The following is a 72,089-nucleotide window of genomic DNA, read 5'->3' as shown; positions in this document are numbered from 1 at the left end:
CATTGTTTACTTTTCATTTCTCATTAGGGAGGTTAAAATGAACTCCACTTTCTGTGCTTCAGCACAACGTTTTTGTCATCCCTGTCTGGAAAGTGAGTGAAGGGACTTCTGCCTTCCATGTCCTGCTTTTCTTAGTCCTTTCCCCTCCCCCCAGTGAATAGGAAAATAAGCAAGAGGAAGGGACAAGGACCCAGCCACCTGCTCTCTGTAGGGAGACGATTTGTTTTACTGCGTATGTATTGGGAGACGATTTGTTTTACTGCGTATGTATTGGGTCACAGCTTGAGGTCCACAGAAATAAACACTTTTTCCTTCTGATTTAAGCCCCAGTAAAAGAGCATTTTCTGCCCCCAGCACAGAGGTTTCCCTAAGGCATAGCAGAAAAGCCAAGCAAGGAGGGAGGATGACTTTCTGTGGTTCCCTCCCTCTTGCACAACCCTGTATGATGGCTGGTGTAATGAAGTTCTCAGAAATCCTTTAAAACACAGAGAGAGAGAGGACTGTACAAGTATTGTAAGCCTCAAAACTGGTTTCTAGGCAGGAAACAGAAGGCATGAGTAAGAGTGAAGAGTTCAATATAGGGAGAGGTAGCAAATAATTTGCTCAAAGACAGTGTGTCACGCATCTGAATGAGCTTGTGGACTGTCAGGGTTTTACTTCAAAACTGGCTTTAGAGATGATACAGTGACTGAGGGTGGTAAGGAAAAAAATAACAGGAGCATAGGACTGGGAGAGCAGAAAGGGAGTGGGGACAGTGGGGGAGGATAAACCTCTCACTTGGTAAGTCACAAAGGCATTTTAATGCAGTAAATAAAAGTGAAAAGAAAGCATTTTCCTTTGCTCTCAGCTCGAATAATGATCACAGCTCCAGAATAAAACCACAAGGGCTGAACAGATGTTGTTTAAAACAGTCTAATTCTAGACAGAAATTAAGTTCCCACCAACTTTAGTGAAAATACAAAGTGCTGAACGAATTACATTCTGACTGGGATTTTTCCTCCCAGGAGGAAGAAAAAAAGGAAAAGAAGAAGCTTACAAGTCAATATAGTCTTCTAAGACAATTTCTTAATACAAATTTCATGAACATAGGGTGCATAGAAGCAGAGAATCACAGAACTGAGTTGGAAGGGGCTCTCAAGGATTACCACATTAACTCTTGGCCCTGCACAGGACAGCCCCAAGGATCACACCGTGAGCCTGAGAGCATTTTCCAAATGCTGCTTGAACTCTGTCAGGCTGGTGCTGTGCCTACTTCCCTGGGGAGCCCGTTCCAGTGCCCAACCACCCTCTGTGGGAGGAACCTTTTCCTGATCCCCAACCTAAACCTCCCCTGGCTGAGCTCCAGGCCATTCTCTCAGGTCCTGTCACCGGTCACCACAGAGAAAAATTAGTGTTAAAAGTGTTTTCAGAGTTAACTGGAAGTTCTGAAATTGCCATACCAGAATGTTATTACTTTATTAGAATAAAAGCTGTTGAGATCATATTTTCAAACTTAATATTCATATTTCCTGATACAGCAAAAACTGTAAAGAATATTGTTAAACATTTAAAAAGCATAATTATACACTGAAAAGCATAATTACACATTCATTTATCTAATAGGGCAGATTTTACATCCAGAATTTTTTAAAAGTGAGTTTTGCATTTTTATTTTAAAAATTTACAATTTTTTATTGCCATGTTACTACACAATTTTATTGCTTGGTAAAATTAGCCAAACACCTCATACCTCACTGGTGGCTCTTTTATACAGTTCTCTTCTGACTGATCAGCAGTGATGCAATAAAACTCATGAAACATTGAAAAATTGCAATTAATTTCTGAAAACTGACATTTCCCATTTGTTTTAGGAGCACAATTTCACCTGAGGAGCTTGCAGCTTCTTTTGCCCCTGTTGTTTTGATGCTCTCAATGCTTTAGGAAGTACCATCTTCCTGGCAGAGTAATGGAGATGGAACTGTTGTGTTTAGTATTATTTTTACTCCTGAAATGCAGGAGTTCTCACCTTAAGCTTTTGCATCACAGAGAGAAATAATCACTTACACTTTTATATCAATATTTCATCCTAGAACCTCAAGGGAAAATAATTAAAATTAGTCTCCTTTCTTACTTGGTCTGTTTGAGATCTTTCATTTAGTCCTCTAAAAGCCTTCCAGAGGTGTGTGTCGGGTGTTGTGCGTGGGAGAGGTGTTTCCAGATAGCTCACAGTTTGGATTTATCACCTTCCTTTATTTTCCCAGAGTCTTAGTACCACAATGTATTAATGAATAAGTTTCCCTGATGCCAGAAAGGATTTTTTTTTCATGTTTTCCTTGCCATGGACATTTTCCTATATGAGTTAATTTTCACCTAGAGAAAATTGTGAACCTTTTGAGTCACCTAAATCAGAGGAGATGAGTCTTTTCCGTGCAAAAGGCTAAGCAGACCTTTCACACACCTTTCACAGGCCACACATTAGCACATAGATTAGAGTTATTTTATAAACTGCGAAGGGATAAAACCCCTTCAAGTCCTATAAAGTAAAGTCGCAGGGTAATTCTGCCAGCAGCTTCTCAGACCTTCTACTCATGGCCTCCCTTGCATGGTGGACTCCCATCCACCTGCATGAAAAACAACTCCTGGATGCTTTATTAAAGGAAATATCACATATACAGCATTCCAGCTCTGGAAAAATTCACAAGAAATGTCTTTGAAAGTAAACTAAAAGTGCAGCTCATCTCTGACTAGACGTCAGTTAGGTTAAAAAGACACATAATGAAGCAAGAGGACTATATGCGTTTTCCTTTGCCAGTTTCTCTGGCAGATGTATTCCCTAACAAGAGCCTGGACAGCAGCACTCATGGACTTCTCTTCCCACAGAACAGAATGTTCTGTGTAGGATGAATAGCCAGCATCTCCCACAGTCCAGGCACCCTGGACACCCACCACTCACTGCTGAAGTATGTAGTAGGTAAAATTGATACTGGCATTTCAAAGGAATCTCCAGAGGAATTACTCACATCTGTGTTTTCTCCCAGTCCATACTGGGAAGGGTTTACAGGATTGGGTGTAGTTACCCAAAGCTGTGTTCTGGACAGCTGAACTTTCCTGTTCCTCCATCTCCTCTGTGAATCAATGCTCTTATCTCTCACATCTAAAATTTTCTTATGTCAGAGAAATTCTCGCACACCACATGAAATGCCTTTGTTCTCTCTGCAGTGCTTGTTGAGAAGGATGGATTGGATCCACAGAAAGGTCATGACGGGCATGTGAAAACATACCCAGAACTTAACTTAAGCCTACATTCATTTATGGAAGACTTGAGGCTTTTCTGTTGTGGATTTCAGGACTTCACATTGCTTACATGCAACCAGTTAATGAAACTATCATATGAATTTGTGAAAGTCCACACTTAACAGGTTTTGTCACTATCTGGAGTTACTAAATGTTTTGGGTTTCCTAGAATATATCCTTCTCCTTCTGCCTGGAAATGTTCTCTGGGTAGGAAAAGATAATTTTTCCCATTTGTCTCGGTAAGTGAGCCCAGAGAAAAGGTAGCTCTCTGGCTGCCAGATGTACAGCAGCCCCAGGCAAATGTGTGTGCAGATCACCAGGTGGATGTACTGCTTCGTGCAGTGAGTCAGATGGACCCCAAATGCACCAATATCTTGTGCACAGGATCTGTGCCACTCTCTGCTGGAGACTGGAACAGAAATATTAGAGCCCTGTTTTGCCTTTATTAGCTATAAGTACTTGGGTTTACATTGTATTGTAGTATAGAAGTGGAATCCTGTTCCTTTTTGTCTTAAAAGTACTTGTGCCTGATTTTCGACATTTGTCAACATCTCTCTTCTACTTGACACTCTTAGGTTCATCACTCTGTCTTGTGTTTGAGCATGTTAGCTCAGTCTAAGGGTAAGTATTAGATTCCAGAGATCCCAACAGTGGGGAAATCCCAGCCCATGTGTTGGGGCATAAAGAGGGGGTCTGGTGGTGCTGCTGGGATGTCTCTGACAGCACCACTTAATCAGCTCCATCCATTTAGGTCTGTCTGGACAGCCTGAAGTTGCTAGGAGCTAGGCCAGTGGCTGAAGCACTGAAGGCTGAGGGGTGGAACAGCAGCATGAACTCTTTGCTGAATGAAAAGCTGTTCAGATGTTGATCCACAGTCTATGTATCTATGGACATGGAGCAGGTTGGTGGAATTTGGGATTTCAGCTATCTGTAAGGGCTCTCCTGTGTGTTTTACATATTGCCATAAAGTTTGAACCCCTAGTTTTGATTACAAACCCACCAGGAAGTAGCTGGCTAAACATGTGGAAGTAGTGTAGTGGCTCAGGAGGCACATGAAAAGGAGACAAATCCAACATGGGCACTAGAGCTGCCAGAAAGGAGGTCTAAGATGTGATACCAGGTGTTTTTTCTGTGCTTTAATGTGACCGCAATTTCACCCAGCAGGGTGAAGGAAAGTGCCCACTGTCAGGCAACTGCTGAAATGCTCTGGTAGAACCTCTTTGTCCTGCCCTACACAGCTCAGCTCTGACCTCACTGCTGTGTGCTTTCTCCAGTGAAAAACAGAAATGTGTTTCTTTTCCTTAAAGCAATAGAGGCCCAGAATCTACTTGAGCTTCATTATCAGATGATTTCCTTGGAGCTGTAAATCAGCCTCTCAAATTTTTTGTGTGTACCAGGAGCTAAATGAGCTAACCTTCTGTCAAGCAGTGAATTCTGGGACATTTTTTCCATTTTTGCAAACATTAGTCTGTTTAAGTGAATCAAGTACTTAACATGGCATGATGAGGAGGAACTCTGGGGAAAAACTAGTGAGCTCATAGTCTCAAATTGATGCAGTCATAGTACTCAAAGAAAAAGAAAGAAAAAAGCACTCAAATTTTCCACTATGATAAAACCAGAAGCAAGTGCTAGAATAAGTAGGTTTTGACATCCATTGTTCAATGTTGCTAGAGTGTTATTTTTTTCTATATAGCAGAACAGTGGTTAATTCATAGCTCTTGGGATTTTTTTTCAAGCATAAATCACTATAGTTTTTTTTCCTCCCACTATATCAATAAGTGGTTTGTAAAAACCTGCAGGGAAAAATAAACCATACAAGCTGGCAAGTAGTTTTAGTGGCATTTAAAACAACTGTGGTAGTTATAAACAGTAAACAAAACATAGTAACCAATTTAAACACTAGAGATTGTTGTATCATAGGAGCATAAATCATTAACTTAATAATTTCAGCAGCAGTGACTCAAGTACAAAATTAAGCCAACAGTACCCCCTGTGGCAATAATGAAGTACTGTCTTTCTTACAGAAAATTGACACAATCTGTGGTCACAGTTTGGAAATCCTCTGAATTTGGTCCTTGGAAGAGAGACCTCCAAGTAGCTTTTGCACAAAGTACTTTTTCAAGTTCTATCCAGACACATATTCATAAACACAATCCATAACCCATGAGCAATGGAGATGAGGTTAGAGGTATTTCAAGAAAAGATACACAAATACAAATGTGATGTAGACCACTACTGGGACTCAGTTCTGTGTTTTAGACAACTTTCCAGGCTATTTTTCTGAAAAACCAGTGTTATGAAGCAGGAGATTATAACCTAGAAGGGCCTGAAGATGCAGGGTTCCCTCTGGCTACACTCCTATTACGGTAGCGCTGACGGTTCAGTTCCAAATATCCCAGCTGGCCCTTTATGAAACACTGAAGCATATCTGAGAGGAAAGTACACTCTCCTCCCTTCAGCCAAATCCATGCTGCATCTCTTCTGACTGCTTGGAAATGAAGCTCAGAGTGACTAGGCTTCTCTCTAGGCATTAGTCATGGGTCAAAAGTTAGGTGGCTGAATCTCAGCTTTAAATCTCCTTAATTTTCCAAGAAAATTGCAGAACTTCTAGGATACATGAATGTTGCTCTGCTAAAACTGCTTTTAATTTTCATCTGCTGATTTTGATACCTTTTCAAAGAGATGAGAAAAGTCAAAAAGTGCTGTCAGAGTTGGTAGGGAATGCAGTTCACTTTCAACTGCTTTGTTTTTTTAATTTCTGCTATTAGTCTTTCCACTTCAGCATTTTGGTGATAGGAACAAGTAATATATTTCTGATGTTAGATGACACCATGGGGAGGCAGAAAACATTATTTGATAACACTTCACTTCATAACTGCTTTTTCTTTAAGGATCTCTAAACCTCTGAATGCAGATTTCTATATATGAAAATATACAGAAAATAAGTCTTTTGTCAAAGCCCAGTCAGCAAAAGGTAGGAAAGATCACCGTTGAAAAAAACAAAAGAAAAGGATAAAATGCAACCTTTCAAAAAAGAAAAGACAAGTGCATGACAGAAGCAATCAGACAGAAGCTCTAATCTCCCTGTCCAAGTTATTAACATGTCCCAATTAAGTATTGTCTTCTTCTCCTTGTTTCAGTGTTATTTATGCAGTAGAAGCATGAAATAAGTCACCTTAATTTCAAACTTATTACTGCAAACAGTGAAGTTATAAGCTAACTACAAAGCAAGAAATGGTAAGTTGAATCAAAGGTGAAGAGACACTTTTCACTTCCACATGTACAGTAACAATTCTTGAGTAAATATGGGTTTTCCTCATAGAAATCTCTTGCTCAAACCTCTCTTCCTCAGATGACCTCTGTGAAATTGCAAGGTGGTGCTCTGTAATTTCAGCCTACTCCCTTATTTAACACTAGATTTTTCTTCCGTTAGGTATACATTAATGCTGGCATACATTATTGCTCACAAGAAATATGATGTCTTTACCCAAACCCTAGGGAAGACACAGCCTGAAAAGTAAGGGACCAAGTGCAAAAATTCCTGCATGAGAATCCAGACTGTTGACTCAGGCCAACACATCACATATAACATACACATTAGCAAATAAAGGTGACAAAAGACATTTGCAGAAACAACAGTCAACAGTGCTGTATTCTACAGGACTTCCCTCCAATTTCTAAGATTTAAACTTAGAAAAAAAGAAGAATTATGACATAATCAATATCTACAATACTTTTAACAGTATTACCTTATCCTCTTGCCAAATGAGGTGTTTTTTCTTGGTGTATCAGAGAAGAGAAGACGCAGCAAAGTGCCTCTACTGCTGGAAAGTGATCTGAGTAACCAGTGGGGACTGAGTCAAGCCTCAGCTATCCAAAAGCTTTCCTCAGAAATCCTTCTCAGAAGGACAGCCTTCTGAGAATTATAGTAGAGAACAAGGAAGAGAGACAAGATTCAGGATGGGCACTTTGAAGCTTGAAAGATAAATGTCTGACAGGAAAAGCAGACAGTGGAAAAGCTGATGTCCCAAAACCATGGCAAATCCTTCACATCTGCAGGCAGTCCATGCATCTGAGGAGCCCCTGGGTTAAATGTGATGGGCAAGTGCTGATGGCAAACAGGACCAGGACCTGCCAACAAGCCCAGAGGATTGCTAAGGACTGAGGAGTCATGAGGGGAAGGGGAACTTTGGTATTTTGTGTCTCTTGAAGATGATGTTATTTACATACAGGTAACAGAACAGAATCCTTCATCCTCAATGATCCAGACTGCCAGATCACCTTCCAGAGGGATCACTCTGATTTATACCCATTTAATACTTATTAGAGAGTCACCAGTTGCTGCATATGTTACCAGTTGTCACTGAATCTAAACTGTATGTGAACTGTGGAAGTGAGATGTGAAAGACTTTGAAAAGGAGGAATCCAGTTCATACAAATACCATTCTATTGTGTTTACCAATAACATGATAACAAAAACATATCAATTACCTTGCTTGGTCTGAGACTTTCCCCTTTCAGATTTGCCTTAGTGTTTGCTTTATTTCTGAAGTTGCATTAACCACGAAAATCCTGACAATGGCCAACTATCATTGCTGTGCATCCAAACTGAGGATTAAAACTACATTTAGCCAAAAGCAGATAGTTTAAGGATATTTCCCAGCTGAAATATTTTTCAGGTGTAAATCACCATTATAGATCTTTGCACACAGAAGTATTATGCATCAGTCACAGGAAAAATCTCATCACCAAGAAGATTACTTGGAGAAGACTGAAAACTAAACAGATAGCCTGGCCAATTACTCAGCTGTAGCTACTAGTAAAAAGCTGCTTAAGAGGAAGAGGTGGTTTATGGCCCTCTGCATTGGACAGTATATTCTGGGCTAGGATGAGTTTGAGATTATTGGAATCTCAAACTGGTTATCTAAAAAATCTTAGATACTAACCAAGATTCCAGTTGTGATCCCTTGGGGACACTGGGAGAAATAAATAAAGCAGAATTAGGTGTTCCACCTCAGGACATACCTTAGCCTCCTGGAATAAATGGGATTCCTTTCATCAGCGTAGACTATCCATTTTTCACAGCAGAAACCAGCTCATCTTCCACAGCTATTGCTAGCTAGCACTGGGGTAGCCCACTATTTACTTAAAGGAAAAAATTAAAAAAAGAAATTCCTTTAGTTCACAAGTCTGAAAAGCATTGTAAATGAAGATGTTCTTTCAAAATGTAGGCTAATGAGGATCAAAGAAAAAAAGGAGTCCTTGTTTTGTTGTGCATAGGTAGCAAACATCTTCAGACCCTGGGCCTGGTTTAACATACATCCTTGCAAGAAAATAATTAGGTTGCTAAGTGTGAGTCAAATGTCCCATTATGAATAGTGCATGTCTGTGTGATGAAGAAATGCTGACTACATATGAGTTCAGCTTCTTTAGTAAATTTTCCGGCAAACCTTCTTGAAGTTACTTAATACATGTCAAAAACTTAAACTGTAAACAAATTTAAAGAAGGAAATTTGGTCCCTTAAATACATCCTTTTAGGACCCAGAGATTATTAAATCAGCAAGTTATGTCTATCACTATCTTTCCTGAATGAAAGTAGTCTGTTTGTGTCCAAGTATATGTGATAATTTGGAATAATTCAATAAGCAAGGCTGGGTTTCCGGCAACACTGTAAAGGTATGATAAAGGACACGCTGCTGTTCTCCAGCTCCTCTCAAGAAACAATGAATCTTCTGAGAAGACTTATATTGGAAACATTGTGTGATGTGTTTAACAAAATGGAAAGCTAAATGAGGTAAAATTACAAGGTTGATATAGGACAAGATGAAAAATATCTTCATTTATTCAGTTCCTTATAAATTCCCCTAAATCATGTTAATTTACCTTTAGAAAATCACAAATGTCATTGATATGCCACAGTACTTAGTCATTGTGTGGGTGTACAGACTCGGAAACAAGACATTGTTCTGTGGGAGCCTTCTGAAAGCACACTCATGTTTCTCTTCCAAATTTTTGTCCAGGATGGCATCTCATTGCAAAGCAGTTGCACAATCTTCCTGTTCCCCTTCATTTTTCCAAAGAGAATGTAAAGAAAATGTCACTTAATGAAAACTCTGCTGGAGAACTGCTAGTGCAAGCACTCAATCGTGGTTCACAAAAACCTTGTTCAGATCACCTAGAAAAACAGTTCCCCATCAGAAAGGGCTAAATGAAACCTGATTGCAGTTCATGTGCTGCCATTATTTTGGTCATAAGAACATTCTGTTACAGTATGCCATTCTTTCACATCAACACATCAACTTGTTTGAGTTGCTTTTACTTCAAGCATCTCACTAAAATTTGTACAACCCATATTCCATCTCTTTATTACAGATATAATGTCTGCAGGAGACAAAGAACAGCTATTAATAAGCATGTATCCAGTACTTAATGTTACCTTTTGATGCTGTTTTGAAATGAAATTTGAATTGAATTCTTTTTGGGCATCAGAAACACCCAATACAAACAGAATTGAAAAATACATCTAATGGTGTTAGAAGCAATCATTTTCTCAAGAGCCCCAATCCCTATGCTTTAACATTCAGCATTTCTAGCTTGCTTCTCTGCTGAAACACTGAAATACTTCACAAACATAAAATGTAATCATGTATTAGCAATACTTGTCTGTGTTCACAATAGAATTTGCATTGATGTGGCAACTGGGAGTGCCCATCAAAGCCCAACCCCATATAAGGCACTATTAAAAGGAAAGAGAAAAATCGAAGACAAGCTGCCATAATAGCAGGAAGAGAATGGTGCAGCAAAGATAAGAGAAGCATGATGAGAATCTGATTTTAAGAAATCACTGTATGTCTACAGTTAAAGAGGGATAATCTACACCATCCTCTCTTACTCCATACTGGAGCCTGATGTCTAGGTAGGGGGATAGACCTTTTCTTGAGGCAACTGCCTTCCTTTAGGGGAAAAGCAGTGACTTCCGTATTCCATTATATCAACTCTTTGTCTCTGAAAAAATAAGGTATATTGATGATGCAAACATTATGTGAGCATTTATACTATGAATCAGAATGGTAAAGTACACTCTGACACAGTCTAAGGAGAGAATATCACCCTGCAGTCCTTTAAGAAATAAATATTGAACCTAAGGCCCTGATTATCTCTTGCATAACTTATCTGTTCCAAAGAATTTGCATTATTCCATAACCTATGCCTTACAACTGCCATGAGAAGTCATGCAAATTTTATTCAAGTACTTCCAAAGTTACAAGAGTTCTTTAGCTTCTGTTGTACTCTTCAGCCTTCTTTAATGTGAAAGCATTATGGTCTATTATTTTTCTAATATCTTAATATCACTAATGGCTACTCCATCACTGAAATGGTTATTTTATGTAATTGAGGAGAACTGACCTGGATCATATTATTCAGAGTTCATGCAAACTTTCTCTTTGAGGTCACCTGCCAGCTCATATCTGTTCCAGATAGATCCTGACTGATATTTGAAAGCATAATGACAACAGAGGGTCTGACATAGGAAGGCCAAAGGACTGATCATAGCAATACTGCTCACAAACGTAACATTGACTACAAGGCAGTTCTGTTACTTCAGGATCTCTGTTTCCATGGATCATCTCCAACTTACTCAAATACAAGACACAGTATTTACCAGTCATGCTAAAATGTCCATTCCTGCCATGTTCCCCTGCATCCAGTGGGGATGTCTAAAGTGGCTTGAGAGCATCACCCATCTGAATATCCCATTGTATGAAACATGGAGGGATTTTTTAAGAGTCATAGCACAAAATAAATATTGTTTTGGTAATTATGCACCTGGCTTTCTTGAGGGTGCATTTGCAGTACTCTTTTTTCCCCTTACTCCATTGAAGAAAGACATCAACAAACCAGAGTGAATGCCATGGAGAGACACCATAGGCTGGAGCATGAAAGTAAGAGAAGAAATCAAGAGGGTCAGGAGAAAGGAGTCTAAAATTGGAATTTAACTCCTGTCTGCCCCTCTTTACGAAAGGCTGATCATAGAAAATACACAGCCAGACTCTTCTCAAGCCACACAGCCAAAAGAAAAAGCAGCAACACAGATCATAGGGAAAAAAAATTGTACTTGAATATTAGTAAAATAAAAACCACAGAGAAGGTAGTGCAGCACTGGAAGAGTCCACAGGTATAAAATTAGACATCTTCACTATTGTGAGAGGAGCCTGGTCACAGTTCACCAGCAGATTCTGGTCTGCAGGGTCTGATTTTCTCAGAGGGAATAAACATCAGCTGTTTCCACTGAAGTCTGTAATATATGTCAACTTTTATTACTTTGAGGAAATTAAAGGTAGGTCACTCAAGATTCAAGGACTAGATTTTTAAAACTCCTATATGGAGCGTACTGGACATTGAAGACAATTGCAGACACATCCCTGAGTTTAGGTACTCTAAAATTATTGCTAAAAGCACCATGGAAAATCAGCCCCTCATTGTTTGATGTGTCTCTTTTGTTAGTTAGGTCAGATTTCTTTTGCTATCCCACAGTGCTATATGTAGTGCTGTGTTTATTTTCCAGGTCAAGGAGTTTCATGTGCTGGAAACTTAACTTTGAAGAAATAATATGAGGGGAAAAAAAGATAATCTTAAATCTACCAAGTTTAAAGGGAAGAGAAAAAAAGTTCAGTTCACATGATTAACTGTCATAAGCACAGTACATACCATCAGAGGTGCCAAAGTCTGACTTGAAAGGTTTTAAATGTTTCAAGCTGTGCAAGCATGCGTTTCTTCAAACAGGCAGAACTGATTATGATGATCACAGGCAAAACCTTAGTTAAACAGAGGATGTGCAATTTTTGTAAATCGTTATACAGCAATTACTAACTATTGAAATAAATGGCTTGCGTGTTTATTAGCATTAGAGACTTTCTTTCTTCCCTCTGTATCCCTGTGAAGAATAGGGAATGCTGCAGGTGATGAAGACAATTTTTGTCATCAATGCAGGACAAGGCAACAAGTCTGGAGAAAATCAAACTTCACCAAGTAGTGGTATTTAGATTTCAAAAAGCTTAGTAAACTTTGGGATAGTTTCAAATAACTCTTTTCTAACAGTTAAGGTCAAATTTTCTTTTCATCCCTTTATTACCAAAAATATATATACATTCTGGTCATACCAAAAAGCTGAATGAACATCTGTTCATTAATGTGTCAGGAACTGTACACACTCCAGTACACACAACATTTTAGAAGAATGAATGGAAAGAAGCACAAAAATTATGAAGGTAGGGATAAGGTCATGCAATCCTTATTATATTTTACTATTTGTGTTCCCAACTCTGAACAAAATCTTACTCAGCTGAGCTTTATATATTTTTTAAAAGCTTATTTAAACTGGCACGGATGGTTCTGTGGACATTCCTAAATTTTATTTAACTTGCACAAGAGACTGATTTGACAAAAAGGTATGAAGCAAGATATGAGTTGAAACAGAGCTTTGTAAGGGGTCAATTTTGTCAATTTGAAACTTAGGTTAAACTGGCATTGCTTTAAAACTGTAGAGGCACATTATTGTACCTTTAGAACGGATAAACACTCCAAAACACCATCCAAAACACCAAAATACTATCACCAAAACGCCATATTCCCCAATCACCAGCAGATAAGAGAGGTGGAAGCATGTGGAGGCAGAAAAGGAAAACACCTGAAGATGGAGCATCTCTTTACCTAGAAGATGACGGGAGTTTACATCTTCAGTTTAGGTAAAGGCTTGTTCTCCTCTTTGCTGGCAGTCTCCATCCTACCACATGGCCAAACAAATCAGTAGTTCCCAGGAACAGAATGTCTGCCTGGGCAGATCATGTTGCAAACTGAGTCTTAAAACATGTGCTTTGTGTGTTGTGCATGTCAGAGACAGAAAATTTGGGAAGAATATTCTCTTAACTTGAACCGATGAAAACAACAAAGAATCAAACTTGCTTTCTGCAGAAAGGCAAGGGTTTTTCTCCAAAGAATCTTGGTTTATTGTATTATGATTTACTCTCTCAGCTGGAGATAACTGAAAGAGGACTGATTTTTAATAAATTATAAGTATCTGTCCTGACTATAGCCAGCTTACAATGCAGGCCTCAGGTTGTGGTTCACAGAACTGTGCCTTGTTAGGCTGGTCCATTGTTAAGTCCACTGAAATAAGGAGGTGTTCAAATACTATACTCATTAAGGCATGATTAATGCTTTCCTGGGGGAATTCCTGACCAGTTAGTGTTAGAGTACCTTGAATAAGCTGAGATATTTGCTCCACTTTTTTTGGAAAATGAGCAAATTTTATTTGTTCAGGGTGACAAAACAACCTGGCTCAAATGCCTGGCTCTTCATCACAGTTTCTCCTCTCTTCTATTTCATTATTTACTTCATGAAGTAGGATCTGTAACTGTCCACAAAAAGTGTTCTGGATTTGTTTTTTTCTTCCTGTAGGCAGAGCATCTCATAATGAACTGATCCATCAGTTTGCCAGTATCTGATCTACTCTCTATGCACAGCATCTGACCTACTCTTTAAATATAGACATACATTCCCATCTATCTATACTCAGCTCTTTACCCACATGTATCAACCTCTGCATGTGTTACTAGAAGAATAATATACAACCTATGGTATATTGAAGTTGTCATTCCACAATATCCTTGGATTTGTAATGGAAAAGGCGAGATCCGAAGGGAAATCTAAGAGGTTGATTAATACCAGAAAAGGAATAAATAAGATTGGAAACAGAGTGGATGCTTGAAAATCTTACTTGCTTCTACCTACAGTCACTAATTTAATTTTCTCCTACCGTCCATGTGGTTTTTGTTTTTTAATTTTCAGGAATTCCTGACTGTTTATTCTATAGTGAACCAATGGGGTTTTGAGGCCATGCTATGTTGTGGGAAATGTCTCAGTAGTATGTGTTCTTTGTTAGAGTTGCAGAGGAGCTGCGTTGGTGTAATTGAACAAACACTAACTATCTCACTTTTAAAAGGGAGCATAATCTGTGCATCAATTAAAGCCAAATGTCCACATAATGGTTAAGACACTGCTATGCGTTATCCTCCCAGTATTCATCAAAGAAGTGTTCCATAAATGCTTTGAAACCTAATTGCCAGTGCTAAAAAAAAAAATCTTCAAATAGATTTGTGAAGGCAGATGACTTGTTTATATACAATATTAATATGAACAGCGTTTTTCTAATAAAATGGTGTATGATTTATCCAACATGTACAGCACAACAAAGGCAAACACAGAGTGGGGTACACACATATATCACTGGGTTCTGGTTACACAAAATGCTGTACTCCCCACCTGGAGCCTGACCAGGGCTGCACTCCCTCCCTCCCATCCCAACACCTCCACTGGATGAGGAGGGAAACTGAGGCTTCAGCCTCGCACCTGGTAAGATGATGGCCACCCTGTTTCGTTTTGCCCTTGCCACATCTCCCCTTGCTTCTAACAAAATTGGAACATTACATATAGATGAAGTCATGCAAGAAGTAACAGAGGCGCTGCCAGTTGGTAAATGTCTGTCCCTGATCTAGGTCCAACCTCACTTGTCCTTCCTTGCCTCCTCCCATTGTTAATATTCCTCCCAGTGCTTCACAGATGTTTTCTTATCATGCTACTGAGTGGTTATTCTTCAAGTGGCTTCTCACAGCAGATGTTCTACAGACACGTGCTGTTTAGCTTTCTGTTGACGTTATTTCTCTTATAAAAGAAGTATTACTGCCACATTGCCTTTAAAAAAAAAAAGAAAAATAAACCTCAGAACTCCAAATAAAGAAACAAATCATTGGGTTTTTAAACACCTGCTGATAATCTGGTAATATTCTGAGAGAACCCTGGATGCTGCATTTATAACTGTACATTTCACAATGCAGCTCTTTCAAAATGTCTCTTGCTCAGAAACATCTAGTCCTTATCCAGTTGCAGGACAACACATCTAATACTTAGCAGTAAAAGTTGCATAAGAAACAAAATGTAGTACAGGTGTGCTTAGACATACTATTTCACAACTATATTTTGTTTATTTGTTTTAACACACACACACACACACACACACACACACATACACACACACACACACACAAAAAAAAAAAAAAAAAAGAAAAAAAAAGGTCCCAAAATAAACTATGCATCATTTGGTTTTATGACAGCCGGTGAACCCATCCATATTCTGTGAATCTTATCTCTACCCTTTCCATCAAGTTCATACACTGGGGCATGTTCTTCTATTTACTTGGTCCTAGCATCTTTCTATTCCCCTTTTTATAATGTGTTTCCTGCCCTTACTATTATAGATATATTTACTTCAGGTTTTCAAAGGGTATTTCAAAGTGCTGCACTTGCAATCCACTAGTTCTCAGGTCATCACCTGCAAATTAGCAAAGGGACAACTCATTCCAGAGAAATATTGTTGGAGGCTGATTTTCAAACAGAAATGTGCAGCACAGCACTCATGTGGAAAAAAAGCTGCATTGGAGACACTATCTGGGTGGAGAAAATAAACAAATATTATATGAGTTTGAGAACTACAACCAGTAGCCAGATTTCCCCCAACAAGTATAAAACTGGAATTGCTCCATGAAGTAAAACTTGGTTTCATGGGAACTGTGCCAGTTCAAACCAGCTGAAGAGCTAGCCCACAGCCCACAGCTTTTGGCTTTGACCAAACTGCACATCCTGTCCACTACACGCCCTTGATGTGGAAGCACAGCCTTGAAGAATGAGCAAAAGAGCAGAAAATCTTTACTCGAGCCACCCTGTGCTCCTGCTCCAGTTGGTCTTTCTATGAACAATCAGTTCATTAAACAATACTGCAAGTGCCTGATTCATCCTCTCTTTGTAAGTGAAACTGCTGGATCCAAGCCAGCATAAAACTGGAGCCACACAGAGCTCAATTAAGCCCAAGGATTTTGAAAGGGTTGATCAGCTAAAGCTTTTACAGTTCCTGTTAATACTAAACACCAAATGTGTTTATCTTGCAGAGACTTTGACTTCAGAAATTTGGGACATGAAGCTGTGGGATAGTGGCAGGGTGACAGTGACAGGTAACTCAGCGAATGAGTTTTGAGACAGTCTATCTACTAGGCAGCCTTCTGTAATTCTCTGACTTCTGCTTTTAAAAGGCAGCTTCAGTTCTGCACTCATCTGTTTAGGAAAAACAAATCCAATGTTTTCTGTTTATAGTCTCTCCCTCCTTAGCTCAACATCACTCCTTCCTCGCTGTCCTACATACCACCAAAACATCTGGGGTGGTGGCCTGTGCCAGAACTCACACCAAGTTGTCCAATTAGTCAAATATCCCCAGGGATTGGACAAATGCCTTGTATCAGATGTCTCTCCTTCCCACTAATAGTTCTTGCTATACAAAAAAATAGTGCAGTGGTTTAAAAAAGAAACACACCCCAAAACACAACAGTGGGATACAAGAAGTTTGGAAGCTGAGGTGAGGAAAGAAAGAAAAAAAAAGGTTAAATATAGTTGCCTGTGTGCATACATGTGCATATTTACTCACACACATACCCACAATATAACATTTTCTCCAAACATTTACGATGACCAAGAAATGTCAAGGGTGGGCACAAAATCCTACCAGAAAGCATAAAAGAAATAAAGTAGCTGACTTCAAAAAGAATGGAAAGTACCTTTGATTTGGGTTCTACTACCTGTGGGAAAGCTACTACAGGAAAAGTGGGAACAGTGGGAACTGTTGGAAAGAGTGCAGTTGAAATTCTTCCCACTTCAACCTAAACAGGGGAAAGTGCAACATAGGCCATTGTGGTTAGGTAAGGAATGAAATGAAAAGAGTTTTACAAGCAGAAAGCTGAAAGCTTTTAAAAATATAAACAAATCTGGTGCAGAGGATTTGGAGGAACTGTATGTAAAAACAAGCAGAAGTAAGTTAAAGGATCAAATTAAAGGAGAAAATGGAATTACTGAATGCTAAACTACATAAATATTTCAACAACAATGAGCTTTTTAGACATACTCACATTAAAGAAAAAAGAAAATATTATAGTGGTCTCCTAAAAATGCACAAAAATTAGAAAGAGGGACAAAGGAAATGGTTTAATATTAAAGAGTAGGAAGGGAAAAAACAAGAATTATATTACTGTTCCTGATTCAGAGCCCAGTGCTACAGGAATTGAAATGCAACTGTTTACTCTTTTATTGGCAGACAACAAGACACAAAAGGCAGGACAAAGCACACCAATTTCTCCACCTTTTCTCCCAGTTGTGATTATGGGGCTGGCTCAGGCTCCTATGCTTGTAAAAGACATGAAACTCCTACAAATTTCACCTGGCCACAGTGATCCTGAAGATACCTTTCTGGTATCTGTGAATCACTCAAACTCACTCTTTTCTGATCACTTACAAGATTCAGCCCAACTTGATGCCAAATAGAAGGGCACTCTATATAAAGCCATTACAACATTATTTAACACCCTATACTCTAGAGAAAACCCAAGGCAGCTCAGGAACACTTAGATAAGTCCCTACTTACTTTGTTTATACCTTGTGTCTGTGAAAGGAAAAAAATAAACCACAGTATTAAGAAAATATTAAATATCAGTATGACATAACAGGCTGTGAAGAGTGATAATTGCCAGATAGACAGTCAGTGATTAGAATTTTTGGAGCTGGAAGACTTCCTTATTTTACATTACTCTCTTCTGTCATATGGACATTCAAAGCAAAGCATTTCTGCAGAGGATTTACAGAGGGAGTGGGCTCTGAAGGTGCTGCCCTCCCTTTGCATCAATATGTGCTTGTGCTGTTTGATGGAGACAGAGCCTGCACTGAAGTGGATAAACCAGTATTTTTCCTTCATGCTTTCTCTCCTCATCTGGCTCCACACCTGCTGTGTGTTAAGAATATTTTCCTTGAAGACAAAAAACATTTAGGATGACCTAATAGATATATACAAAACAATGAAGGAAGTGATAATGATGTATATGGTAAAATATCCTCCCATCCAAAAAGCCCAACCACCATGAAATGTGGCAGAAGCATTCTAAACATAAAATAAAATATAAATACAAATAAAATCCAGTATAAACCTATTTCACTAAGATAATGAAACACCTGGAATAAATGGTGGCACAGGACGATAAAAAACTGAAACCATGTTCTAAGTATTTTTGTATTGTAAATAAAAATATAAACCACTGAAAAGCAGAAATCAGATAAATATAACCAGAAAATGAAAACACTTGAGCACATCCATGAGCAGGCTGCATATGTATTAAAAGCAACTGTGAAAAAGCAACTGTTCACTATTATTAATTATTGTTACTTTATTCATCCTTCTGATACAAAAAGTATATGAAACGAAAGCCAGATACTTACAGCGGAATTAAGTACATCCATGCTTACAAGGTCTGCAGGAGCACGTCCTGATTTCTTACTGTGAGCTACCACTGGGGAAGATGTTGGCACACATTATGTCTGACCACTCAGGAAGGAGGATGAAATAAGACCATTGTTGTCAAGAATATTTCCTGGTTTGAAAAACCTGCCTGACCTCTCAAAACAGATTTGGTCTACTTAAACTTAGCTCTGAACCCCAAATCCAAAACCTGAAAGGAATGGTTCAGTCCCTAGTTTTGAAACTTAGCCCCTTCTCTGAGCCTGGTTCTGAGTTGCTTTATTGAAGCCACATTGATTTACACTTGCTGTGTGGTTCTCTAGAGACAAGCTGAAAAAGCCCATGTACCCTATGCCCAATACACATACATTTTGACACAGACTTTGAAAAGAGTGTTAAATCCTTAATATCATTTAATATGGAAGTTTATTGCATTTTTTTCCTTCAGCAGCTCTAGGCTTCCTCAGTTCTCCTAATTTCTGCCCTGAAGCACAGAGCTCACATGTTCAGATACTGCCCAAGCACGCTGGATGACAGCCCTCTGTTTACACAGAGGACAATCCTCAGCCCAAGTTTTCTTCCCAGTCCTCAGAAGATGTTTTCTCAACAGACTGTGTCTCGGGGCAAGAAGCAACAGGGTTTCATTAGTGCTTTGCTTGGAAGAGTGCTGATTACCGCCCACTGTGGATGTGGGGGTTTGGGCCATGTTTTGGCCTGAGGGCGCTCCAGCTCTGGCCCCATGTCCAGCAGCCAAACCAGTAGAAGATGGTGATGGCTGTCACTCCCCACTGCCCTCTGCCAGCTTGGAAACAATCCACTGGGAAGCTGCATCTCATTACTGCTGCTGGACAGTGCTGGGCCGCGTTCGCCCACGGTGATTTAATTCAGTGAATTTGGCATGCAGAAAAGAAATCTCTCAAAATTGCATTATTCCAGCAAAAACACCTGGATACCCTTAGGAAACAAATATAACAACACTAGTATTGAGAAAAAATAATCACTAGGAATTTTAAAAGGGGGAAATGATTTGCAGTCAGAGATTTCATGGATCAGAACCAGCTTGGTAAAACAGATCCCTTTGCAGTGTTATCAAATGTTCTGATACATGGTGACATGCAAACTGTAGTTTTCCTGTTCTGCTAAAATATTAAGGTGTGACTTCATTAACCAAAAGCTTTGCTTTAATATTAAAAATGTCGATAGGTGCTTTCTATGCCACTAGGAAACAAAACCACATAAAAAAGTTATACTTTTATGCCCCATAAAGTAGATCAAAACCTACAGTTTTGACTCACAGTCTATTATATTTCTTTCCCCCTTCCTCCCCCATCTTTTTAACAGGAGAAGGCAGTAGAGAATCTGAGCATTACTCAAAGTTGAGCATTACTAAAGTTTTCTTGCTTTTCCTCTAATAAAACATAGTAAAATTGAAAGCTTTAGTAAATCTACATGCCTGTCTTCATATATCAGAAGGTGGAAAGATGTTGGTAAAACTTGGAAATCGGGGTGTTTAAAACAGCAATTCTCCCACATTTTTATCAAAAAGGTTCTAATATTGAACACTTCAGCTGATTCAAAAGTATATAATTTAATTGTGGCCCAGATTTTTGGACTTTCTAAACTTGAAGTTCAAAACTACAAAGGATCATACAATGTAAGAACCAGCAAAAAACCTTTGCCAAACAGTCTCATTTAGTATTTTGAATACTTCCCATATGGAATGGCAGTGACCAGGACAGAGAGGGGTAGAAGAGAATTTCACTCCAAAATCTATCCAACAGGACTTCATTGTTTCAAATAAAAAGAAAAACACACAATGATTGTGTGTACTCGACATCCCTACTCTGTATCTCTCCGTTACCCATTTGAGGACAATCTAATTTCAGCATTCTGAGCTAATTGAATCAGGGTCTGAGAGATTAGTGTTTCCAGTATTTTTCTGCAAAAATGTCTCACAGTCTCCATTCTATTGAAAAAGAAAGATTACATTTAAATATTTAATTTCTTTATTCGGTCAGTAGAGTTAAGTTCACACATGATCTCATGGAACAAAAGTAAGCAAAAGTGATGATGTGTGAAAGGTATTTTTTTCCATATTCCATTTCTGTGAAATCCTATCTTCTCAAGCTCACTGCCTATAATATCAATTTAAAAGAGATATAACAGGACATTTCATTCTCATCTGCAGCTTCTACCTGGTTTGTAAAATCCTTTCAGTACTTCAAGCTCCTTATTTACTTTTCTGAAATATTTTCTAATTCACCTGTTTCATGAGAAGAGCACTGTCTTCACACCAAAGGTCTCTAGACCACTTCTCTACCCATCTGCCAATTACCAGCAACCACCTATGATAACATTACAAAGAGTTCAAAACCTACAGTGTTTCTTTAAGTTAAGCATAAAGAAAATTTGCACTTACAGTCACCGTGTTATGTGTACATAATATATGTACAAAATATACCAGAATCTGAGATGCAACAGTCTTGCCTACACAAGGTAAATGCTTGCACCATCTTATGGGCCAGAGGACTTTTTCATTCTTTGTATTTGAATAGCAAAATATGTAATATAAAAGCCACATGATGATTAGTAACCAAAACTAATTTGAAATCCTTACAAATTCAAACCAACGTTTGAGCAATTGTAAATCGGGATTTGCTTGTGCAAGCAATATTTTGGGCAAGACTCTTCACCACAAAATGCTGATTTTATTCATTATAATACAATGCCATGACAAAAATCTCTTACTTGATCCTGTACTGAACTTTTGCTTAGCTTAAAATATTATAGCAGCAACATCTGCTTCTACAGTATCTCTAATAAATAGATACACTCATGAAAAAATTTCACCCCAAGTTCATCTTGGTCCTCTTTAAAAAAAAGGGTTTATTTTTTCTTCCTGACCTTCTTCCTAGATAGACAGATAGATTGTGTGCAGAGTTTATTACAAGATCGATCAAGATAATTGAGGTATAATTTTCTTAGCTATTTCTGTCATAATTTTTAAAGGCAGAAATGACTATGTTTCTCTTTCACCCATCTGGGAAAGCACATTATGTTCTCATCTAATTTGAACATTTCAGCAAGGATGTGAGACCATCTTTTTGGATGTAGCTAATAGCTCTGCCATTAGGCCATCCTCTCTAGAGACTTAATTTTCTCTATTAATAATTGTCAACACTATCTCTTTTTCAGAAAAAAAAACAACCACACCTAAGTCTTTGCTTCCTGTCTGGCACAACACCAGCCTATTTGAAGTTCAAAATGTTACAGTTCTGAAGCTCCTTAAAGATTCACTTGCTCTTCATGAGAATCTTCAAAGATAAAACCTTTCCTACAGCACACTTTTCTTCATGAATGATAGCTGAGCATTTATGTGATAAGAAGCATGCTCTTTTTACAAGGTCACCTAAAAATTAAACTCCAAGTCTCATATTTTTGCAGGAGTGACCATGCATAAATCCTCCTTTCATTTATGTCAATCTTCCAGTGCCACAATTTAAGTGAATTACATTTAATTGCATCTAACCTTTCAGAGAACAAGATCCTGTCTCTCTGCTGTGTTAGTTTTCACTTAATCTTTTTTTTTTTTTCCTGTTTGCCATTCCATTATTCCGTTTCTGTTAATAGTGATATCAGTTACCACAAGAAATGTTCCTGTTGTGTAACACATTTTTTTGTATCCAATATTACATAATTTTTCCAGTCCGTGATGATAACACAGTTTCACTGTGATCTCTTGTATTTCAATCTCCTTACACCACCTGTATTCTACCCTATATTTCTACAGGTATTTTCCAGCAGTCACCTGCAGTCACTAATGCTTGAATAGTTAAGACTTCCAGTCAAAAGTTTTTGCTTCTGTTTACCATTAAGGCAAAACCAAGACATTAAATAGGTTAAGGCATGCATGAGTGTGTATTGTTGTGTATGTAGTTTGTAGTAGTGGCTTGAACCCTGAGTTTGCAATTTTTCTGGAACTGGCAGAAGAAAAATGTTCTTACTGGATCTGAACCCAGTGATTTTTCAACTGTGCTGGTGACATAAAAATATCTATGCCTCAGTGTCCACACCATATCTAAGCATCTGTTCCTACATTAAACATTATTGTTTATATTTATATATATATATATATATATATATATATATATATATATATGTATGCAGAATCTTTGATGTGCCTTTTATACCAAATCTAGTCACTGTATAAACAGAGCTGCCTGCTCTGCATTTGACTTACAGTAATAATATTAATTAATTTATACTGTTCCATCTTACTCTTTCACAAGTATTTTTTCCCTCTACCATCAAAAAAAGGCATCTTAGTTGAATATTTATTGTTAAAATAGTTATGAAACGGAAGAATCAAATCAAACTAAATAGTAAGCTTTGAAAATTTGCACCTTAATGGTGGATTTAGTCAAGCAGGGCTTTTTCAGGACTATCAAAATCTCTTTGAATATGAATCAAAAATTCATCACTATCTATCTGGAAAGTTCAAAGAACTTTAACGTTTTACCAAAGAGTTTGCCTGCTCTGACCGGCATCAAAGTAAATATGATGGGTGGTCTGTTTAAGGCACCTGTCCAAGCCAAATCACATTGCATTTTCATAGGATCAACATTTGCAAACATTATAGCTGTTGCATCTACAAAAATGCATGGGAATATCTCCAAAGCAGATGGCAACTAGCACGTCACAAAAACATGCAGATTCCTGAGCCAATTCGTATAGCAAAACAGCATGTACCACAGAGCAAAGGGAAGAATAATTAGCATATTCAAACACTCAGAACTTCCCAACATCCCACGGTTTAGGCAAAGGACAATGAAAAGTAATTGCTCTCACATAATACTGGCTTTCACTTGGACAGGACCTACTTACAGCAGGATTTATTCAACTGAGTAATTCCCTTTGAATCTGAAAGAGTACACAATTAATTTGAAAATATTGGCTAAATTTTGCATAATGGAAAACACGGGAATCCAAACAAGGAACTTCTTAATGAGAACATTTCATTATTTCTGAGTCAGTTCTTATAAACCAATGTGGTTCTAATGTCGTGAATATATCAAATTTTATTGTAACTCACAGGTATCTAATACAGTCCACATTTCAAGACAACATTTAGCAATCTGCACCCACATAACACAGAACACTTTGTGCCAGATTTCTTCATATAATGCATGCCTAGGTCTCTTTGCAATTGTTTCTAAAAACACTGATAATGTTATGCAAACATAACCTACAATGTTTCCCATTGTCTGAAGAGAGAATTTTTTAATTTTCTACATAATCCTCTCTGTTAATCGACTCAGAACGGAATTATCCAGAGGTGGCTGATTTTGCAGATTTCACGTGTGAGAATTCATTCAGATATGTAATGGAAAATCTGCCCTACAGCTACGTGTGCTTAGCGCAGATCCAACACCCCGTGGATAACCTTTCTACAGTGACCTGTTCATATTTTTCATACTCCAATTCCATAGTTCTCTGCTGCAGGAAACAAAACAAAACCTTGTTATTGCTAGCTTGATGGTGCTGATTTGAAAAATGTAGGTACATTTCAGATACGACATGACTGGCTCTTAACTATTTTGTGGCCACTCAGCCACCACACTCCAACCATGACTGTTTGCAGATCCAAAACGGGACCCAATTAAATTTCTGAGTGACATAATTTTCAGCAGCCTGCTAATAATACTATGCCCATGACATGGAATCCAACAATACAAAACCAAAGCCAAACTTAGGATGTGTTTAATCTCACCTAACTTAAGAGGTCCATACTTCAGGTAGATATAGCTGAGCTCATGGCCATAGCTAAAACCAGGATTCTTTACAGACCACAGAAAACAATCACTGCCTCTACTCACTACAGAAAAGGGACAATGCTACAGATTCAGAAAAAGATATGCGAAGTCCAACTAAATAAAAGAGTTTAGCCACAGATTTTATCCTCAGCACACAGAAAAAACTGTACATACAGAATTTGTTAACAGAGGTTGCAGAACTACTCTTTCGGGACATTTAATTTTAAAAAATTAAAAAAAAGTTTAAAAAATCTATATATCATAGTCATTCTGCACCCTGCTTTTATATTCAAGCATAAAACCATCTATAGGAAAAATGCACTGATGCATAGTGCATGCCCTTCTGTAACCTCTGGTCTGTGACAAAACAGATTCACCAGAGTGTTTTACTCCATAAACATTACCTCAAGCACCATAACATTACCTCAAAAACATTACCATAAAGCACCATAAACATTACCTCAAAAACCTGAAGTACAATATTGCACTTTTCATCCTACCTTAGTTTTACTTACATATTTTTGTATGAACAAGCTGCACACTGTTTTGGAAGAACATGATGCCATTACACAAAAGTAATTTAAAATGGAGCACTGTCCTGGGGTGACGTTATGATGCTTGTATCCCCATTCATCTGTTCTGTGCCTTTAAGACCGGCTCTGAAGAGTGGAAGTTTTGTTTGGGTTTCTCTTATCAGGGACACAGAGACGAGCAGTACATAGGGCTGTTTTTCACTTCTTGCTTTCAGTTTGCTGCTTTGCTTGCTCCCTTTTCTGCTCTTGCTTCTGCTCTGCTTTGGCCTCTGCTTATTAGCTAGTTCTAGCTAAACAGTCCACATTCCTTCCTGGACTGTTTCTCCTCTCCTGCTTCTGTGACCATCTCGAACCTGCTCCGGACTGGGACCCGGGAACACCGTTCGGCTGCAGCAGCTGCCCCAGCGCCGGAGGGACTGAGAACAGAGCAACCACCCCCGAAAGAGACTTTCTGATTTTGTCATCTTTCTCAGAGCGGTGTCATCGGGCATTGTTCATTTTGTGTGCTGGGGGGTGCTGTGCCTGAAATAAACAGGTTCTTTCCACCTCTCTCCAAGGAATTTTTTCCCGAACCGGTTGGGGGGGAGGGGCCGTGTGGGTTTTGCTTTCTGGAGGGGCCTCCTTTGCAGATTCTTTAATAAATTTGCCCTAAACCAGGACAAGCACATTCAACTTAAAGAAATGGGGGTTCCATTAATGCACTGTCTGAAAGTGGAAATGTATCTTTAGGACACCCTCTGATTTCCAGTCTTCCAAAGGTCTTGGTGGTTGAGCCTGTCAAATAGTCACAACACTGTACTGGAAATGTGAACAAAATATCAATTTTCCCAAATGAAATGCTACTTACTTAGGCCAACATAAACTTGATAATCAGAATTATCCCTCTGTAAGTTTGACCCCAGGGTGTGGTGCTGCACAGCTGAGGAGCTGAGCTAACAAGGGTTGAAAAAAAGGAAAACGCTGCTTTATGGCATCATGTAAATTGGCACAAAAAATTGCTCACACCTACGCCCCAATCTTTACAAATAACAGCCAAAATGTGGAAGCCATATAAAGTTCCACTGGTATGAAAGCAGGAAAAAAGCAACAAACAGTTCTGTCAGGGAGTTCTGTAATACATATTTCCAGTATTGATATAAATCTCTAGATTTCACCTGTTCAGGCCCAGAAAAGGTAAATTAACCAAAACCAATGTGAACACGATTACTTTGTACTTGCATATTAAAAAAGCACCTTCTGCCATTTCCATGGTCAATGGCACCACAAGACTGTGAGTCCAAAAGACTCTTTTGTTGTATTCAACTTACCTTTGGATCAACTAGAGAGTTACTCTAGACTGACAGTAAGGTAACCAAAACCAGATTTTACCATTAAGAAAGCAAATGTACATTTTCTCGTGACTGTATTAAGTCTTGCCAATATATTTATATGAGCAAAGCTCTCTTTCAGACTTCCAATTTATACTGGCAAAAGCATTCCGCATTGGCACAAGATGCTTCGGTTGGATAGCCTGCATTTCTGTGGAGAAATTGAGAGAGCTTTCTAGCCTAGCTGTGTTATTTGAGAGTGTGGCATGTTCAATATGCTCAATTCATCTACACATGAAAGTGAAATGGGGCAGAAGTGCTCTGGGCACATTCATTTATGAACTGCAGTGCAGACACCTCAGTAGAATATTCCTATTAATTTCAAGAATTTCTGTTTTGCAAATCCGAACTTTAAAAATTGAATCAAATTTTAGGAGTTTTAAAATAGCAGTCTTGGGAGTATTTTCATGCATGTCTGGATTTTAAGGGTCATGTTTTCACAGCTTCTTTCTCCACTTATAGTGCCTATGTCCTTTTAAGGCAACAAGAACCTGAGATTTATCTTCAGCAACATATATGCAAGAACACTGGTCCTTGAGAGAAATACCAAAACACAACAAAATTATGAGGTGTAACCAACTCGCCACATAAACAGGTTAAACTGATGAAGGATCTTTCATTCCCCATGGAGCCAAATCCTTCCACAGCACTTCAGTCTTCTGCAGATCTCCCACGTTCAGGTGTGTTCACAGCCCAGGAGGAGAGTGCTTGAAATACTGTCTGATACATAAGGCAGATCTGCTAGCAACTTTCAAACCCATGTAAAACCATTCACAACAACATATGAAATAATGGCAGACACCACTAGTCCACATGTTAATAGAAAGTAGCTTCACTGTTTGCTGAGAACACTGTTAATATGATTTTGGTAAGGCTTGAGCATGTCTGCGAAATTCTTTGGGGAGGTTGCGTCAAGGAACATCCCTCCAGTGTCCAGCAGGCTCTGAGCTAAACAAGATGGGCCAAGGAGCTTGCCTGGAAGGTGCCTGAAGATGCAGCAGCTAAGTGGACTACCATATGAATCAGAAATAGCAAACCTGCTGCAAAAAGCAAGCAGAAGAAACACACAGGCACCACAAACTTAGCCAAGCCTGGGTTTGTTTTGGCAGCTTGTTGGCTAGGTGCAGGCTCAGATTCCTGAAAAAGGGAACAGCCTCCTGTTGTCCCTGGGACAGAGCCCTTGTTTGTTTTCAAATAAATTGGATGGCATGCAGTAAATATCTGGCTCCTGCTAGCAAAATTATCTCTCAAGACCCTAAATACTGATTGTCTCTTGGGCCAAGAAGAACACGATCTGTTTATTTATTACTTGTTTACCTTGTTCTGGTAACTAAAAACATTGGGTCAAGATCTCATGCTGCCAGACAGTATTCATACTTGGTTTTCTCTTGTGGACTGACAACCCTTACCCAGCTCCACACTAAATCCTACCTATGATGCACAATATTATTGATGCAGCCCAGCCATGGGTCTTTTTTTCTAAGAAACAGGAGAATGCAGCCCCAAAACATACTCCTGACTGGACAGAAAACAGCTTTTCAAAATCTATGTATTTTGAAAGTTGATCATTTGCTAAAGACTCAACTATTTAAAAAGTATGAATGGAAATACATTTTTGTTTGGTTTGGTTTGAGCATGACCAGTTTTGCATGATAAATGGACCACTAGGTTGTGTGCCTGAATAGTAATTTCTGTGGCATTTCCTACCTCTACTGTGGCAGTTGTGCAAAGAGCTTTTGATAAGAACTTTTCAAAATAAACTATGTCAAGATGTATAGAAAGCAGAAAAATAAAAATATAATATTTGACATATTCTATGTCAAAACACTGGCACTGAGTTCCAATACATGAAACCACCTGCAAATTAGAGGACAGTTTCTTGTTTCTATCAGACCACAGTAAGTGGCATGAAGTTCTAAAAAATAGGGGACAGACCCTTGAGCCCTTTAAGAAGGGTAGGAGAGGGAAGCAATGTAATAAAGAGTCAAGTTCAGCATTTAGTTTTAATGCTCAATAATGAAGAATACAAGTAGCTTCACTCAATTATGCCATCTCCTGATATGGAGATGATGATAATCCCACACTACTGAGAAAGAAAATAAAGGGGGGATTTGAAAAGCTTCAAACATTTGATACTTTTATTTCCACACCACAATCCCTGCTTCTGTCAAAATCACCTAGATATATAATAATAACATAATAATAGAATCATAAGCATTATATAATAATACAACCAATTAGAAATCAGATGTAATTCTTTGTAACCACCAGTAAAGCACCTATGGATTAACTCACCTACTAAAAAAAACCAGCAGTAACTGTACAATACCTGAAACCTAATTTTCAATATTGAGTGCAGGAGCCTTAGCCCTGCATACGCAGCTGTAGCAGTTTTTCTGGATGTTATATATGTACACATGCTGAACATAAAAATTACTCTGCAACATACTCCTTTCAGCGAAAGTAAATTCTAAAGTGCAAAGCCATTTTAAATGAGAAAAAGTATCAAAATGGTTTCAAGCAAATTAAAGTCTTCTGTTTTTTTCTGAGCAGAGTCAGTGTGAGAGAACAGAACCTAATCAGTGAGCACTTAGAGCAAGGGCCTATCCGAAGGAACAAAACAAAGCTCACACTTAACATTTACTTTCTTGGAAAACTTAAATAAGGCTACATATTTACATTTCCATATTTATTTCACATTTAAGTCACAATGTAACCCATTTATTTCATAAAGACCAGAAAAAATAAAAAGAGAAGCAATTGCAGCAGAATATGTTTTTTAAGGGTGTGCGATCACATTTTATTAACGCTGTGAAATGTAATAAATTCCTTTTGGAGATGTTACATGTCAGCGGTGAAAGACTTGTAAAACACCACAAGCATTATTAGAGCTTAAGCATATGTTAGTTTAACAAAATTTGCAAGGTATTTCCATATTGCCTATAATCTCCTACAGTTATTAACATACTATTAATTCATTCAGGAGAGTCCTTTCAGTTAGTAAGACTAGCTCTTAGGAGCCACGATTTCTCTAGGCTACATCTCTGCTTCATTGGCTTTACAGCTCTGGCCCAGGAAAAGAATTATAACCCTATTCTAGTTCTTACTCCAGACATGTTTCCTCCTTCCTTCTCCTTTAGGTAGAAGGCAAAATGGGAAGGGAAAGGGGCTCTTATTCCTCTGACAACAGAAAACTCCCAGAAACAATAGAATCACTTACTGGCCAAGTCTGAGAATTTGATTTATACCCATTACCATATGAAGGGTGGGTTTGGGGGGTTTTTAAAAATTTAATTAAATTTCATAAATCATTTAATGTCATTTAAAATCTTTAATATTCAATATAATTTATAAACTTCAAGAGAAACCAAATAAAACATTTTCCTCAGGTATAAATAACAAGTTATTACAGTATATTTGTTGTCATTCAAATTGTAACACACCACTTTTCCATTTATGTTTGTTCAGAGCTCCTACTCTCTCACGAGTTTCTATGAAGACCTCTGTTTTATTCTTGAAAAAAAATTATTAGTCTTTTCCCTGAAGCCAGTCCTGAATAGCCAGCCCTTTATTCAGGGAAAGATTAAGTTAGCTTTTTCTTTGTTTTCTGACAGGAAAAAAAGGATAAATCTTATGCCTGGATTGTTTCTCTTTAAAAACAAACAAACAAACAACAACAAAAAACAATACACAAAATCCTCCAAACCTTGAGTACTGTTTTTGCATAGTGTGATATTTTATTCTTTATTTTGTTTCTGGCATCAAGCTTTATTTGTTGGCACAAAGAAATCTTGTACCTCCAAGCTTGTAACTCAGAGGCAGGGAATGAATTTATAAGCTTTAAAAAAACCTGATCACATTTTGTTCCCATAACTGTGCAGAAGAGTGTTTTCAAAGCTACACATCACTGATGTACCTTTGTTTAGTAACTCTTCACAAATAATAATCCTCAAAAAATGACATTGCTCATGGAAGATGTTAAGACAAATTAAAAAATTGCAAATAAGCATAATTAAAGTAGTGACTCTGTCCTATAACAATAACAACTAAATTTCCTTCTAGGCTAATAAAATAAATGAGCCTTAATGGCTCAAATACCAAAATCAGTTTTGTGTACTGGAAGTCAAAGGAAAATGAAAGTTGTGGCTTAGCTACTAAACACTATCAATACTGACTTGTTCATTTTGGCACTACACTCCTGAGATTTTGTATTCATCAACTCAACAACTGACACTATAGAAAATTTTAGATATACCTTTCATTTCTTCCCACCATGCAATTTATTCATTTCCCCAACTATCAGATTTTTTTTCCTTCTCTTTACTTCTTGGCCTCACTGCAGAACTCTTTCAGATATATTAAAAATATAGCTGCATAGCTGCATTTTGCTAGAGGGGCAAAATAACCAGTGCCCTAAGATTTCATGGTCTAAATAAACAGGAATAGAGTATTAAGGACAGTAATTTGAACAGAAATACAAGCACAGCATGCTCCTCATACTACACACACACTCTGATGTTTCATCTACTGAACCCACAGGCCATTCTGTAGGTAATAACGTGCTACCTCAAGAGGCTAGGGTTTCATTACATTTTTAAGAACTAGCAGGTGCGCCCCTATGGCTTGCCAAAACGCCTTGTGATGAACTGCAAAACTAATCCGTGCACTCGCTGCTCACCCCGGGTCGCGCTGCACCTGGCCAGTGAAATGGCAGCAGTGCAGTTTATGGCCGGCTATCCTTGTCCCATGTCGCAGACCTCAAAGGGCTAAAGCAAGTGGCTGATCTGCACAGCACTAGTGGGGTGAAAACAAATAATTATGATCTTGAACGTGTATAGGTTACTCAAAAGTGCAAAAGTAAGCTCCTACTCCTTATACTCTTATGGCAGTTCAGTAGAGACTAGCGAGAGCGCCGGGATAGTTGTGCTTAGACATGGATTAAGGTCGGACAAGTTGTCAAATGTCGGCGGGACCTTTTTCATGGTGCTCCTTGCAGGTCCTTCAGTCTCCGCAGCGGCTGGAAGGAGCCCCCAGTGCCATCCGCCTTCCCTCGGCCCTCCTGCAGCCAGGCCTCGCCCTTGTAGGGCTGCTCCGGTGAGCTGCTGCCCGACACCTCCCCGCACGCGTGTGCCAGGAAAACCCACAAACGCCAGAGGTTCATGTCCAAAAAGGAGACAGAGGAGTCCTGCAACTTAATTCGTATAAAGGCAGGGAGTCCACAGGGGCACACGCCCGCGGGGCTTTCTCTCTCTCACGTGCGACACCGAAGGGGCTGATCGGTCCCTGTCACAGGGCACTGCTAAATACGGCGTCCGGAGCCAGGCCGCGATGCCTGGAAACAAGCTTTGCTCACCCAGCGCCGTGCCTGCAGTGACAAATTTCCTAGTCCGGCGCCAGAAGAGCCCGGGGTGCCTCAGCAGAGGAGCGGGGGGCGGAGACAGGGCGACGGCAGGCCCGGAACCGGCAGGGCTGGCCCGGAGGAGGAGGAGGAGAGCGCTGGGCATGGCGGCGCCCGCAGCGCTGCAGCGGAGCGTGGTGGCCCCCGCGGGCAGGCACACCGCCTCCCTCATCTTCCTGCACGGCTCAGGTGCCTGCTTTCCCTCCCTTCTCTCCCGCTGCCCGTGGGGACGGGGCACTCCCGGGAGCGGGCCAAGCGGGCAGGGTCGGCCCCTCCGGTGCTGCGGGAGGGGGGCGGCGGGGCAGGGTGGCCAGGACTGGGAAGGGCTTTGAGGTGACCCTGTCCCCGCGGCTCTGCCCTCCGCGGGCCCGCAGGGTGGAGGCGGTGGGCGGCAAAGCCGTGTGCGGTCCCCGGAGTTCCGTGAGAACACACGCGTTCCGGGAGATCACGGAACGTGCTCAGTGGGAAGAGGCACGTCAGGATGATCACAGGCCAGCTCCTGGCCCTGCACAGGACACCCCGAGAGTCACACCATGGCCTCAGAGCACTCTCCGAAGGCTTCTTGCACTCTGTCGGGCTGCCTGGTGCTGTGACCAGTGCCCTGGGGAGCGGGTTCCAGTGCCCTGCCACCCTCTGGGTGAAGAACCTTTTCCTGATACCCGACCTTACACTTCGTGCCGTTTCCTCCAGTCCTGTTACTCCCTAAATTGCCCTTCTCAGAGAGTAGCCACATTCGGAGGATGACTTTCCCAGTTAAAGTGTTTCTTGCTGGTTTAGAATCGGCATGAGGCACCCTTTAAAAGCCAGTGTTCATTTGTCAACTTCTGATTGTTCAAAAGGGCCCTGTCCATGTCCAGACGGGCTTCACGGCCATGCTCTGCAGAGGGGAGTTGCCTACATCAGCGACTGGTCTGAGAGCAGGAGGGGAACATGTGTTTTGTTGGGTTTAATTCCTCAAAAGTAGTTTCTAATGAGCTAAATAACAACAAGGTACACATGATGTGGGGGGAAAAAAAAGAAAATAAGAAAACCAGCAATCTTAGGTTTATTAGACTAAGGCCTTGAGAATCAATACTACCGAGCTGGCCATGTGCATATGGTAACATGCTCAACACTTTCCCTGTCTTTTGCTTACTTTTGTTTTAGCTGTGCTTCTGTTTAGTTTAACAAAGATGTGTGTCCTTACTAAATCAGTTTCTTTTTTATAGTCTAGTTTAATTCTGTTTTTTAAAAATTCTGTGAGTAAAAGAATGAAAGTGAAAGAGTTTATGTGTCCAGCTCTCTTGTTAATGCTAATGCTTTAATGCTTGAGGAAATAATTTTCTGTAATGTTGGAGGAGTAAGGGAAGATTATGGTTAGAGGTTGATTCCACATGTGGTTAAAGTACTCTACAATTTTCTTTTTTTTTAATATATATTATTTTGTTCATAATGTTTGTAATGGGGTGGTTTTATTTGGTTTCTAGCAGTTCCAGAATAGAATTTAAAACAGAAGTCGCCACAGTGCTGTTGCTGTGGGCTGGCCTGTAAACCTGAGTTGTAAACCTTTGTACAGCACTTGTGATGGAAAGTGGTGGTAAATTACATGAATCCATTTTGTACATAATGCTTGCTCCAGACAAACTAAAACAAGTGCAGAATGCAAATGCAAAACGGTATAGAAAAGTATTAGAACAACCCTGGTGCTATACATCAGATTTAGGTAGAGGTTCCATTTGTAGCTTGGCAGGGAAGGCAACTGGACATAGCAAGTGTGTAATGGCTTTTTAGGCTGAGCATTACAACTTTGCAAGTTGTAACAAGCACAGAATCATAGGCTGGAAAAGGCCTTTTAGAACATCGAGTCCAACCATTAACCAAATGCTGCCAAGTCCACCAGTAAACCATGTCCTTAAGTGCCACATCTACACATCTTTTAAATACCTCCAGGGATGGTGACTCAGTGACTTTCCTGGGCAGCCTGTTCCAGTGCTTGAATGCCCTTTTGGTGAATAAGTTTTTCCTAATGTCCAGTCTACATGTTACACATTAAATTTAAACTTTGCATAGAAAGAAAACTTGGAAATACAGCCAGTATTTGAAAGGAATGTTTTACTTAAGGAGGGAGAAGAAGATAATAGAGCTGCCATCAGTCTTTTTCACTTTGTAAACTGTCTCAAAGCCGAATCACCCATCATTTGCTTTTTTTTTTGTAGTGTTCAAAACATATAATGCTAAAATTTCAAAAGAGCCTGAAAGACTAGCATTTCAGGAGATTTGTTGGCTTTTGTTTGATGTCACAGTCTCCTCCTCCCTCTCCTCCAAGTTCCGTTCCTAAAATCAAAATACATTGTCTGAGCATACAAGTGCTCACATTTGAGTAGCATTTGGACCATGATAGTTCTTGACACAGGTCATAGTTAAATTTTGTCTTACTGAGTTTTCTGTGACCTTTTCATGGACAAATTGTATTCAATAACAGTAGAGGTTTTTGAAGATCTTTGTGAAGTTTAAGAGGTGGGAATAAATAATAGAATAATGATTTATCCTACATCATTAAGGAATTTGTAAAGTTCCAAGTCCCAATTCTGTAATCATTTAGATAGTTGGTTGAGTTACCTCAAGGTTCATTCTGTGCAAGTATTTGCAAGGCCTAGATCTTGGCTTTCTAACTGAAAAAAAACAAAACAAAACAAAACAAAAGCAGTGTATAAGGGGAAAAAAAGTGTTAGTTCAAGCCTCCCTAAGATACATTGTTTATAAGTGAGGTGACAAGAGCCTTGAGGAAACCCTTGTGTGTCAGGAGTGTCCCAGAAGAATCAGAGGTGCTTGTGGACTTCAGATCACAGTACTTGCATAAGCAAAATGCTTGTGGGGTGTGTTTGGAAGCATTTAGTTAAGGAAGTAACTTTGATTTTACTGTTTAACTTAGCACAGGGTGAGATCTGTGTCAGTTTTGCAACCCTGTTTTTTGTCACGTGGAGTATTTAGGTCAGAGAACAGTTAGTTCTAGTTATGCTAATTGTGCTTAACAGGAAGAAAATTGCTGGGTTTGAATCCTTCTTGCCTTCTGTTTTAATTTTGAAGATACATTAATTACGTTTGTAAATAAAAACCATCTCAATTTTGTTAGAATGCTTAAGAGCAGATTTTCTCCATTGGGGAATTATGATAAATTTAACAATGCATTGGTGTATTCATGTGGCCTTGTTCAGATGAGCCCATGTAATGTGCCAATAAGCCTGGCTAAGGACAGTGGCATTTTTTTTCTTTTGGTTTGGCCATTTTATTGAAAAGAATGGAGCAAGTTCTAAAGTCAAACCAAACAACTTGAACTAAAATAATAGAGAATTTTAGCATTTTGAGTTGATAATATGTGGGAACCTCAACTTCAAGCAAGACTGAAGTCCTATGGCATGAGTGGCAGTAGTGAAATTCCAGTTTGCTGAGCTGCCACTCGATTTTTTAGGTTGAACATCCTTGCTACTGTAAAATATATTCTTGATGGACTGATTTGCTTAAGCTTGAAGTATTGTATACACTGAGGACTTACTAGTGCCTGCTCTTGAGAGGGGTGGCAGTGAAATTATGGCTGAATATACACTGCAGTGGTGCAAAGACAAACTGTAGGCACTGTCTGGTGTATATATGTATATTTATTTAAAAGGAGCAAATGCTATCTACAGAAGAATTCATCCTGTTTGTAATACTTCAGTCTACAGGGGTTTTGGCCAGAGGCTGTGTTGGTGAGGCTAGGAAAAAAACAGATTGGGAGTGGATCTCAACTAGTTTTCAAACAGAACTGTGTGGTTAAAGTTTCTTTAAGAGTCTGCTAGGTATTTTAGCTGAACCTATCTCTTTACAAATTATCTTTTCCCTTAAAGCCTATGTGCAATGTTAGCATAATTAAACGTGAAGATCTTTTTTACTGCGCTCTGAAGTGGGTTACATAAAATTCTCTAGTAAAAGTAATTAACTTTTCTAAGGGGACCAACAATTATTTTACCTCACTTTTTAAGATGTTCATCAAGATTTTTGTTTATCACTTAAGAGCAAATATGGTCAACTGTAAGTAGGAGAGTAAGACACAAATAACCTTGTATCTGCTTGGGAGATGCTTAAGTCATTAAATGTAGTGAAGTATTGATTAAACTTACGTTGTGGCATCTCTTATAGTCTTTTTCTAGGAAGTTTTGAATGCATTGGAAAGGGAACTGAAGTTGTTCTAGAAAGTCCTGTTTTAGCATTTTAGTGTATTAACTTCATAATTTGAAATTAAGTCAATCTGAAATATATTTGATATTGTATCATTTTCTTGCTAAATGCCCTGCATAATTCTTGTACACTTCTGTGTGATACAGGTGATACTGGCCAAGGAGCAAGAGCATGGATAAAACAGATTTTGAATCAAGACATGGCATTCCAACATATAAAAGTAATTTACCCAACAGCTCCTGCCAGGTACCATTTAATATATTGTAACTGTAGGATTAAGTTCCTCTGTTCCAGTGCTATAAAGTACAGTTCTGGATATTAGTACAAATTGTCTTAACAGTTCTTTCTTCTTTCTCATGTATATGCTTTCTGACAAAACTGAAACTCAACCATGCATTGTTGTCCAGGAACTGTGATTTTAAGTGGTTAAGACTCTAAAGGATTCCCAGAAGTCACAGCCTCTATTTGAAATTTGGGTATTGTACTCATAGTAGCTTTCCATTTCCATCACATAAGTAGAAGATGATCCTGCAGTGTGTGTTGTAGTGGCATTAGAGAGTCATGATCCAGATCACAATTCTACCCATAATAACTCCCACATATTAATTATGAAAATATTGTTTTGTGTTTAATGCCATGTTTCAGCACTGAAGGTGGTCAGATTTTTGGCAGGTAGGATGTTAAAGATCCTCAGCTCCTGGAGAAAGGACTGGGAATTCAAAAATGCACATTACTTCTTGTTTGAATCCTGGCCCAGCTATTTCAAAGAGAATTGAGTTCAACATTTGCTGTGAGCTCAAGTCTTGTTTTTAAATGACACTGTGTATTCAGTGGTAGATGGATATGTAGATAAAAATTTTTTTCTGCAGGAATTTGAAAGTTTATGTGGTCAAACCTAGAGGGTAAAAGTTGGACACCTACTCCCATAGCTATCCAAAGGTAATATTAAATATGGAATATATAATTAATTACATATATTATGTATGTAACATATATTAAATATATAATACTAAATTTTAAAAGTGTTTAATTTTTCTTAATGTAATTTTTTAAGGTGTCTGTTGCTCTAAATTAGGAGAATGTTTCCTTGAAAGGTAATGGGGTTGAGTTTCTTTCTGAATTTGTGTATAAGTGTGGATGAATGCTGAACGGAAAAGGAAATTGTTACATAGACTTTTGAGGTACAGAGGTTTCAAAGTCAGGAAAAATTCTTGGAGGGTTTAAACAAGTATAATAGCAGATTTTGCCTGGCACTCACTATTACATGAAAAAAAAACCCTTTTCCTTGACCATGTATTTTGTATGGTCTACTTGGGCAGGAGAAGCAACTGAGAGATTGCAGTAAATGTACTCGCTGTGTTACAGAAAAATCAAGCCTGTGAGTGGAAGCTTTTGAAGCACTGTGTTCTGGGTTAGCAGGGAGTGAATCCCATTTTCTGTAAATAATTTCAGCCTGATGACAGGCAGAAGTGATGCTAGAGTTATCAGTGGCACATCACACACACTGAGTGGCTCCACTGCTTCCCTCCCAGCACAGCAGGTACTGGAGAAATGCAGGAGGAGCTGCCTCCCTGGAAAATTATTCTTTTCCCTTCTGTTATATGTAGCCAGAGCACCTCAGACCACATCTGGTGGGCCAATGCTTGACTTTTCCATCCCACTGCACTTCTGAGGTCCAGTCCTTTTCTTATTTATTCTGGTTTCTTTGGGTAACTACAGATGTAAACGATGTATGAATGATTTACCAGCAACATCTCCCCACTCAAATGAAGGAATTTGTTTTTATCTTATGACTTCGAATTTCAGTACTTTGCTAAACAGAAGATTCTGTTGTTATTAAAATATGTGAATAAACAGTTTATTTCACTCTCTTCTTTTCTTTTTTAAGTTGAGGTTATTCTTGTTCTTTTCTAGAGCAGGTAGAGTCATGCATGAGCTGATTAAGTGGCTTTTAGCAAAACAGAAAAGTTGTACATTCAAAGAATATAAAATACCCACACTGTTTGTCTTTAACTGGCAAAGCACTCTTGTGTATAGCTCTTTGTTGCTGATGGACAGCCCTAGCTGACACAGTAAAATAAAACAGATGCTCCTAAGCAGCTTGCCACTGTTTGCAGCGGTGCTGAAGTTTGTGATGATACATGTCATTGGTTGAAACCAAAATAACGAAGCATTTACAGACCTATTTCATATTGTTTTGGTATTCAAGAACAAACCACATTATGCTTTTTTGAAATGGTTTTGTAACAGTTGTCTTCCTTTCTTTCACAGAAAATAAAAGCAAGGCCTAGACCTTCCAAACTTGAATGGCTGACATTAAAGTAATTCCACTTGAGTACATATGTTGGTTTTATTTATGTGTATATTTATATGCATATATATTTTGATAAGAACTCAAAATGTTTCTGGCAGCAGGGGAGGAATTCAGCATTCTTGTTAATGAGACGTATAGCTGGGTGGTTATGGACATACAGATCTGCTGAGAAGATTCTGACACCAGGTTCTTTGCCCACCCAGGGGCTGAGGAATGTGCTGGCTGAAAGTCAGGCTGCTGAGAGAGAGCCTCTGTGGATCTCTGACCTGCCACTGCACCACCAGTGCAAAGCTTGCCTGCAGGTTCTTGTGCTGATGATGAAATCAAAGAAAAGCTTCAAGCTTGGCAACGCCCTCCTAGGATTGGCTGATGGCTCTTCTGGCAAAATGCTGTTAATGTGGATGTGCTTCATGCTCTGAGCTCCTGTCGTTTCCGGGATAGCTTTGCACAGGCACAGTGAATGTTCTCTGTCAAAGCAGCTATGCCAGTACAAGCATGATGATATAACTGCAAAGCTGGGGGCTTTGGCAGGATAAACTGCAGGTTGGGAATACCTTCATATTTTTGATGGAAATTAATAGATCCATAGATATACATTCTTCATGTCTGTTCAACAGAGTTTTGAAAAGCAGTGGAATTCACATTTTTCTACACAACTTTTTTTTTTTTTTTTTTGTGGAGGATGGATTTGGGTTGTACCTATGTTTTGTTTAGATTTTATCCCAGGTGCTGAAACATGCATATTTTTCATTTGTACAGCATCAGAGGTTTAGACATGTTTTGATTCAAGAGTCAATGTATTTGAAAATTATTTTGGAAAACCAGTCCAGCATATAATCTGGAAGAATTCTGAAATATGTTCTTTGGCTTCACATTGATTTCGGCAAACACTGAAGAAGATTATGGGTAAAAGCAATGGAATTTAACTGAACTACATTTTATAAACCTGTTTTTTACTCTTCTCTTTAGGTATCTGTAAAAAGTCGCACTTCTTTTTTTAAAAGAGATTTACTTTAATAATTTTTGTGATGTTCAGGGTTTGTGCAGAGTTCAATCACCTGATGCCCCCTGGACAGGAAGTGTTAACGGCATTTTGTTTCATTTATTCCCCATCACATTGGAAAGTGCATTGAGTCTCATATTTGGTTGTTTCTTGAGCAAAAATAACAGAATGTGGATAGTAAAATTTACAGTTAAAAAAGAAAAACTTCCAAAAATACTAAATAAATCGCATATAGTAAAAAGCATGCTTAGATAAAAATGGAAAAAATATGTGGATTCCAAGACTTGATGTGATGTAGTGAGAGTACTGACACCTGAGTTTGGAATATTGTTGGAAATTAGGTGCATTTGCCTGGGGTTTACAAATTTTGCTTTACAAATTAAAAGTTTTACACATTGCTTGGAGGTTTGGTTTTTTTTTCCAAGTATCTCAGTAATATACTGCAGAGAACTTGTTTTAGCTGTGTCTAGCTTTCTGTCAAGATTAATGCTTCTGCACATAGATTAAACTTGTTAAACATAACAGAATTCTATTTTCTCTCCATTGTAATGCTAATATATATCTTTAAAAAACCCCAAGCTCAAATTGGAACCCTAGTAGCTGATGCAATCCCTAAAGCCACGTCTACACTAATAGTTTTAAAGGAAAGGGTTTCCTTTTTCCCTTTTTATTTGGGTCAGGATGCCTACAACTTTAAATACTGTTTCAGCTGCTACAATTGTGACTTAAACATTAGGTTTCTATTGAGTTTCTAAATCAGAACTGAATACCACCCAATTTAAACTTTTTTTTAATAGAAAGTGATAGTTTAAATTGGCATTGCAGGAGCTAACGTGGTAAATCTAAAACCATTTAGGCTCTGCTTGTTTTAATACATATACCTTGCCTTCTATAATTCCCTGAAAAAATCTAGGCCAAAGATTCTTTGCATTGTCTTGCATTCCATTCTGACAGTCCTTCTCTTTTGCAAGTCAGAAAATCAACTATAAACTATAATAACTACTTTGGCTATTTTATGGATCTTTTTGACATTCACTCAACAAACCTTTCTGTGGGATGTAAACCTCTGTGCAGAACTTTTGTCTGGGGTGCAGGGGCCCCAGTGTATTCTAATTTTCATTATCATTATGCGGCTGGTAAGGACTAAAAGGCCACTGCTCCATCTCTTCTCTTCAATTCACATCTTTGCTCAGCTCATGGGTGGAAATGAGCTTCATCTCACCATAGTCCCCATCTGGCTCTATCACAAAACCACCAGACAGTTTGGCACCACTCAGCTCCTCTGGCAGCCTCTGCCTGTGAGAGGCCTGGGATTGGAAAAGCAGCAGGGGTACTGCAGCTCGGACTTGAGATGGATTGGAGGGGAGCGTGCACAGTGCCTATCATACTGTTTTTGGCTCAAGCAAATGTTATTAATCCTTGACTTTTGTAAGCCCTAACCTCATTCATAAATTTAACACAAAGGAGTCTTTTTTAAAGGTGGGAGTTTGAGGGAGAAATGGGAAAGTTTTGGGTTGGTATCATGGGGTGGTTCTTTCATCTCCTTTAAGTAGAATGTGTTCAATGTGTTCTGCATAATAATGCTTAAAGTATGCTTGGATAAACTTTGTATTTCCCTTTTATTTCTGGTCTGGAATTAGGTGAGGAAAACATGGGATGCACTGAACACTTGTCAGAGATAACTGAAATCATGCTTGGGGAAAACAAATTAGAATACAATATAAATAATTTTGGATTTGTAATCCCTTTTACTGCATTGTGCTCTTAGGCATCCTTCATCTGGTTTTTCTTCTCTCAACCCTTTTCCAGTACAGAAGAATTGGAGACAGTCATTTTTATATCACCCTTCCTGCAAGCAGTTGTGGATTTCTAAGTTATGTGCTGTTCTGTGCTCTTGCTTTACAGTCTTTTCAAAGGTTTCTGTGCTTAGTTAGTGTCATTCATCTATCCTCAGTTTTGTTTGCCACCAGCTTGTGAAAGATGCCACTTTAAATCCCAGATTGCCTTTCAGACCCCTAATGGAGAACTGATGCAGATTGGACCCTGGTTAGCCTCTTGCCACTTTGTTTCAGTGAATTTGTAAGGCAGCCGCAATTGGTTGCTGAGGAACTGGCAATGTGTATTAAAGGTCTTTTATGGTCTTTTCAACCATAAAATTATTGCTGTTCTCTGATTAGTACCAATCCCCAGAATTTACACCACTCTCTCCAAACAGAAAAATCTTCCGAACAACAAAACCAACCCAGCAAACCCACAAAAACAAAGAAACAGAAACAAACTTAATTTCTCCCACTGAGTTTTATGCCAGACTCTCTTGCAGCTCCCTTTGTCTTGAATGAATAAGATTTGTCTCAAGTAACAAAAGCTGTCAGCATAGTATTTCTTCAGGTAACCGTTCTGTACTGGCTCAGTCAGCTCTCATTTCAGACAATGTGCATCCAGAACAACTCTATCAAAAGCATTTGCATGTGGTTGAGTGAACAGGCACAGCCTTTCCTGGAGAACGGCCAAAATTGCTCCTCATGGAGATGACTCTTGCCTTCCTTTTGGTAATTTTTTTTTAAAAGTATAGTTCTAAGTTAAAGCTGCTTGAATTTTGGACACATCATATGCTCTGTTACCATACCACAAAGCTTCATTTTTAAGATATGCTGAGCCTCAGTTTTAACACAAGATGTACCTTGGACTAGAGTTTCTGATTTATACTTCTTATTTGACTAGCTGAATTCTCTCTTTTCCTCCCCATTTCTTTTAAAATTTGCTTTCTGCTTCAAGCAGACAGTGGGAATTAAAAATCATATTTGGGAACCTAAATTTTCTGTTGAAATGTAATACTGAAATTCAGCAGTGACATTATGCTATGAGAGAATTTGGGATTAGGGAGTAATACGCTTTCATTCAGAAAACCTGCCATCAGCTTTAAGAGAGTTAAGACTTGCTTCTAGAACTACTCCATATTTTGGATTGGAACGAACTTTCAAGGTCATCTAGTTCAATCCCCCCCAACAATGAGCAGGGACACCTTCAACTAGATCATGTGGCTTGAAATCCCATCCAGCCCGTCCTAAAATGTTTCCGGGGTGAGACATCTGCCGCCTCTATTCAACCTGTGTTGGTGTTTCAGCATCCTTGTTGTAAAATCCAGTCTTCCTTATATCTTGTCTAAATCCAACCAATTTAAATTGAAGGTCATTCCCCCTTTGCCTGTTGCAGCAGGTCCCACTAAAAGGTGTGTTCCCATCTTCTTATAGGTCCCTTTAAGTACTGGAAGGCTTCAATAAGGTCTCCTTCAGGCTGAACAAACCCAACTCTCTCAGCCTTTCTTTGCGGGAAAAGGTGATTTGATAATTTCTGTGGCCCTCCTCTGGACCTGCTCCAACAGGTCAGTGTCTTTCCTGTTCTGAGGATTCCAGGACTGGATATAGTTCTCCAGCTGGAGTCTCAGCAGAACAATGTGGAGCTGCTGAGGTAGTGTGCCCTGTAAATTTTTCAGAGGGCTGCACAGTCTTCCAAAAGACAACATTGCAATTTGAGAGGCCCTACCTCCTAACTGAGAGGAGATGGGTTTGGGAAGCAGGAAAAATGAAGAATTTCAGTAATTTTTTATCTTTCTCAGTCTTTATTTCAATCTTGAAGCCCAAGTTCACTATAAATTTCCAGTTCTGTCTGGCATTTCGGGAAGTTCTGTCTGGAAGCCTGTAAGCCAGCATCAGAGGTCTGGGTTTATGTGTCTGCTAATGCAGAATGATCATAGTGCTGAGCATGAAGGCAGTGATACAATCATGCATCAGGAGAAAGAGTTGGGGGAAGAATACTTGCCATTTATCAATGTGCTGTCTCATTTAAAGCAGCTAGAACTGCTGGCTTGTCTTCTAACTTAAAATGTTGGATAGGGACAGTGATTTATTGGGTAATGAGCAAAACCACCTGTAGTTTTATGTGAATCACCATGCTAATAGCATCATTTTGGAGATGGAATTTGCCTTGGTTTGAGATCTGAATCTGAGCCTCGTGTAGCATCATTGGGTTGCTCTCCACTTCTGTTAAGATAATTTCAGACTAGCTGGCACAATTCTAAACATGAATAAGAAGGTCTAGAGGATATATTTGTGCTTCAGAAAAATGGAGATAGATAGTGTTGCTGCTACCAACTTTTCATCATGTTTTTTTTTATTACTACTCAGAACTCAGCTTAGCAGAAGCTAATCTATCTTGAGTTTGTAAAATCTGTAATGATATGTACTGCTTTGAAACTTTACACTGAGGTCAACATTGAAAATTACTTCTGTCTGAGATGGAAAGGATGATAAGTACTTACAAAGATAGTACAGGATGTATTTTCCTTTTAAGACATTGAAGTGTTGTGTAGGATCTTGAGACTGCACTCTCATGCAAGAGGTGTAGTAATCTACAACAACACTCTTAAAAATAGGAGCTATAAAGTAATCAGAAAACATGATTTAGAGTGATTGGGGGTGTTGGGAAGCATTTTAAAGATTCTAATCCTCCTAATACTCTAATTCTTCTAATCCTGCAGTTTCTTAAACAATGTTTGGTACTAGCCATGTCTCCTTTGCTGCCCATGCTCCTAACATTTAGATGTTAAGAAAGAAATTCATACAAACTGAACTTTCTTTCAAGTGTCTCTTAAAAATGGATACAAGTTTGGAGGTTTGATCTACACAGAGAGAGGATTCTTGATTCGTATTTTCTTATATGGATTTGAATCTTGTATGTGCTCCAGAACAAGCAAAACATACTCATATATACCCCTTAAAACCAAATAAGAAAAAATATCCATGCAGCTTGGGGGACTATATTTTCATTTCCACTTTCAACAGTCCACAGTTTTTGGGACAGAGCTTTATTTCTAGTAACATTTTTAAAAGAGAATAAAGAAAGTGAGGCACAGATGGACTGGTGGGATGAGTTTAATTAAAACTTAAGAGAGCAAAAACAATTCCAAACTTAAAGCTGATTATTTGGTCTGACATTGTCCTTAACTGACCATGTTGATCTTGTTGGATGGAGTTTCCACTGCACTCTGTATTTTTTTTTTGGTTTTGTATATTTCAGTACAGCTTCTCATGTCACTTTAACATAGGGATTTTTTTTTTTTGTGGTTTAATTGTATGAAAAAATTTGGTGCTGTATTCTTGGAGCTGTACAGATGGTTCCATGCCAAACATATTTGTTTACCGTGGTAATGTCTGAGTTGTAGTGTGCCAGCTAATAAAGGGATTATTTAAAGAAAAAGGTGAATGACTAAAACAGATGTGCCAGTTGGGTGAACCACTAAAAGAATCTTACTTCTCAGCTTTATGTAAAGGTTATTTTTAATGCATTTCTGAGAAATCAAGAGTGCTTGCAAGGATGTTTTTGGGGCAGCTGAAAGCCACTTGTCTGTTTTCTTGGGGGTCTTTCCCTGTGGGCTTGAAAGATGTTGGTCTTTCATCTGTCTTATGAAGAATTAGCAAAAACAGCAGGTAGAAGTCCTGAGTTTCAACATCTGATCAAGTATTACAATCTCATGAAGAATTTTGATCTATTTTAAATGTCATGAACTTGTAATTTAGTTGTGGGGAAACATGTTTTAATATTTATGGAATGTAAAAGTAAATTGCTGTAATGCAGTATATGTATGTATCTATGTTCCATATACATCCTGGAAGTTAACCTGCTGTAATAATGAATCCAGGTCAACATGCTGTAGTAATATTAAAACCTTTCACATATTTTCTTACACAGATGTTAGGTACCCTGATTTTACTAGAAAATGAAGCACTCTGCTACAAAACATCTTAACCAGGATTGATGTAAAAGTGTTTGAGAGAAGCTAAAATAATGGTTTAAATGCTGTTTACCCATATATTTCGTCTGTTGTATGTCACATTGTCCAAGTGACTTCCAGAAACTCCATTGATTCTGCTCTTGATAGATTTGACTGGAATGTCTGCTCTTAGAAACTGACTTTTGTGAATTAGATATTTGTAATCTTATTTCTTAGGTGTTGATCAATTCATTTCTGGAGACACGATTCTGAAGAAAAGACAATCAAGAAAGCAAATAATTTTAATACCATTTTTTAAACACAGCTTTAAATTGCTGGGTTTACAAGATTTTTCCACTAAATTTCCTTTAATTTTGGAGTTAGCTTTTTAATAGACAGGTAAGGGCTACCTTGAAAACGAATAGCTCAATTTTCAAAATTCTGGTGCTTGACTATACAGTTTGTTTTGAATTAAAGAAATGAGGGATTACTTAAGGCACTTGACCACATACTGTATGGTACTTTTTCAATAAGAGTACATTTTAGGTACCTTGAAGCTCTGCTGAAAAAGATGATGAACCTGTAGTGTTTCTGTTTGTACCTATCTGTTGCTGTTTGTTGCCTCTTTCAGTATATTTTTCTTACCAATTTTTAAGTCATGGCTTTTTTTTTTTTGTGTTCATGTCAACAGGCAGAAGAAAACCTATGGTCTCTCATTTTTACTATTATGGCTGAATAGTCCAAATAGTATTATCTTGAACGCTCATCCTAGTGGCAGCACTGGTTTAGAAATAGCTGTTTGCATATGTAAGGCCTCCCTGGTGTTAATAAAGGCAGAATTTGTTCCTTCATTAAGAATAACTGAATTTCTGACTTTCTCATTTTAGGTTAGTTGTAGCTTTGTTTAATCCTAGCATTGAAAAAATTCCAGACAGCACAGAAGTCAACTTTAGCATTTTCAGTGTGTTCCTATCCAGAAATGTATCAAAAACTGTATGTTTTGTGGATAGTGATTGTAATCTGATCCAAGCTTAAGTAAAAGTGAAGAATTTGCCCTGGTTGAACATAGCAAATAAGGGTTTCAAGGGGCTTTGTTTGAGATGATCGATCTCATAGCAGTATGTTTTGTAATATATTGTAGAGCCATTGCAAGGCAATTAGATCACCTTTCTTGGGATTTCAGGGCTCTATTAATCATCTTTATTTAAAACCAAAGAAAAGGCTTCTTTGAATTGCAGGTTTCTTGATTATCTAGGATTTGGGCAGCCTGTTGAAGCACTTAAAATAACATTCTGACTACAAAGTATTATGGTGAGGAGTATCATAACTCTTGCTTGTGCACCCGTCCAGTAAGCACATGGCATTTCTTTCAGTTGTGTTTATGAGATACCTGCCCCATTAAGATGAGGATGGCTGTATTTATTTGACAGAAAGAAAAATTGGCAGGTTTTTTTTTAACACCTAGAGGTTTATAATACCCATCCCCTGTCAGTTTTGTCAAGAATTAGGCAATTGAATTACATAAAGTTAGCTCTTGCAAAGCTGTCTTGTTTAGAAGTTACTTCAGTTTATCATATTCCAGCATGGATTTCAACCCTAACTTTGTTTAGGATTAAGAACTTCTTGACAGGTTTAAGATTTAAAATGTTTAGCTGACCTAACCAACCTTAATCCTGAACTGGCTGAAAATTGCATTTTACATAGCTTCCAAATGTTGGCTTCATTCTTGAAGGACCATGAATTCAATGCAAGGAAATGCAATGTGGCTGGATGTAAATGGAGTTACACCTCAAAAGGGTTTATTCTCTCCTTTGCTGGAGAGACATTGAATTTTTTTTATTTAATACATATGATCAAGGCATTTGATCCTGTGCTTGGTTAATCTTTGTTTTCTTTTGTTCCACCACTCTAGGCCATATACACCCATGAAAGGAGCCTTTTCCAATGTGTGGTTTGACAGGTATAAGATCTGTAATGACTGTCCTGAACACATTGAAAGCATTGATTCCATGTGCCGGGGCCTTACAGACCTGATCAATGATGAGGTTAAGAATGGCATTGCCAAGAGCAGGATACTCATAGGTAAGAGATATAATGTGTTTATCCTAATGGTTTTTTAATGGTTAAGAGATTAACTTCTTTGAATTTGCTCTGTCCTGAAGGGTCATGATCATGGCTTGAAACTGCTGAACAGCCTTTTCAGTAGCTTATCCTCAGCAATATTGAATCCTTATTTAAACCCATATCAGGTGGAGAGTGGGGCTAACTGTAAGCAGTATCCTCAAAATGTAAAACTGTTTTTATTTGCAACAGCCATTTGTAATCATTATTTAAAATAGAGTGGGCAGTGATTTACTTTGAGAAGTACATAGTTTTACTATTTCCTTTAAGCCCTTTTCAAGGATGGAAAAGTACACTTTCCAAAAATGACGTGCATTTTGGAGAATGGAGATGTAGCATATAAATAATCATGAACTTTTCCTTACTGCTCTAATAATTTTGGGTTAAATTAATTCATGCAGGAAAAATGTGTATGTTACATAGTACTAAAGGCTGACACTTGATAACAAATGAAGTATTAGCTGTAATAGTTCATATGTGTATATCTTTATTTCTCTTTCCACAAATTTCCAGTAACTTTCACAGTACTTCAGTGAAATAGGTGATGAGATATTGAGGCACAGGAGTTGAGGGTGATGAAATAGCCTATGGCAGAGAGGGAATGAGAATTCACAAGTCCGTGGATCTTTGTCCCATCTCTAGACCACAAACTATTTCGGGTTGGGGAAAAAACTCTTAAAGTGAGATCTTATAAATGTATGTCCAACTAAGTCATGCCATCAAAATCTTGTGTGGCCAAGCCACTACCATTCAGCCTGGTGTGTTTTCCTGGTCTAGCCCCATGTTGCTCTGTGAAGGCCTGTGCTTCCTTTCCCTTGCTGGCTCATTGTGCTGGCTGCGTTGTTTTGGATGGCTGTCAGCAGAGTCCCTTTGATCTGTCTTTCCTGTGTTGTTATACCTGCTGGCTGGGAAGCAGCTGGAGAAGTGCAGGTGCTTTGCTGTTGAGTGAGCTGAGAGATGCTCTATGTACAGATCCAGTGTGCTACTAGGCTGTTTTCCTTTCCTCTGTAGCCTTCAAAATTAGAAATAGCCAGACTGCAAAGTATGAAGGTTGTTTTCCAAGTCATAAGCAGAGTAAGGAAGTTGGCATGCACTGAGTGTTTCATCCCGTAGATTCTTTGGAAGTCCCCGTCTCTGTGTGTTTGCATTCCTCACATATAAATCAGAAATAACTGTACTTGTTTTGTCACTCTGGAGAGCTCTGCTTCCCCACCTGACAGAGACTACAAGCCTACATCCTCGTGGTGCAGTCCAATATTTATGCAAGAAGCAAAATAAGGAAGCCCTGAGTTACTTTGTCCAAAGTAAAGAAGGGGACTCATGCAGATGCATAAGGAACTTGGTAGTAGAGACACAAGTGTATCACTTGTGGCTGTACAAGATTAAGTGTTCTTCCAGAAGAACTTTGTGCCTTTTCTGTGCTATTTTTGATGATTAACCAGTGTGTGATGCAGTGAAGAGTGAAACTTAAGAGATCCTCTAAGGTCTCTGTGCATAAAGGTGACATTAAATGTCCTAGGACTTCGTGCAAATAATTGCCCATCTTCTGGCATTCTTTCTTACAGGAAACTAGGACTTTTGTAAAGGTACTTTGCAAATTTATAGTATTTAGCCTGAAGAACAGAAGGCTCTGGGGAGATTTTGCAGCACTTGCCAATACCTAAAGGGTCCCACATAAAAGCTGAGGAGGGACTTTTTACATGGCCATGTAATGATAGGACAGGGTGAAATGGCTTTAGACTGAAAGAGGGTAGGTTTAGATTAGATATTAAAAAGAAATTTGTTACTTTGAGGGTGGTAACACACTGGAATATATTGCCCAGAGGAGCTGGGGGTGTCCATCCCTGGAAGTGTTGAAGGCCAGGTTGGATGGGGCCCTGAGGAACCTGGTCTAATGGAAGGACTTCCTGCCCATGGCAGGGGGTTTGAACCAAATAATCTTTAGAATTTCTTCCAACCCAAACCATTCTGTGATTTTTTTATCAAAAGAAAATATGAAGCCAAGTCTGTATGTCTGCACCATAGTGTAATGTCCACTCAAAAAGGAGAAATGTACGGCCTGAAATTTTTCTGAGTTTAGAAGATGGGTGTACAGGAGATAAGGGAAGGTTTGGTTACTTGCTTAGAATGTCAGATAACTAAATTCTCTCAGATCTTTTTAGATTTCTCTTGGAAAATGTCAGGAATATCCATCTAGTACAATAAGATGAGGCCTAAGGTAACAGATGGATTTGTCACTGCTGGTACCATGGAGTTGGAGGAGGCAGCCTTTGTGAGGTAAAGGGAAAAAATAAGGCATTTATAGCAGGGGAAGTCGGGTGAAATTTTGCTATGAATTCATAGTGCAGTGTTGTTGAGTCATATTGGAAATCCATAATGGTGCATCTCTTTTTATGGAAAACAGAGACAAAATAGTTGAGAGAAGCAACTGGAGAACTTGGGAGTCTGTGAAGAACAGTGGGGGCCTTTTTGGGTAGAGTCACAGAAGCCAAAGAGCAGAGCAGTCATATGAAGGTATTTACAGGGAATTAAATGCTCCTTAAAGGGTTAAGGAGAATTGGGTTGAGTGACCATTTTGTAGTAAGTGGGAGTTTTAATGACTGGAAAGAAAACAAAATGAGTATGAGGAGCATAACAAGATTGAAGGTTATGGTTTTATATGGAATACAGGGCTAGAAATTACAGGCTGAGGGTGAGTGTCAGATATTGTTGGATGAGGGTGAGTGAGGTGTTGGGCAAGCAGGAAGGTGGGCAGTGGCTGACAGCTCAGAGGTGTGGGATAAGAAGGCAAGATCTGAGAGAGCACTGTGCAGAGGTGAGCGAGTGGGAAGAGACGGGGAGCAGCAGTGGGCTCTCAAACATGGACAGTGAGATGGCCAGCACCTGGTGTTCTGGGGGATGATTCCTCTTCTTGAGCCATTCAGACTTTCCACAGAGCTAAGATAGTGGGACAGTAAGAGCATTTTCTCTGAAAGAAATTGTACCCTGCATTGTTTGCTTCGATACCTCTGAAATTCACAAGTGACTGCTCGCAGATCAGAACTCTAAAGCTGAGGATGGAGTCCAGGTTGTACACTCCTCTCTTCCTAATCAGGGAAAATGCTGGTGCAGCCTTGCTTTTAACAACTACTCTATGAATCTACTTCTAAAGAAATAAATTACTTAGTTTGCTGGATTTAAAGGAAGTCTTATTTTTAAAACATCCATATTAATTTTGTGACATGGCTTATCTACCCATTCTTATCTCCTAACAGTTTCATTAGTTGCTTTCCTTTTAACACAAGTCTTTTGAAGAAAGTAGACTTCTGATTAAGTTTTATTTCCTCTGACCTTGGAGGAGGAAGGAAGTGAGACTAGCAGCAATACATAATTATTCAAAAAAATAATTATATCATCCCCAGAATTTGATAATGGCACTTAGTTTTTAGCCAGACATTCTTATTGAGTTAGTCTTACTGGTCTTCCTGGCTAAAGAACTTTTTGTAAATAGTCCTGTAAGTAGGTTTTTATTGACTTTGGAGATAAAAGAGTGTTATAAATTTAGTCAAATTTTGACACTTGGAGCTTTGATAATATCCTTTCTTTAAAAACAGGATGTATTTCTTCTTTATAAATGCCTGAATTCATTCCTAAATTGGCCAAGCAAGCCACAGTTTAAAATGTGGGACAATAATTTCTTTTTCTATCTAAAGCTAAGTTGGTTTTTCAGGTGGTGGTGCTTTTGTTTTTCGTTTTCTTCTGGTTGTTCCTTTGTTTTGGGTTTTTTTAACTGCTTCCTTAGTGACAGTGCCCTGTAAAATAAGTCCACTTCGGTGAAAACTGTTTAAGATTTCAACAATATTATTCAAGAATATGTTAGAAGCTCTTGAAAGAAACGGCTCTCTCGTTTTTTGAGCATTTTGATAGGGCTTACTGTAGTCAACTACATTTTGGTGAAAGGCAGTATTTTTGTTCTTTTTTTGTTCTTAATTTAGCACTGCTTTCCTGCTTTCACAGGTCACTTTTTGTGTAGTGCAGAAGTGCTGATCCAAGCACATTGGTCTCTGCCACCTGTAGTCACTCGTGTAAGCAGCCAGTGAAAATAAACTTTCCATAACAGTCCTGTAGATTTGACTTAATGCCAAAAAACACACGCATGATTCCTGACCCCTTGTGCTGTAACAATAACACAAGACACACAACCACTTTTTGTTTATTGCTAGACTTCTTACATAGCTACTGAACCACGGTGGAAGTAACATGAAAGCTCTGTGCTTCTTGTAAATATTAGCATTTCCTTCTCTCTCAGTGTGTGTGAGAATGGAATGGGGGGGAAATATCTTGGCTTTGACGCCCCAGAGAACAGATTCTATAAATATGTGGAGATAAAAACTTGGAACAATAAATTGTTGAAGTGTTGAGCCATCTAGTTCACCCACAATCTTGGCACTTAATGCTTTTGGCTTCTGAGCCTTTTGCTGTCACTCATCCTATCTTGTATCTTCTGTCTTTATTAGGAGGACATTGTCTTCCCTTCAGAGGTACTTACTGCCTTGTTCTTACGGAGGAAATTTATGGGTTTATTTTGCTGTTTCTCTCTGCAGTTCAAATGAGATTTCTCTTTCTCTACCTCCCATTACATGGCTTTGTGGTTTCTCCCTGGGCTGAAAGAAGTACTGTTAGTTCATCTGCCCCATAATACCTGCAGCATTTTATTAATTTTCAGTGCATCAGTGTAAATTTGCCTTACATATATACTTTGGGGTAAATGTTTGGTCCTCTTGGTTTTGGGTTTGTTTTTTTTTTGTATCTGAACTGACCATGTGTCTCTTTTGGATCTCTGCTAGTTTAGCTCACACATCAAGAAGTAAAAAGAGACATTAACCAATTAATCTTTGTTTCCTTTTTAAGTCTTTTGCTAGGAGGTACAATGCTAATTTTAACCAAGACTAGACCATTACTTGTTACTTTGTTTCCCAACATGTGATGGTGTCAGTATTAATGTGTCTAAAGACTCTGAAAGATGACACATTCCCAGTATGGTGAATGACAGGTCTAGCAAATGATAGTGAAGATTAGGAGTAAACAAGACTCACAGAAGTAAATTAATAAAATCATTCAAAAATAATTCAATCATGATCTTGTCGTTGCATGTAAGATAATGGCTTTGGTAAGAAAATAATTATATATAATCAAGTTCTGATCTTTTCAGCCTTACTAAGAACTCTGTTGAAGACATGTCCTTACTCATCTTTAATAAATACCTGAATTCAGTGCAAAGTTAAATGGATGGATGGATGGGCTTTTAGAATGCTTGGGAGTTGTGCAGACATGCCACAGGGTACACATTAACCTGTACTTTCTTCACAGTTGTGCCAACAGAGTCACAGAAAAGTGAGACTTCACAGCATTTGCTATTCCATTGTCATGTGCCAGTGCAGGCTCAGCTCTATTTAGGCAAATCCTTATCATTGCTTTTCTGAATTCTAAAAGACCTCTGCTAACAGAAGGTTCACAGCTCTGCAGAACAGCAGCTTGTTTCTGTGCATTGCTACTCTTTGCTTTAGAGAGCAATTTTCCACTTTCCTTCCTGTGATTCAGTTTAGAGTCACAAATACTGTGAGCATAAAGGACAGGTTTTTCTCTTCCTTTTTCCCATGTTGTGCAGTTATGCTGACTGTAAAAATGACAGGTTAGTGTTGCAGCAGGACACTGCTGTCCTCTGTAGAAACAACCAAGACAACACACACTGGGTAAATGCCATAGATTGGCAGAGTAGCATCTTAATAAAAATTGATTCGAGAATTTTAATGGATTTTATTTTCCTTCCAGTGCTAAAAATTACAGCCCCTTAGGTACACATGTTGGGTTTTCTCTATTACCTGTAATAGTTGAAAATAAAATGTAACTGATTAGAAACAATAGTACACTTGTTTTTACAAGAAAGTGGTAAAAGTCATACCACTTAAATATGCATTTCAAAATGTGTTTTGACTGGTGAGAAAGTTGGGGAGCAAGTTAATTCACGTTCCTAACAAGAGCAAGTGGCTGAGCCACTCAAGCGAAGTTGCCTTTGTTCTTGTAATGACTCAAGTTTGTTGCTCTTGTAAAGTCTAAGTAACAACCAGAATAACAAGGCTATCAAAGGTGGAAATCGTTCATTGCAGTTCTGCTACTGTGCAAAGTTTGGGTTTGATGAAGTTTCATGAAGAGATTAAAAGGAGAAAATCACTGCTGTGAGGAAATTCACTTGAGACAAAGCAAGTGTTTGAATACTTAACACAGGAGCAGTGTTCAGGGAGTTCTGTGGAGAAGGGAGTTTGCTGTTCCACTGGCATTTGTACTGTTTGCTGATATTCATTTGTGAACACTGTTAAATGTATATAATACTTCCATTCATTGATGAAAATGGAAGGTCAGAAAACAGAAAGTCAGCTTCTTTGCAGATGCTGTGTAGAACAAGGTTGTGCTGTTACCATTAATATAAGGTAAATCACTTAGTCCCTAGGGAGAGGCAAAGTAAGCTGGAATGTAACTTTAGGGAGAAATTCTTGATAACAAACTGATTAAAGCAACTCTAAGTTGAAATGCTAAAAAAGGAAAAATTGAGAATGAAAAATGCTGTGAGAATGGAATGAAAAGGAGGCAAGAGTATGTAATGTATTGTAATAATATCAGAACAGGCCAAGACAATTTCTGACTGTGCTGGTGTAGCCTTATACAACAGAAGAGTGTTTGTCTTGTGCTGGGCTGGCACAGGCTCTGTGTGCTGGAGGATTCATTTCTTGCCACTTTGTTACCAAAGCTGTACTGACAAATGCGAAGAAATACCGGAAAGATGAAGAACAACTAATACAGAGAAAGTAGTGAAGAAATATTGCTTAAAACAAACACCCCAAACTGCATCCCTACACCCAAGTCCAAATCCTAATCTCATCAAAATCTGGGGTTTAGCTTCTGTTCTTTTTTTCTCTTCAAAATTTGTGCACTAGATATAATTCATAACTGGTTTTTTTTCCCCATGGCTGTGATTTCTAGTATGGCAAGCAGCTTTGAGCACATGTTAAAGTTTTACTGAAAAGCGTGAAAAAGTGATGTTTCCATAATCATTATAACAAATTGACTAAGGTGTTTTACAGTCAGGTTTGTATGATTCAGGATGCACTTGGCAATGTCAAACCTGTGTGTGCTAGAGAGCTGCTTTTTCTGTGAAGAAGACTGAACACCTAAAGAACTTTGTGAATTCAGGAGTAGCTCATTGCAGCCACTAAAGTGATGCATAGGGGAGAGGGCAATTTTAGCATTCTCTTATGTATACAGGACAGGAGATACAAAATAAATCTTTGTGCTGGATAATAAAGTTTGTCTTTTCTGAGATGCAAACACAGACATTGTTAAACAAAGTATAAAGAAACAAATAAAGCTAAAGTTTGACAGAAGGTAAATACTTGGTTTCCTGAACGCTGTATAACATTCAAATGTCATCATGGACCAGATTATCATTTCAGGCAAATACAAATGGGAAGCAAATCAATACAAATCAAGATCTTTTACAAAAATGAACTGGAGTTTTGTTTAAAAGGCTCCTAAGGCCATTTACAAGGAATATTTTGTCACTGAAAAATGGCAACTGTGGTGAGGATTTCTGTCTCATTCAATCAGGAATAAATTCCATTTGAGAAATTCTGTTTCTGTTCACATTGTGTTACATCATCCTGTGCCTGAGATCACCCAAATTTAGTTACAGATTATATTCCAGAAAAGAATGTTTTAGTTTTAGTAAAGTATTGCATGGGAGTTTCCTTCTGATTCAAATTCTTTAATTTGGAAGTGTGATGATTGTCTGATTTCAGCAGATCTTTCTCAGCTGTCAAGGTGAGTCACAAGCAGCTTTCTTCTTATTACAGAGTGCAATAAGAAGATTTAGGTGCTACCTAAAAATCAGCACTACACTGAAACAGATTCAAGGTCATAAATGCATCCTTGAGTGAACTTTCTCTGCAACTGGAAGTGTTTTACCTAATTGAGTCTTTTTTGTGTGCTCCCCTATTAGTCTACACATAAACCTCCTTTGTGAGTCAGGGAAGTTAACACAAAGAGTTAGGTGCTTTCCTGAACTGGCATCCTGAGCATTGTTGAGCTAACCCTGTTTAACTGTTGTGAAGCATTAATCACAGTTCTCATAAAATAGGCATGAGGGGAAAACTGAAAGTGAATGTACTTCTGAATTTAAGACCTTCTGGCAAATTCTGAACTTCTGTGCACAGTCTCTGTGTTTCTTGAAGGTAGATTGGTCTCAAGTAGAGAAGTAGATTGGTGAAGACCTTGCAGTGTTCTGCCCATCTAAGGATGAAATGTTGCTGTGTCATTTTGATTTTATCTAACACTCCTGACACGATCTGCTTAACAATGCTGTGGAGTTTATGTATTCTTCATGGTGAGATCATCTGTATACATGTACTTTTCTGGTTTTTTACACTCTGACATTTCATGCATTGGCTTTGTGTAATATCTATACCTGCCTTTTATTTTTCCTTCATCCAAAATTTGAGTTCTTTTAGAAGTTCTTGACTAAGAGTGTCTTTTATGTGTTATGTCAAACATGCACATATACTGAAATGGTTCTTTTAACTGAAAAAATAGAAAAATAGTCTGCATCTATAAATGCTTATTCAAATTGTTGTTTTTGAAGCATTTAGCATATGGCATTTACTCAGAGATTGTTGTGGTATCGGGTGATAAACTTCAGGTATTCCCATGCAAATCAAATTCAAAGAGCTAGTCCTTTGTATTGCATTTTCTTGTAGTAGTATGAGCCACATAAAAGAACCATTACCTAATATTCTTCTAAACAGAAGGTGACTGCATTGTCAAAGACTGCTGGTGAGTAATTACAGACAGTGTGCCAGATTGTGACTAACTGGGTACAAAATTTTAAGATTAAATCATTTACAAACTAGTAATGACTTTTCAATGCAGCTTTTCTTCCTGTAATCTGAAATACTTAAAATAGACTTAATTTTATTTTGTTGATAAAGCATTGTCTATATTTATTTGTAAGCAAATGCAAAATGGTCTCTTAGAGTACAAGTGCTTCTTTTGGGGTTTGGAGATGACAGCATTCTTCAGAATGATCAAAAGGAAATGAAATAAGTGACCATATTGTGCATAAGAAAATAAAGGAAGCTTCACTCTATTCATTATCTGGATACAGTCAATATAATGGCCTGTGTACTGTGTCCTTGTGAAGTAATGTAGTTGTCTGGATTTCTTTCCTACTGAATAAGCATTTCATGTAAAAATCATCCCTGAGGAATTACCTTCAGTAAGGAATTAGTGTAGTTGAAGAGACATATGGACCACAGAGGGCCATTAGTTCAGAGATCCTGTTAGAGCTCAGGGATATACATTGCATTTGTTCCCTATTTATGATATATCCCAAGGTATAACAACAAAAATATCCTCAATACTACTTGAATGTGAGTGCTCATTAATTATGTAAAATAGTGTGTGAATGCTGCTAGCCTAGGGGAGAAATAACTTGAATACAAAAAGCAGTGAGAATTACCTGTTCACAGAGTTTTACTTCGTTTATGTCAGAGTATGCATGTCCACAGTATTCAGCTACCTGAAAACCTTCTGAAGTATTACTTGATGGCATTTTTTGTCCTCTCTCAGTAATGAATCTTCAGCACTGCTTTAGCTATCCATTATCTTAATTGCATCATGCTTTGATTTAAACCTCAAGCTATGCCACATCAGGTTCAGGTTGGATGTCAGAAAGAATTTCTTCACAAAAAGGTTGTTAAACTTTTGGGATGGGCTGCCCAGGGAGGTGCTGGAGGCACTGTCCCTGGAGGTGCTCAAGAAATGACTGAATGTGGAACTTGGTGCAATGGTCTACTTGACAAGGTGGTGTTGAGTCATAGGTTGGGTTTTATGATCTTAGAGATCTTATCCAACCTAAGTGACTCTGTAATTCTAAAATCTTTGTAAACTTTATGATACTCAAGATGGGTTTGTTATTTTTTTGTATTATGTATTAAAGAAACAAGTCTGAAGATAATAAATTGTACATTGGGTTACAAAGACTTATAGAAAAATCTTTTTTTCTTTTGGTGCATCCTAGGAGGCTTTTCAATGGGAGGTGGAATGGCAATGCATTTGGCCTTTAGGTTTCATCAGGATCTGGCAGGAGTCTTTGCCTTGTCCAGTTTCCTGAATAAAGACTCTGCTGTGTACCAGGTGAGTGTGTAGTAGATATTGTAGAAAACATGTTTAGCTATAAGAAAACATGGTGATTAAAATTCAATATACATGTTTATACATCTGAGGCAGTTGATTCACATTCTAAACTTACGTCATTTCCAGGAAATAGATAAGCAGAATATTAGGAAAGTGAGGCTTTAAAGCTGTCTTTAAATAATGTTTTATTGCACTTTTTTGCACAGACAGTACAATATTAAAGTGTAGAAAGAGATTAACAAATGAAATGCTTTACTAGTTGTCCTTAATTGTTAAAAAGACTGTGTAAGCATAAGTATTCTTTTAAAATGTGTGATGATAATACGAACTCCATTTGCTGTCAGGAGTTTTTTCTCTTTCTCTTATTTAGAGAGGGATATAGACCTTAAAGTAAACACTACCATTTGCCAAGAGTTCTTGTATTAAAACTTGAAGGGCAGTTTTTTTCAGTATTTCCTTATTTACTTCTATAGAGATAGTACAGTATAACCCCTAAAATGTAGATCAGTAAGTGCAATAATTGTCACCATGTAATTGTAAATATTCCTTTTAAATTTTTGGCAGTATGTCTGACAGTGTCTCCTTTCTATCTAGGCTTTGAAAAGAAATGAAAGTGCTCTTCCAGAATTATTTCAGTGCCATGGAACTGCTGATAATCTAGTTCTCTACTCATGGGGTGAAGAGACCAACAAGATGTTAAAGTCTCTGGGAGTATCAACATCACTTCATACTTTTCCAAACCTCAATCATGAGCTGAACAGAACTGAAATAGAAAAATTAAAATCCTGGATTATAAAGAAATTGCCTGTTGAAGCACCAAAGGCTAATGAATAAATGAAGATCCAGCCTCATACTTTCTGATTTTTCATAGTTTTAAAATCATGTGTGACCTATATGTGGGTGTCCCATATCCTTATATAAGCACAACTTCAGGCAAACACTTTAATATTCCATAAAGTTCACCTAAGAGGTGAAAAAAGGTGCTGAACACTAAACCTCAATTTATTATATGGATTTCTTTTTCTGTTTTCTTGTCCAGTTTTTAAGCACATGCCAGTCTACAAAAAATACTAACTGATAATATTAAAAGCATTCCAAAATAGTCAAAGCAATATTCAGGAAGCAGTTCAGTAAATCTCCCAGATAATTTTCTTTTTTTTTTTTTTGGGTGAGGAGGATTGGGCAGGAAAGTGTTCTAAGATAGAAAAATATACAGTGGCATGGTAGTGTCTAATGGCATTGTAGCAACAAAAAAGGCCAGTTACTAAAATAATACAGTTTTACTCGTACAAATGCATGCATCTGTTCAAGTTAGTTTAGTGAGAGGGACTGTATTGGCTTCAATTGGATTCTCAGCATGTGGGAATGAACTTACCTCAAAGCAGAGCTGTATGTCCCCTGAAAAAAAATCAGGTTTGTGTTATATTTTAAAAAGTCCTAAGTAGCTGTGTCTAGCTACACCACAGGGTCTTGTTATTGTCCTTTCTCATTGTTTTGTTACAGAGCTCTAGGTTTGTGTGAGTTTATTGTGCCCTTTGTGGTTTGCAGTGTAGATTTAAAAGAAAAAAAGAAGTACCATCATGATTGCTAAGATATATCCTGTTTTTGAAAAAATCATTCTTTGGGCCCTGTTCCTGCAGAAACTTATTTTTGCCAAGAGTTTTATTTTGGCCTGCATGGCCACATTTTAAATTAAAAGATGAGGATACTTGACTCCTCCGTTAATATTTAAAAGTTGTAAATAATGATTATGATATAAAGAAAACTTGTATCCCCTTATTTTAATGGTGGATGATTCATCTCTCTGTCAGTTTGATAAATTAACTCAGAGTATAAATATCTATTCTTATGTAATTGTAATGCTTTTTTTATTTCTCCCCCCTCTGCCCCATTTTCTACTCCCCAATTTCAGTAATTTTTTTAGCATGACAAGCTATTCAGCCTTTTGCCAAAGCCAATAGATCCAAGTCTCTTGCTTAATCCTCTCCTTTTCCCATTTTTGAGGAGTGGATCTGGGACACTGTTGTTTGCTCTGTCACAGCAGATTGCTGCCAGTACTGACTATGACTCCAGAAATATCAGCCAGCTCCCAGGGACTAAGTTTTATTCAAATCCTCATGCCCTGAGACCTCAGCCAGCTTTTACCTATCTTGAAGAGTAAGCAAGGGGAAAAAAATGTCACTGTTCAAGTACAAGCCATGTAATTGGCAGTAGCAAGTAACAACTTCCTGCTGCTAAAAATATTTTGCTGTATTTCATTTTCCTAACATTAGCAAGTCAGCAGTCTGTTCTGAAAAACAGCATTTTAAATGGCACATGAAAACTCAGCTATTTGAAAGAGTGAGTGAACAGCAGTTTTTCCTGGTGCCCTAGGCTTCCTAATTACTGCAAATTAAATTGAAACAGGTGTGTTCAGATGCAGCTGAGCTAACATTGCCTTGGCCCAACTCTGATTGCAATCCCTGACAAGTGAAGTAGCGGCATTTTAGGGATAATGCATCACTTTTGTCCCATTTTCTGTTCTTCCTGAGCTCCTATCAGGAGGCTCTTTAACCACTAATGCAAGGTGGCAATTAATTTTGGTGACAAGTGCATTCACATTGGAAAGTGGCAGGTTTCTGGCAAGGTGGCTTTTAACAGGGTCAGAGAATAGCCTAAAACAGTTTAAGTAATACCGTGGAGAAAATAGAATACATTACCAAGCCAAACCCAGCTATTTGATTGCTTTTGCAATGTGAATAATTGCAAATACAGTGGATACAGGGTTTGGCTTAGTTCCCCTGTTATAAGTTGAGAAGGAATTACAAATGTCATGACATCCTTAGAAAACAGTAAGTCCCCAGTTTGCATCTATTTTCTTCCATCTTCTTGGCTTGTGAGTGAAACACCAACCAATCAGGAGATGCATTGTAACATAGCAGTGGAAATCCATCAGGTATATGGTGTAACAGAGCCCCAAATCTCAGAGGTTTTGAGGTCACTTTTGGGATGTTGGAGAACTCAGTAGATTTCCTTCAGTCTGCGAGAAGTGAGCACAGTGGGACTTGCCTGTCCCTTTGGCTGAAGATGATGTGGCTGTGTGTTCCAGATGGTGCCAAGCTCATACTGGACAAACAGATTGAAGTTTAGCCCAGAAAAATTTGGGTTATTGGTTGGTATTGAGAAGCATCCAGAGGCAATATTAGTCCTTGAAGACAGTGGGCCTGCTGTTAGATCTCTAGTCAAATGAAAACCTTAATAGTCAAAAATTAGCCCAGCTCTTTGACAGCATGTTTTAGAAGTAATTCAGACAGCTTTTTGACTGATTGGCCCTTTTTTTTAACCTGGCCCTTTCTTACTACACTTTTAAAAATTATTTTTTAATTTAATATTGGAAATAGGGTGGGGGTTTATTTGCCAAAATGGCATCTCTGCAATGCTTATGGCACTGCAGCTCCAGGAGCTGCCTGTTAATTTCTGGATAGAGTTTAAAGTGCTTCTTAGAGACAGTAAGAATCAAAAAGAACTTCACTTTTGCCTAAATGTTTGCCTGTTATTGCGACAGACTTCCTGTACCAGGTGCCAGGGCATGCAGAGCCCTGAACTGGTATGTCTTACCGGCTGAATTTAGATTCAGATGAGGAGAATGATAAAGAATGCAACATTTCTGGTTCATCCATAATGTTTCACTCCTGATCATACAAAAATCTTAAGGCAAAAGATGCCGTTCACTTTTGGGAGGAATCAAATTGAGGTGCTTTCCTTTTTTTTTTTTTCCTTTCTGTTTTTGTCCTGTTTAAAGATACAGTCCTGAGCAGCATTTTGAGGAAGATACTAGAAAATTTAAGAGCCATGCCTGGGTCTGTACCACTTGACCTACTGAAAGTATGAGAACATAAACTAGAAAGAGAGCGGTTCTGTCCTGCTCCAGGAAGAAGGCAGGAGCAATTAGTTGGAATGCTGGTTTATGTTCTTACTGTAAGTCTTTTTAAGGTACTTTTTTCTTTCCTTTCAAAGTTAGATAAGAGTTTGACTTTAAAGTAGAAACTTTTAAAACCATTTTAAAGTGTAACTGGAATAACTAAATCCTTTCAGATTGATACTATTTTCTTGGAACTTGGTTCTGTTGTGGTGAAATACACAATTCAGTAGGCAAAAGAAAGCTCATTTAATAAAGTCTTTAACTCTTGGGCTCAGTTACTGTGTTCCATAGTGCTTCAGAAACAAAGCAGTATTGTTTGGACCTTTTCTTCTTTCTACTTCTCTGACACTTCACATTCGTATTTCAGATGTTTAAAATTTGTGAGTAGATCATTGCTGTGAATGTGGGTGCCTTCTGAGTAATTAATGTGCTTGTATAGATATATAAAGTCAAAGAACAAATATGAATAAGGCAGAAATTGGCTGAACAATGTGGGAAGCCAGAAGTCATTGGTAACATAATTTTGACAGTAAAGCAAGAAATTCTCTACTTAAATTAATCTCTTCCCATGATAGATCTTTCACTGCTTTTTTAGTAAATCATCTTTAAAGCCATTTAAAAAGGCTCTACATATGAAGTGAGCCAAGTGGGTGAAAGTAACTTGTATTTATAACGATGAGATCCAGATGGCAAAACATGGAAATGGAAACCTAATGGACGATGTTAGAACAAAATTTGTTAAGACATAGATGGAGGAAAGTGGATATGAGTTTACTTTGCAGTTGACACATGTTCTAGAACAGCTGTGAAGATTCTTTGGGAGATCGTAGAAGAGAAATCTGTTCCATAAGTTTTCCAGCTTGACTCAACCTTCATTTGAGATGCAGCTGGTAAAGGGTGCTCTGGAGAAAGGAAATAATAATTACCAATTCAGTTTCCTACTTCTGTTTCTTTTCCAAATCCTCTTCCACTGTGTGAACCTGATATCACGACTCAGAAGAGAAACTAGCAGTTCTGTTTTCAATATCACATCTGGTCAAATATTTCTCAGCACACTGCACTGGGACTTAGCACCCAGCTGTGCCTTGGGTGAGCTCTGTGTTTACTGAACAGTTAGATTAAAAAATCATAATTTAAAAGAGCCAGTGGCATCAATCCAGGAAGGCCTCTTATTCCCCATGGCGTAGCATTGAGCCTGAGTACCATACCAAACCTGCTGTCATCAAGATAAGTTTTGTGAGCTTGAAGTATAGAAATCCCACTCTTCTCTTAGGTATGTGAGGGCTATAGGCACTGTTCTGGTGAGGAGGCACCTAAAATATTCTGTGGGTTCAGTGTGTGAATATGTAGGATCCTTTAAAAATGCAAGGAAAAGTTGGTATGTCCTTGTTAAGTGCTTTAAAAAAGTTGTGTAATGAGTGTTAAATATTACTCTTGAACCGTTAATTGCTAATGATAAGGAATTTGTCATTTATCATTGTTCAAGACAACAAAGCCAATAAGGCTTTGTAACCTGTGTCTTAATACACAGTGGAGATTGTCAAAATAGACCCAGAGAGTGTGCTTAGAACCTTCCACCACTTCTAAGGGCCAGTATTTTGTGGTTGGTGAATATTTTACCCTACTTCTTAAACGTAGTTACTGTGTAAAATTAAATGCAACATGAAGCAGTAATAATCTAATAGTCTGCAACTCCTAATGAAAGCTTAAAAGAATTAATTGCTTGCTTGTGCTCTCTTGGTTGGTTAAAGGTGTTTGTTGCCACAAACAATGTACAGTGATAGGCATCAGGTACGTCAGATCATAGTTTGAATCAAGCAGCCATCAAGATCTTATGTCATGCATACAGTAGAAAATTGATAAAAATATGACTTCTGCTGCTTCTTGACTTTTAAAATATGCAGAAATGAATTATCAGACTGCAAGCGTTACCTGCTGTCATAGTTGATCTTAGCAGAAAAAATGCTTTCTGTGGCATGTTCCAGCCAAATACTTATATTCAAGCATGTGAATGTGAACTCTGAGCCTTAGAGCCTATGGTTCCCACTGATGGATCTATGTAGAAAGCCTAGCTTCAAAGATAGAGTTTATTTTGTTTGAATTTGGACAATTTGGGATGAAGTTCTCAATATAGCCAAGGTGTTGTGAGGAGAAGTCAAAATGGTTATGAATCTTAGTCACACTAATATGCCAAAATTGCCAAGGCAGTGATTTAATGCTTCCAGACTAAAAAGAATGGTCAAGTGCTAACCATGCTCCCCTTCCATAGTTTACATTGCTAATCTCTAGTCCACACAAGGTTTGTTTATGTATCAGAGGAGAGAGTCTCTTTTGTGTTTGCCTTTTCATGAAGTGGAAGTTGGAATAACTTTCAGGTTAATGCAATGCATGATTTAGGCAACTAACTTCATCTGCTCTTAAAACAGAGCTTCCCTTCATTGTCTTTGCACTGCAGAAATAGTAATGGCTGACTGATGACCTTCTGGGCAAGAACTAGGGCATTTTCATCACTAGGATTTTTCCAAATACATGGTAATTGAAGTCAGGTTTACCAATAGACCTATTTTGACTTAAGCCTTGAGCCTGCTTTTCTCAGAAAAATTAATAGTTTTCACTGTTTCCACTGAACAGATTACACTCTAACTTGGCTAAATAAATGGTCAGTGAGGAACTCAAGGTTCAGAAATGGAATTAAACTTTTCTTTGGTTTTCAGTTAGGACTTTCAGTTTACTGTAAGACTTACAGGTCTGACTGCCCCCTTTCCTTCCCCACTGGTTTGGGAAGGAAGAGGAAGCTTGTTTAGAAGTAGGTTCCCTCTCCTTTCAGGCAGTCATTCTGTGGAGAAGCATTTCATTTCATGACACATCACATCAGATCTACACTTGGAACCATACAGATTTTTGTACTGTGGCCACCTCCAGCATGTACAGAGGTGGTGAGGAGTGCTACATGCTAATTTAACATAACTTCCTGAGAAATTAACTGGATGGCAAATAGTGCTGACAGTATTTATATTAATATATTAATATGTTTTTTTTGAAACAATGTGGCCTCTGCTTCTGTTTGTATTTATAATTTAGCATGAATCATAACCAGAAGTCAGAACTCTGCTGGTGAAAAGAATGGATATTAGTATTGGAAGTGCCAGGGCAGATTTTGTATATCAAAAGCTGACAAAAAGGACAATTTGCAGAGGTTTCAGTAAGTGCATCATTAAATCATCCTTGGCTCCTTCTCAGTTGTTGTTTTTTTTTTTTTTAAATGATGCTTCTCTAAGCAAAAATATAAACATGGGAAGCACTGAAGGTGACTTTATTGGAAGAAGCAGATTTTTTCCTCACTAAGGAAATATATTTTTTCTGAAGATGTCCAACTGATTAATGCCAGACCGCATGGAATTACTGAGTGAAATCCTCAAGATGTTTTAGTGTTTTTATAGCACAATTCAGTTTTCAATGTTTTTGTGTATATGAAAATATTTGGCAGCTTGGTTGACCAGATAGATGATGGTATGGGAATTTCACATTTTATATAAAGGTCCTTGGTTTCATATTTGCAATTAGAGGTTTAACATTCAGTTGAAACAACGGTTAAGTGATTGCCTTCATAATTTTTGTAATGTCATGAGAAGTGAGAACCTTGTGTCATGCTCCACTCCACCAGCTCTGAATATTTGGTTTTCCAGTGTTTGGAAGTAATTTTTGGACCCAGCAAGCTGTCAAGCCTGGAATTGCCCGTAGTCCTGCTGGCCTCATGCTCCCTGCATGGCACACAAAGGGACTTAGATCAGCTCTGCTGGTGGCAAAAGCAAGTTCCATCTTCATAGTGGAACCCCCTTACTATGTTTGGCATGAGAAGCACTGAGAAATGTACATATTGTATAAATTCCCTTCTTGAAGTACTACCAGTACTTTGGTTAAGCCACTGTAAAACTACTGGTATGCATTTGTTCATAGTTTGGAAAATACTGTTTTCATTACAGTAAACCAATATAAACATCAGCAATATTGCTATCAAACAAATTAGTTCTCATATGAAATGTATGGTAAGTAAATTTGTTGTGTAGCTGAATACAGTGTTATTTAATGGAACTTGGTTTGGTGCCAAGCAAACATATGGATCTTTAAATGCATTTCCCTTGGGGCTGTGTTGAAATCATCCACCAATAACATGGGCCGAATTCCCTTCCAGATTTGCAGGCTGGCTGCCCTTATTATATGAGGTTTGAAATGCAGTTAATGGTGCAACAATTTCTGTTTTGTCAGTTTGGGGTGTTTTTTTAAATTTGCTTCACTAAAGTTTTTCTTCTCTCACTCCCTCCCAAAAACCTTCCTTTCACTGTGGAAAAGTTTTATTTTATCTTCAAAAGCCACAAAGGTTCTTGATTCCTTTGGGGATTCTTGTCTTCATTTCTCTTCTAGTTCTTTCCTTTTACCAGGGAAAATTGATGTAAGGGGAGATAAATGGAAGACAGAGTAATAAAGGTAAATATTCTTGTCTTTGCATCTTTACAATAATTAAAACTATTACTTTAGGAATATATGTATTTTGGAAAAGTTATTTTTTCAGAAAATACTGGCTCTTTTTTTAGTTGTGATAGTCTGTGTTCTTTAACAGGAAGTCGTATTGACAAAGCTGCTTCAGACATCATATTTTTAACCACAGGACTTTAGTGGGCTTCCACAACAGGTTACATTACACTTACAGCAGAATTTATAGCACAGATCCTATCTATTATCTTGCTATTGTGTGTACTTGCTTTGCTTGCTGGATGTAGTCATATTTGGAATCACTGTCATTCCCTTCTTGTAGTGAAATGTGTCAAACTTAGTACAGTGTTTCTCCATTCTAGTCACTATTAAAGTAGGTTTGAAAAATTACTGTAATTACCTCAATTTAAATTTAACTCACTGCAGTTTCTTTGAAACCTTCCCTTTATATTTAATCAAGTGCTGAAGTGGTGCTAAGAAAGATGAGCTTCATTTGACTTTGTCAATTCCCTGCAGTGCTACAACCACAAGAGAGTGTGTTGTAACGATTTACTTGGACATCTGCGCCTGCCGATGTCTCTTGTAGTCAAAACTGTGTTTTGCCTTACTGAGATGACTAAATGGCACAAATTGTGTTCCTAGATTTGTGCCCAACATAATCTCCAGAACACATTTAGCTTCTGGCTGACTGGCCAGACCTGGTCAGGTTAGCTGATGGTGGCACGCAAAACTTCAAAGCACTCAAAAGCAGCTTAATATCCAGCACCAGACACTGTATGGAGATCACCTTGGAGGGACTTGGTTTTAGGACAGCAGCAGGAAAATAAAATGTTCTTTCAATAAATAATTAGGAGGATGTGTTAATGCTATACAGAGCAGAGCAGAGTTGTCTGTGCCAGTTCCTTCTGTAAATTGGTAGAGCTCATTTAGGACCAGTTGAACTGTGCCAAAATACATCAGACAATGTCCTTACATGAGTTGAGTTACTGGGGGCTTGATCCCATTTCATCTGAGGATCTGCTTCTCCTGGATATTACAGATGATGTCAAAAAGTTCAGTAGTATGCTTTTAATTATTATTTTCTTAGAAGCCTCAAAAAATGTAGGTGAAATGGTGGCATAGTGCTTGACAGCTGGAGCAGGGGCACTTGTGTTCAAATTCATATAACCACTACTGGCAAGCTGAAAGATGTTCTTACTCCCTCAAAAACAGAGTTAGGGGCTAATTATAGACCCACTGATGTAATGAGAACATTCTGCCCCACCATTATATTCCTAATCATAGTTGTAAGCCTGGTAAATTAGAAAGTCTGTTTTTCTTGCTTTCTGCATACAAATTCAATTTCAGAATAACATTTTGCGTTATTTCAGGGAAGTTGCAGGGCTCTGAAGGTAATTAAAGTTTCTCAGTCATCAGCAGCATGACTTGTAACCCACTCAAAGGCTGCTTATAATAGCATTGCTTCATTTTGTTACTTGTCTTGAAAATTCCTTAGCTGGAGGCGAGATGTGGTCTAGGGAACCTCAAGTGTTGGACTGAAAAATCAGAGCTTTGTGCAATTACTACAGCCTGCTGTCTATTTTGTTAAAATCGTGGTGGGAAGGGGAAAATGAGTGGAGGCAGCCTGGGGGCATTGAGTCCTGCATGGAGCATGGAGCAGTGTCTGTACTGCAGCACTGTGCTCTGTGGGGCGCTGTCCAGAGCAGAGATATCTGTGCAGCTCTGTGACTTCACTGTGTAAATCCAAGCTCAGTCATCATGTGTTTGATGGCACATGGACTTTGTGCACTGTTTTTACCAGGTAAGTGCACCAAGTCTGGCACCTCATACTTAAACACATGTTTTTGCCAAAGAACTTTCTCTCAGACCAGTTGTCTGAACTGTTTCAAGGCAAACCCAAACTTTCAGTGTAGTCTGTACTGTCAAAGATCATTTAAGCCAAATTATTTAGCTGCTTACCCTAGGTTCCCTTTGGTCTTATCTGGGAAGAGTTATCTAGTCCCTTGCCAAAGTGTTTTTCTGCTTGGAGCCCATGGTCTCTGCATGGCTGTTTTGTGTGAGCAGTGTTTTGGACTCAGGGTAGAATTGAGAGTGGAAGGGCAGGAGCCAAATGTTCAAGAAGTTTTTTCTGCCTGCAGGGGCAGGATTGGCACATGGATGACCAGGGTATTATATGTGAGGTCAGCACCAGAGTAACGTTATCCTGTTAGCATGCTTTGAGTTTGGGTGGCTGCAATTAGGTGGAGATGTTGCCCATTCACTCAGAGATAAGCTGGGCTTTCCTTGCGAAGACCAGATGCAGAGACAAAACCTCTAGGTCCTGAGTGTGTTTGGACCTGGTGTTGCAACCTGAGACCTGAGGTACACTGAGAGTTGAGCTGTCATAGTAATATGTATGCTGTTTTGTTTTGTGGGTTGATTTGGGGGGTTTTTTGTTGTTTTGTTTGTTTGTTTGTTTTATAGGATCAAAAGCAATGAATAATGTGGTGAGCCAGAATAGTGTTTGAAGTTGGCAGTCAGTACTTGGGAATCAGATATCAGAGATACCAGGCATGATGCAATCTAATGAGACATGCTTGGAGGGGGTGAGGGAGGACAGCAGAGATGGTGAATAACCTTCAGAGGAAAGGCTCTGGGGGACATAACCACATTTCAGAGAAGATGTAATACTTAAGGAGCAAGAGGGGCAGTAGAAAATGTCAGAAGCTTTTGAGAGAGGTGGAAGGTTACGATCTTTTCCCCAGCCACCACTTGGAGATAAGCTTCTCTTTAGGAAAGAATCAGAAATATTTAAAATTTATGTGATGTGCATTAAATAAAGTGCATTTTCAGCTGATCCCTCAGCCAAATTTTAAACATGATCAGAAGCTTTTCAAAGCTTTGTAATCTTTCAAATTATAAATCAGTGTTCTTACACTGTATTAAACTCTCAGCCTTTGTGATAAGCCACCAGATAAAGGACTAGAAGCCAGCAAATATTTCTTGCTAATAATTTCAGAAGAAGTTCTTAATTCTTTCCCAAAAGATTGAAAAGTTGATTCCCAAATTCGGTTTGACTTGTGTGGATGACTGCTGCTTTGGATATATAGGGTATAATTCTTTGGGAAAAGGTTGGGAAGTTGTTGGTAAAACGACACTTGAAAGATATGTTAGTTTAGCAAAGGGAAACAAAAGATCCACTGTAAAAAACCCCAAAGTGCTCTGTTTAGTTGCTCTGTCCCAAATAAAATGTGGAAATAAAGCATCTGCATAACGGACTAAATGCAGAGCTAAAAGCTTGTGCCATTCCATTGCAAATGTCAAGATTTTGTGATGTATTTCATAAAGCTGTAGCTCATTTAAAGTCATGACTCTGTGAGAATTTTTACTTATTAGCATTTCAAGTTTTTAATCTGAATTGCATGAAAATTGAAAATATGCTCTAAAAACTCTAGAAATCCAAAGCAAAGAAAAAAATCAAACACTAATTATCTTTAGTAAAAAAGACAATTTGGGGATTTTTTAAGCTGGTCATAAAACCTTGGGGTTATGTATCTGAGTGCTGTATGTGAGTAACCTATATTTGAGTGCTACATTTCACTACCAACTTCAAAGTGATTATCCAGCCTCAAGAGGAATATTTGCTAAGTAATATGACCAGGTCAATATGAGGGTGATTCCACTGCATGACTTCACTGCCATGTGAATTTAGCAACATGTAACTTAAAACTTTATTTTTGCAAATAAACCTTTTTTTTTACTACACTTTTTGAGGTGAACCTGGAAAGCATCTGATCACCATCCTCCTTTCAATTTTTTTTCTGTTTTTCATATTAGCAAAATGGTTGTCACTTATTCCTTGATATTCAGTTCCTTGGTGAAATCTAAGTTCTTCAGCCTTGCCTTACATTTCGTAGGTCTATATAATTTTTATTGCTCAATGTTTAACTGGGTTAGAGGCCTCTGGATGAGATCTTGCAATAGCAAAGTTGCACAGAATAACTACTGCCCACCTCTTAGCAATGTTCACGTTTTTAATGCAAACCAAAAAGAGTTTTGCCCTCTTGCAGCATATTGATTGTGAATTGTATGTCATATGGTGTAACTCCAAATCCCCCAAGATTGTCTATAGTTTGTGATAGTACAAAAAGTAACCGAAGAATTTACCTTTTTTAAAATGAGTTGGCTTAAGAATAACAAAATCCAATTTAACTTTCTGCTTAAAAAAGGGGGGGTTGAGAGGCAGGGAGGAGAATTATTTTTTTGGGTGGAGAGCTTTTATTTCTAGCTTCATACCAAAGCAAATTTTTATGGCTGAGTTATAAACCCCTGAAAATTGCAGTTCATAATGGAAACATTGGCAGACACTGAACGGCACTGCTGTAAAGTAGTATGAAGCTTTAAGTTTTTCCACTTTTAGACCTGGAATAAAACTAAATTACAACACTTTCCATACAGGCATTTGATTTTCCCCCCAGTAATTTCTGGTGGATCTGTCCAGTGTTTCCTGACTTCCTATATTGCCATTGGACTTTTTCATATTGACTGCACAATTGGTTTCATTCAATCAGTAGATTTACCAATGGGGATGCTCAAAGTGTTGTTTTCTATGGCAGAGGGTGTTGGGGAATGGAATACTGGCTTGAGGACAGTTACACTGAAGATTTATGGAAGAAATTTACAGCAAATGGGGTTGGAATGAGTGTTACGGGACTCACAAAACATGTGAAGTGATAAGGGTTCTTACAATATTGTTCTGCAGAACAGAAACATTGTGTCAGACTCCATCCAAACCCATTGACCAAGTGGATGAAAAAGCACTTCAAGATGGTAATATTAGGATTGCTTTTCTTTCCCAAGGCAGAAGAAACAGAGCAGCAATGTGATTTTTCACAGCATTGCAATATGCTAGAGTATTCCAACAGGAGCAATTTTATCTGAAAGTAGATGTGAAAGCAAAAGGCAGAATGGAAGTCAGCAAGTGGACAGGGCTTTTTTCTGGAATTATTCCTGGAGCCATTTCTCATACTGGCGCAGGCTGCAGGAAGCTGAAGATCAACATGTGGTTTATTTATAGCCATTTACAAATGATCTGTTTAGCTACTTCAGTCCTTAGGGCAAGACTTGCAATGCCATTCGTTTGGCCCCGTGGTATTCCTGTTACAAATTATGGGGCCACGGCACAGGCAAATAACGTAGCCTTGCTTTTCTGGTTTGAGTCCCTCCTTGAAGATGAAATGTTTTGTTTATTATTATTATTGCTTTTACTGCATTCCAATGGATTTGTGGTGCTTTCTGGCATGAAGAACTCAGGGACATGGTATATTCCTAGCTGGTTTGTATTTAGCTATTTTATATGGGCAGTTTTGCCTTTAGCCCTGTAACAACTCCCCAGGCTCTTGGGGCAGTTGGGACTTCTGGAGTTCTCCTTGAGCAGCTGGTAAACTCCCTTGGACTGTAAAGGGAATGATTTTAAATCAAGATATGAGGGACAGGTGCCTGAAAATTAGCCTTAACATCATATATAAAGACCCTTTTAAAAGGATCCAAATCAGGAGTTAAACACTCCTGTCTAGATGTGGCTGAAAGTTGTACCTACCTTTTGCCAGAAGTTACAGTACCTGTAGGTCTTCACTGAATGGAAGTGTAGGAGAGCTGCATAATCTGCTGCAGGAAAAGTTCTTTAGCCTTCACTGAGGAGCTGAGCTATTCCAGCTGACTTTGTAGGTGAATCCCAGTAGCTGCATCTGAAAAGCTGTGTAGTGTTGAGACCTCAGGAAAGTGATGAACTGGAGCAAGTACAGAGAAGAGCTCCTACAATTGTTAGAAGGCTAGAGAATGAGAGGTTCTAGGAATTCCTGATGGAACCGAGTTTGCTTAGTTATGGGTGTTGAGGGGTCCAGTTGCCATCTTTCATTATCTAAGAGAATTTCTGGAGATTTTTTCAGACTCTCTGAAAGACACCATAGCAGACAGACAAGAGGCAATGATCATGATTTCCAATGAAGGAAATTGTGTTTGGATGCAAGGAATGTACTCTTCATCATGAGAGTGGCAAAGCACCGTGGAAAATCAATCCCTCCTTGGGGCTTTACGAACCTCAACCAGACCAGACCCCACATTGAAGAAGGTGTTGCTCTGGGGAAGTTGGAGCAGGTGACCTCCTTAGGTCCATTCCAACCTATTTGTTTCCTATGAATCTGAATTCATTTTAGCAAAGGGAGCATCAGCATGGAAGAAAAAGAAGTAGCAGAATTGACGATTTGAGAAACAGGCATGTATGTATATGACCAAATGAGAAAAACAGGCTTCCAACTATTTA

At 38.4% G+C, this 72,089-nt stretch overlaps 1 protein-coding gene across 1 annotated transcript; it reads left to right on the top strand.

The window, feature by feature from the left end:
- The first annotated feature begins 30,788 nt into the window (after positions 1–30,788).
- LYPLAL1 (lysophospholipase like 1) lies at positions 30,789–61,571 on the top strand. Its single transcript, XM_058021579.1, has 5 exons — positions 30,789–31,959; positions 36,111–36,210; positions 46,964–47,133; positions 57,281–57,396; positions 57,991–61,571. Exons 1-5 carry the CDS (start codon positions 31,701–31,703, stop codon positions 58,228–58,230), a joined length of 885 nt encoding a protein of 294 aa, XP_057877562.1. The 5' UTR covers positions 30,789–31,700; the 3' UTR covers positions 58,231–61,571.
- The last annotated feature ends 10,518 nt before the right edge of the window (positions 61,572–72,089 follow it).

The sequence above is a fragment of the Melospiza georgiana genome, chromosome 3, assembly GCF_028018845.1.
Source record: "Melospiza georgiana isolate bMelGeo1 chromosome 3, bMelGeo1.pri, whole genome shotgun sequence".
NCBI classification, from domain to species: Eukaryota; Metazoa; Chordata; class Aves; order Passeriformes; family Passerellidae; genus Melospiza; species Melospiza georgiana.
This window is presented reverse-complemented; position numbering and strand designations above follow the sequence as displayed.

Excerpts from the sequence above, each read along its gene's own strand:
- LYPLAL1 (XM_058021579.1), top strand. The coding sequence starts at position 31,701 with ATGCCTGGAAACAAGCTTTGCTCACCCAGCGCCGTGCCTGCAGTGACA. Across the intron at positions 36,211-46,963 it reads TACCCAACAGCTCCTGCCAG|GCCATATACACCCATGAAAG; the intron begins GTACCATTTAAT and ends CCACCACTCTAG. Across the intron at positions 47,134-57,280 it reads CAAGAGCAGGATACTCATAG|GAGGCTTTTCAATGGGAGGT; the intron begins GTAAGAGATATA and ends GGTGCATCCTAG.